Below are 72,089 nucleotides of genomic sequence, written 5' to 3' on the forward strand. Positions count from 1 at the left end.
TTCTAACATAAAAAACATTAATAGTTTACATGAATGAATTCGATAACTCAATTTCGAATGTTGTTGTTAGAACAAAAAGAAAAAAATATGGACCAAGAAAAATAGGGAAGCACCCACATGTAAAAGTAGTGGACTTGATTTGTGCGCACCTACTAGAGTCGCTCTCACACATGATGAGAGTTCTAATTTATCTATTGTCTCGTGTGTCATCTAAACTCATGACTCACGTTCATAGTCACTTAACGAAGTTGAACTTTGAAATGTACTGTAATGTAACTCTTGAATTCATTACATAAACAGATCTGACAATAAAGATCAACATTTTCTTGTGCTATCAACAAATGTCAAGATGGCCGAGTTGGTCTAAGGCGCCAGTTTCAGGTACTGGTCCGAAAGGGCATGGGTTCAAATCCCATTCTTGACATAATTATGAATTTTTGTTCATTCTTGACATGCTTTTTTGTCTTTTTTTCCAGATTCAGTACAGTCAGCCTTTCTTTGCTTGGACAATTTTTTTATTCAGTCAGGCCAACTTTCTATGAATTTTTGTTCATTCTTGACATGTTTTTTTGTCTTTTTTTTCCAGATTCAGTACAGTCAGCCTTTCTTTGCTTGGACAATTTTTTTATTCAGTCAGGCCAACTTTCTTTGCTTAATGAGTGGTCGATCTTGACATGTTTTTTCAGATTCATCATAGTTTTTGTTTATTCTTGACATGTTTCTGCTTTTTTTCAGATTCAGATTCATTACAGGCAACCTTTCTTTGCTTGGACAGTCTCTCTTTGCTTGGACAGTTTTTTTAATTCAGACATACCACCTTTTTTGCTTAATGTGTGGTTGGTCTTGACATGTTTTATAGATTCATCATATCTTTTATTCAATCCTGGTATGTTTTTGTCTTTTTGTTCAGACTCAGTACAGGTACGCAACTTTCTTTGCTTGAACAATTTTTTTAGATTCAGACAGACAACCTTTCTTTGCTTAATGAGTGGTCGACCATTTTCTTTATATATATTTGATATATAATATAAAAAGCTTAGTTTGTTTAACATATTTTGTGGGAGGGAAGTACATGTGCTTGGATATGGTAGACGTTCGAACTTTTTGTGTCTTGCATTCCAGAATGGAAAGATTGAGCTGGAAGCCGCTGTAACAGCGCTAAGAAACAGCTTACCTGCGTGTCTGCCTTGTGTGGGTTTACCATGCTATTAGTTGTTAATAACAAGATCCAGTTTGCAGGGATCCTGTGCCTGTTGCTGAGCCACATCCCATGTCAATACTAACAGTGGCCACCTCGTCTGTAAAATTTTAGTACAGACATGCACTTGTAATCAAGATTGAAATGAAGCTCCCACTCTCTGTTGGCTGATTAACTGTGTGCCAGTTATCCATGTTAAGTTTTAGGAAAATTAAGGAAGAGATCACAAGATTGACAGCATGAGCTTTGATTCGTATAGATTGAGTATTTTTTCTCTCTATATACTTCTCTCTCATATTCGTATAGACTGATTAACTGTGCCTGTTGATTGAACAGTTTCAGTGCCTTTAACCCTCCACCCGGAATCTTTGACGTCGACCCTGATTGGTGGGTTCATTTTTGACCCAAAGTGGTTTAGCTAGGGAGAGCAAGATCCACTGTGTAAGGACCTTGTGCTTGCTGTTGAGGCACATCTCATGTGAACAAGAATATTCTAGCCAGCTCACTTTTTTTTCTCTCTCGTAGTGATGTTGAACTCAGAACGTGCATTTGCACAACAGTTCAAATAATACTGACCATAGTACTTGTTTCGCTGGCCTGGCCTTGGCAAGATGCAAAACATAATAAAGGCGTCACAGGAACTTCTCGGAGCGGGAGAGAAGAAAGGTAAAAGGCAAGCTGCAGAATGGTGTCTGTGTCTTCCGGGCTTCGGCTTCCTTGTTTATATAGCGAAGGAGGCGGATGCAGCTGCAGAGTTGAACCAGCGGACTGCTTCATCCATTAAATTTTTTAGGTAATGAAACATAGTCCGATCTAAAAAAAAAATTTAATGGATGAAGCACTGTTGGTGTCATGCAAGTCACCTGGTAAACACTTATTTTTATGGGTTTTGCTATGTACGTATCGTTCAAGTTAAATCTTGATGAAATTACAAAACTTTCATACCTTTAGGTTCACTCTGAAGATCCATGCTCTGAAAAAAAACAATTATAATAGGCTAGATGGAACCATATAATTAAGAAAAGGAAGGACGAAAATATGTGACAACGATTTCATTTTGGAGGGCAAAATTATGAATGCATAGCCTACTTGGCACAAGTCCTGTGAAATACAATACAGCTATAAAAGATCCATGTTTTTTAAGGAAACTGGAGGCGTGAAAAACCATACTTATCATAAAAGATCCATGTTTTTTTAAGGAAACTGGAGGTGTGAAAAAACATACTTATTCTTTGTATTAACAAAAATGATAAAGGTGTATGCAAACTTTAGGACCATATTAATATTAACTGTGCATTTGCACAGGACTCCACTCAATAGTAAATGCTAAGTTATTGGTTCCTTGGAAACAAATCGTGGTACAATGTAGAAGGATCTAGGGCTTGCTGTTGAGGAACAATAAGAATCTTGGGCTTGCTCTTGAGGCACACATCTCATGTGAACAAGAATATTATGGCCAACTCATTTTCTCATACTGATGCTGAATACCAAAAAAAAGTGTGTTTCCATAACAGCTCTAATGATGTTGACCTTAGTTATTGTTTCCATAACAGCTCTAAGGAATCACATGCAAAGATGCATACCATAAAATTAGCAACCAGGGAGAGAGACCAAAAGCCAACAGAAAATGGACAAAACACTTTGCCTCTCATTTGAGTAATTCTGTACACTTTCTGACATATACATTTGTACATACAAAATTGTTTGTATGATCGGCATAGAAGACCTGATGGCCTTTTATATCTCGTATGCACCTCCTAGATATTTATATTTTATAACCTAAAAAGTATCAACAATGACTGAATTTGAGAACTCAAATTTGAATGTTGCTGTTAGAACAAAAGAAAAAAAAACAGGGAAGTACCCACATGAAAAGTAGGGGACTTGATCTGTTTGCCCCTACTAGATCTGCTCACGTATGAGACCTGTAACTAATCTATTGTCTTGTGTGTGATCTAAACTCATGTCTCATGTTCATCACATCAAATAATCTGAGCATAGGTACTGACATATTCTTGCAATATCAACACATGTCAAGATGGCCGAGTTGGTCTAAGGCGCCAGTTTCAGGTACTGGTCCGAAAGGGCATGGGTTCGAATCCCATTCTTGACATTTTTTTCATGTTTCTCTGTCGTTTTTTTACAGTTTCAGATGCAGTACAGTTAAGTTTTCATTGGTTGGATAGCGTTTTGATTGGACAGTTTCTTTTAGTTTCAGTCAGACCACCTTTCTTAATGAGTAGTCGATCTTAGCATGTTTTTCAGATTCATCTCATGTTTCTCTGTCGTTTTTTTTACAGTTTCAGATGCAGTACAGTTAAGTTTTCATTGGTTGGATAGCGTTTTGATTGGACAGTTTCTTTTAGTTTCAGTCAGATCACCTTTTTTAGTGAGTAGTCGATCTTGGCATGTTTTTCAGATTCATCTCATGTTTCTCTGTCGTTTTTTACAGTTTCAGATGCAGTACAATTAAGTTTTCATTGGTTGGATAGCATTTTGATTGGACAGTGTCTTTTAGTTTCAGCCAGACCAACTTTCTTAATGAGTAGTCGATCTTGGCATGTTTTTGAGATTCATCGTAGTTTTTATTTATTCTTGACATGTTTTTGTCTTTTTCAGATTCTTTATTTGGACGGTTTTTTTGGCATGCCACCTTTGCTTAATGCTTAATGAGTGGTCGATATTAACATGTTTTTTTTCACATTAATCATAGTTTTTATTCATTCCTAACATGTTTTTGTCTTTTGTTCAGATTCACATTCAGCGTTCTTTGCTTGGCAGTCTATTTCTCAGGACAGTTTTTTTCTTATATTCAGGAAGGCCACCTTTCTTTACTTAATGAGTGGTCGAGCATTTTCATCATATATTTGATATATATAATATAAAAAAGCTTACTTTGTTTAACATGGTAGACGTTCGAACTTCTGCGTCTTCCATTCCAGAAATTATACAAAGCAGTACAACTTGGAAAGATTGAGCTAGAAGCAGTCATAACAGCGCTAACAAACAGCTTTCTTGCGTGTTTGCCTTGTGTGAATTTACTTTACCATGCTTCTTTTATAAGGGAAAAAAATTATTGCATCAAGATAATCATAAGTCACAGCTCTCTTGAACACAAGACTTTACCGTGCTATTAATTGTTTAAGAGCAAGATCCAGTTTGTGATCACAGGCAAAGATGCACACCATAAAATTAGCAACCAGGGAGAGATCAAAACAGCCAACATAAAAATGGACAAAAGACTTTGCCTCTCATTCGATCGAGGTATTTCTGTACACTTTATGACATATACATCTTTACATACAAAATTGCTTGCATGAATCGTTATATGATGATCTGTCTACAAGCTAAGAGCGTTCAGAAGAGACACTCTGCTCTGGAAATGGACCAATGTCCTGAACAAGGTCCCGACTCTGCTCTCAAGACCCAACAATGTTCAGCTCCAACCGTCCAACGCTTGCAGTTGATCCGCATCACACAAGACTCTTCTTGTGGAAAGAAGACTTGGAGACAAGCGACCACATGCTAGAACTAGGTAGCACAATCTGCTTCGATAGGAGATGCAACGTCGATTCGAGGATCGACACGGCAACCTCCCTCGCCTCAGCGACCAGGTCGATCGCCCTGCATCCTTCAACGTCAGAGGCAGTCTTCCTGTTGGCCTTCTTGAACATCTTCTGTGCCTTCTTGACCAGACGCGTGTAGCACTGGACCCAGGTCCGGAGATCCGCGCCGTCTCCTCTTTTGAGAGCCAACTGCATGTCCTGGACACTGACCTTGAGCTCCACGAAGCTCTCTCGCGCGGAAAACGAGGGAGTGCTCGAGCTCTCCCTCTGGCTGCTCGTGCTTTGCAAGAGTGTGGGCGCGTCGATGCGGTCGTAGATGCTCCCGAGCTTGCTTAGACCGTCGACCATGGTTCTGATGGTCGCTGAAGGCGACGAGACGGCTGCCTTCAGGCTCTGCATCTGTTCCTCGACGTCGGTCTCGTTGGGGGCGAAGGATCGAAGGCACGCTCGCGGATCTCAGATGGCACATCATCCTTGGAATTGCTGTCCATTTTTTATGTTTTCATTTTATTAAAAAAAATGCCAGCCCGGTGGGCCGGTCCATGACCGAGCAGCCAACTGGCCAGCTGATCCTTAGGGCAGCCGCGTGTGCTAGGTGAGAACGAGCGTGCAGCCATACGGGAGGCGGGTGGCGGCGCACTCTGCAGGTGGTTTAGGCTCGTCCGAAGACCACGCCGCCTCTGCGCAACCTCCTATAGATCCGCCCCTGCTCAGCATCTCGCAGAAAATCGCCAGCTCTCTGTTCTTCTTCTCCTCTCGGTTTCAGTCACGGTTTTGATTGATTCCGTCGATTCTTGGTGTTCTGGTGTTCATCTTGCTGGTAGAAGAAGGTAGAGGTGGCCCTGCTCGTGCACAGTGAGGTTCTCCTGTGCTCCGTTGATTTAACAGTGCGCCTGTGTGGTGCTCTGTCTGTTCTGATCTCTGTCAGCCGTGGCCTGGTGATTGGGCTCCCTGCTACGAGGTGTTCGTCTTCTCGGGCTGGTGTCGTGGACGTCTCACACGGCCTCAACAGCGGCTCCAGTATTTCCGTCAATCTCCCGCTGTGCAGGCCCGGACGTGGGCGGCGGAATTGGTTTTCTGGGACAGAACTTCGTGTTCGCTGAGCTGATCTTTCCACGTAGACAATCTACGTGTTGTGAGTTGACCGTTGCCTCACTTTATTTACTGTTTAATTTTGTGCAATCTCCTAGTATTAAATACTTGGGTGTGATTGCACTATTGTGGGTGGATTCGTTTGCTCAATGATAATAGCGGTATAGTGAGACAACGTGGCAGTCTTGGTTCTAGTGTGTTGTTAATTTCAGCATCAAGTATATATTTGTGCCTAATTATATCTCTATTTGTTGAGACTGTTTACCTATCCTAAATTCTGTTATTTTATTTAGTACACAACTCCTTAATATTTGTATTTATGCTTGATTATTAGGCTTATTACATTTGATCTAAAACCCTGATTTGGTAAGTGTAACGCCCTGAATTTGGAGGTAGAATTTTTTTCTTCTTTTTTACTCACCAAATTCAGGCGTTACTCTCTTTTCTTTTTCTGTTTCGCTCCTTCCCAATTTCAAAGCAATATAGCGACTGGTGTCCGTGTCATGTGTAAACAAAACCTAAGTGGTCATGAGTGTTGCATCATACCGAATCATATTTCTTTGTCTGATGTCGTGCTTAATCGTGTGCGTTGCTTAGTTTCGTTTCGGATTTTGCTTCGCGAATTGATTTCTGATCTATGGTTGTGCGTGCCACGGGGTTTTGACCCGCGGTGCGGCCCAGCCCATCCCGACCCGACCCAGCCCAGCTCGGCCTGCGCGCCCCTGGCGCCCGTGCCCTCCCCATGCGCGCCCCTGGTCTCTCTCCCTCATTCAATTCTCCCGCGCAGCAACCTCCTCTCTCACCTCTCTCTCTCTCCCCGTGGTGCCCTAGGTTTTAGAGACGGTGATCGCCGGATTTGGACCCCGAGGTGAGCTCTCCTCCCCTCCTCTCTCTCTCTCTCTCTCTCTCTCTCTCTCTCTCTCTCTCTCTCTCTCTCTCTCTCTCTCTCTCTCTCTCTCTTCCTCTCCCCCTCCCCTTTCTTCCCCTGCGTGCCCCCTGTTTTCCCCCTGCGCGCGCACCCCCTGCGCGGCCTCAGCCCCCGGCGGCGTGGCCCCCTGATCCCCCGGCGGCGTGGCCCCTGCTCCCCGGTGGCGCGGCCCCCGACCCTCCCCGCGGCGCCCCCATGCCCTTCCCCTGCGGCGGCCACGGCTCCCCCTACGCGCGGCCCCGGATCCCCCTGCACGCGGCCCCTGCCCTTCCCCCGGCGCGGCCCCGGCCCCAGCGCGCGGCCCCGGCTTCCCCGGCGGCGCGGCCCCGGCTCCCCCTGCGCGCGGCCCCGTGGCCCCAGCGGCGTGGCTTCCCGGTCCCCTGCGCGCGGCCCCTCGACCCTCTGCGTGCGGCTCCCCGGCCCCGGTGCACGCGGCTCCCGAGGCGTGGCCCCTGCCTTCGGCAGCGTGGTCACCCGGCGCGGCCCCTGCGCGCGGCCCGGCGTGGCTCGCGTGGCCTCGGTGGGGCCTTGCGCCCCCCTGTTCATCCAACGCGTTCCCGTGTGCGCAGCCCCACGCGCGCGGTGATTGATTCTTGGTTTTAATTAATTTTAAACTCTATTTAGTTAGCATGTTGCGTCGCGACGAATTTGTTTAATTTCATATTTTATTAATGTGCTGCGTCGCGCGCTTCGTCGCGCGACGATCTATTTCAATTTCAGGTTGTTTAATGTGTGACGTCACGCGTCTAGTCGCGTTACGTTCCATTTTAAATTCAATTTGGATGACGTATGTCGTCGTGCGTTTCGTCGCGCGACGCTTAACATTTATTTACAAATTAATGCAAGAGTCTCGTTGCGCGCCCCGTCGTGCGACGGGTCGTTTATTTCTTATTTCAATTCAAGTGTTGTGTTGCGCGTCTCGTCGCGCGACAATCCTTTTAATTTACCTTTATCTACTTATAATTGTTAAACATGGAACATGACTTTACCCTATGCTTAACGTGATGGCTAAATTAATACTAATCTGTTTAGGCGAGTACTTTGATTTATAATCGTGTAACGTGATCGCCCGTAGCCTCGACCGTTACTTTCTCTTTCTCGTTTAGTTGTAGGTGTGAGCCCTGCGTCGAACATCTGTTTATTTATTGCATTCTATTGTATGGTGTACTGTGGAATGTATGTTTGAAACTCGTATAGATAACAGTCAGTTGGCGGAGTCCGAAGGAGTTGCAGGTGAAGACCCTGAGCAGCCGCTGGTTGGTGAAGGCAAGTGTCCCTTGACCCATCTATGTCCTACTCATTCTTATAATTCACTCCCCGCATTTATATAGTTTATACCTAAGGATTGACTAACTTTTGTTTATCTTGTCCTTGATTACCTATTTTGGTTAGGTTATTATGGTTTAGCTTTATGCTAGCGCTTCATATTAATCAATGAACATGATGAGACTATCTATGATACGTTGTTTTCCCTTTTGATTATGATGATGGTACTATGACATTTAGGGGACTCGAGCTGTTTCTCGAGTGTCTCTCTGTAAGGACCTGTTCGTTGGATGACCGCCCGGGAAAACAGTGCAACCATGAGGGTGGACTGGGACGCCCTTAGCTGAATAATTAGAGGAACCGGGGTGTAGTTTGCTTCGTCGTCGTGCCGTTAATGGGGCTCGGTGTATGCGGCTCGCTCTTCCAAGGTTGGTTCGCCCCTTGGGGAGGAGTGCAGTGCATTTAGAAAACCTAACGGGCGGCTACAGCCTCGGGGAATCTTTGTAAAGGCTACGTAGTGATACCCTGCTAGGCCACCTAGGTAGTGGTCAATGGGGAGTAGCTCTCTCCGGGCAGAAAGGGAATCACGGCTTGTGGGTAAAGTGTGCAACCTCTGCAGAGTGTTATGAAACTGATATATCAGTCGTGCTCGTGGTTATGAGCGGCCAAGGGAGCTCCACTGATTAGAGATACTTGATCAGAGATGTATGGTTTGCAGGTGGTGATGAGGATGATGGTTTTGGTTATGACTATGGTAATGGTAAGTGGTATTCTTTCCGTTTGGAAAGGGTATATCTGGGTTAATAACTTGGGTTAATGCTAAAACCTGGCTTTCTACTAGTAAATAATAACCTGACCAACTAAAAGCAACTGCTTGACTTAACTCCACATAAAGCTAGTCCACTACAGCTAAACGAGACATATTGCTGAGTATGTTGATGTGTACTCACCCTTGCTTTACACACCAACCCCCCCCCCCAGGTTGTCAGCGTTGCAACCACTGCTCAGGTGAAAATGAAGTCGTAGAGGAGGACTTCCAGGAGTTCCAAGAGTACGATGAGTTCTAGGCGTGGGTTAGCAGCAAACCCCTAGTCGGCTGCCTGTGTAGGCCGTGTGTATCTACGTTTCTTTTCCGCACTTTGATTATTGTTAAAGACTATATGGATGTCTCGGACATCATGATGTAATTGACTATTATTACCCTTTTATGTCATTATTTTAGCATTGTGTGATGATGTCCAGTTATGTAACTGTTGTGTACGTGAATTGCTGATCCTGGCACGTACATGGTTCACATTCGGTTTGCCTTCTAAAACTGGGTGTGACATAGATGGTATCAAAGCCATGCTGACTGTAGGACCGCGAACCTAGAGTAGAATGGTCGTTCTAAGGATTATAGACCCCTATTCTCACCTTGACTTTGGTATCCCTTCAAAAAAAATTGGTCATATCGACCAAACCTATGTTCTACCATATATTATACCTTGTAAAAAAATTCTTCATTCTAATTCCTAATTTTTCATGGTTTACCTACTGGTCATATTAGTTCTGTTCTCACTCTTATGCTTACGATGTCTTTTGTAGATGGCTCGCCTTAGACACACTGCATGGAAGTCTGTCATCCCCTTCTTACCCTCTCGTCTCGCTGAGCGTCCGCTCCGCCGTCCAGTGACAGGTCAGTCTAGCCACTTGGAGAGGCTGCACCACCGCCTGCACGAGGAGCAGGAGCGTCGACGACAGGAGCTAGAGCAGCAGGGCTCGTCTTTCTCACTTCAGCAGGAGATAGAGTCTGTGAGGAGTTGTTCCCTTGTGCTCCCGCTGGAGGTGCCCCCTGCACCACCACTGAGCGCCCCAGCCGCTGGAGGAGACCCAAACGACGGAGGCGGCGACGACAACTCAAGCCACATCACCGACCTTTCCGCCGACCAGGAGTTGGAAGGATGGGTTGCTCGACCCATCACTTGTGACGCTACTCGTGGGTGTCACTTCCACGATGCGCTCGACACCCTGCTACGTCGGGCACTCGACCGACGTACTTGGTCCATCGAGTATCGTTGTGTGGTCTTCCAGCACAGTCGTGGGGTTTACCCGGACCGTTGGGAGGCGACCTGCTTGGTGCACCGTCCGGAGAACAGTCTCCAGGGTGCGGAGGTCTGCTTAGAGCACTATTCCATCTCTGAGCGGGACTCAGCTGAGGCGGCCATGCAAGATGTCGCACGACGTGCGCTTTCGCACTACTGCCCAGTGCTCGGCGGGGTAGCCGATGGTCTCAACCTGAAGTATTACCCCCGCCGCCCATCTGGCAGAACAGGAGGTGTGGTTGTCTCACCTGTCGGTGAGGACAATCCTAGGTTGAGCAACACAGTCAACCTAGCTGTCGTGCTAAACACAGAGCTGGACCATGCATTAGACGAGCTGAGTAGGGCTCGTGCTGAGATCGCCCAGCTGCGGGCTGAGCGCGTGGAGCATCATCACCTGGAGGATGGCTCCCCCGCTCCCGTCAGGACTCAGCACCCGTACCGCTCACCTCGGTGTGGACACCAGGCTTATGGCAACCCCGACTGCAGGACCAGGATAAATTTAGAACCATAGATCGTCAGCGTCGGATCTTGTAATTAATATGAAAAATATATGCATAGAAGTTATAGTCTTAGCATCAGTCTTACTCTTAGTTAGTCTTAGTTAGACAGGGTAGTTTGCTTATCCTGTGCCTTTATGTTTGTCACGATGAACTATGTTGGATTTGGATCTTTGTAATGATTGTCACCAGGGTGTAGGTATCTCCTGCACTTTGGTTTACCTGTTAAGTGTTAATAAAATTAGTTATTTAGTTGGGAAGCCCTTTTGTTCTACTTTCCTCTTTATCTAAGAAGCTGCGTTGGTTTGTGTTGGAGATCAGTGAAGATGTTCATCTATACATTATTGTGGAAGAATTCTATACTCTTTTCTTATGCTGCAAGATTTGCAAGATCAGTTCTGATGTGTGGTTGCATTATGCAGATGTCAGAAAACAGGCGCAGAGGAGGAAGGTGTGCTCAGCAGGAGCGGCCAACTTAGCAGGATGAGGCACCCCAGCAACAGCAACTGCCACCCCCGCCCCTGATGGCGATCAAGCAGATGTTCTTGATGCAGACTCAGGCAGTCAAGCCATCGATCAGACTCTGGCCGCCATTCAGCAGTAGCAGCAGCCACCACCTCAACCTCAGATGCCTCATATGCCCAAGGACAAGCGTGTTGAATTCATGAGAGGTCATCTCCCAACGTTCGCTCATTCTTCTGACCCCATGGATGCTGAAGATTGGCTGCGCACTGTGGAGCAGGAGTTGCACACCGCTCAGTGCGACGATAGGGAGATCGCAGAGCATGTGGCTATATGTGACAGTTGTCAAAGGATCAAGGCAGAGCATCAGAGGCCAGCTGGATTGTTGCAACCGTTGCGAATTCCTCAGTGGAAATGGGATGAGATCGGGATGGATTTCATAGTCGGATTGCCTCGCACTCGAGCCGGCTATGATTCCATTTGGGTAGTGGTGGATCGCTTAACCAAGTCAGCCCACTTCATACCTGTCAAGACCAACTACAGCAGTGCAGTATTGGCAGAGTTGTACATGTCCCGGATCGTTTGTCTTCATGGTGTGCCAAAGAAGATAGTGTCAGATAGAGGAACGCAGTTCACCTCCCATTTCTGGCAGCAGTTGCATGAAGCCTTGGGTACACATCTGAATTTTAGTTCAGCCTATCATCCGCAGACGGACGACCAGACTGAAAGAACTAATCAAATCCTTGAAGATATGTTGAGAGCTTGTGCGTTGCAAGATCAGTTCGGATGGGACAAGAGGTTACCTTACGCAGAATTCTTTTATAACAACAGTTACCAGACCAGCTTGAAGATGTCACCATTTCAGGCTCTTTATGGGAGGAGTTGTAGAACTCTGTTGCAATGGGATCAGCCTGGAGAGAAGCAAGTGTTCGGGCCAGACATTCTGCTCGAAGCTGAAGAGAACATCAAGATGGTTCGAGAGAACCTGAAGATAGCGCAATCAAGGTAGCGAAGCTATGCAGACACAAGAAGGAGAGAACTGAGTTTCGAAGTCAGAGACTTTGTCTATTTGAAAGTGTCACCGATCAGAGGAGCAGTTGCCAGTGGAAGGTCTGGAGGTCCAGGAGGACTTGACCTAAATAGAGAAGCCAGCGCAGATTCTTGAGACTACAGATAGAGTCACCCAGAGGAAAACTATCAGAATGTGCAAAGTTAGATGGCGTCACCACTCTGAGGAAGAAGCAACCTGGGAGCGTGAAGATGATCTGATGGCCAAGTATCCTAAACTCTTTGCTGGCCAACCTTGAATCTCGAGGGCGAGATTCTTTTAAGGGGGATAGGTTTGTAACACCCTGAATTTGGGGGTAGAATTTTTTTCTTCTTTTTTACTCACCAAATTCAGGCGTTACTCTCTTTTCTTTTCCCGTTTCGCTCCTTCTTCCTAATTTCAAAGCAATATAGCGACTGGTGTCCGTGTCATGTGTAAACAAAACCTAAGTGGCCATGAGTGTTGCATCATGCCGAATCATATTTCTTTGTCTGATGTCGTGCTTAATCGCGTCCGTTGCTTAGTTTCGTTTCGGATTTTGCTTCGCGAATTGATTTCCGATCTGTGGTTGTGCGTGCCATGGGGTTTTGACCCGCGGTGCGGCCCAGCCCAGCCCGACCCGACCCAGCCCAGCTCGGCCCAGCCCCTGGCACTCGTGTCCTCCCCATGCGCCCCCTGGTCTCTCTCCCTCATTCAATTCTCCCGCGTAGCAACCTCCTCTCCCACCTCTCTCTCTCTCCCCCCATGATGCCCTAGGTTTTGGAGACGGTGATCGCCGGATTTGGACCGCGAGGTGAGCTCTCCTCCCCTCCCCTCTCCCTCTCTTCCTCTCCCCTCCCCTTTCTTCCCCTGTGCGCCCCCCTGTTTCCCCCTGCGCGTGCACCACCTGCGCGGCCTCGGCCCCCGGCGGTGTGGCCCCTGCTCCCCGGCGGCGCGCCCCCTGCTCCCTCGGCGGTGCGGCCCCCTGCTCCTCGCGGCGCGGCCCCCTGCTCCTCGCGGCGCGGCCCCCGGCCCTCCTCACGGCGGCCCCTGCTCCCCGCGGCGCGGCCCCCGGCCCTCCCCGTGGCGGCCCCCTGCTCCCCCGCGGCGGCCCCTGCTTCCCTGGAATGGCCCCGGCTCCCCTGCGCGCGGCCCCTGCCCTTCCCCCGGTGCCCCGGCTTCCCCTGGCGCGGCCCCGTGGCCCCGGCGGCGCGGCTTCCCGGCCCCCTGCGCGCGGCCCCTGCCTTCGATAGCGTGGTCCCCCCAGTGTGGCCCCTGCGCGCGTCCTGGCGCGGCTCGCGTGGCCTCGACGCGGCCTTGTGCTCCCCCCTGTTCACCCAACGCGTTCCCGCATGCGCAGCCCCACGCGCGCGATGATTGATTCTTGGTTTTAATTAATTTTAAACTCTATTTAGTTAGCATGCTGCGTCGCGCGCTTCGTTGCGCGACGAATTTGTTTAATTTCATATTTTATTAATGTGCTGCGTCGCGCGCTTCGTCGCGCGACGATCCATTTTAATTTTAGATTGTTTAATGTGTGACGTCACGTGTCCAATCGCGCGACATTCCATTTTAAATTCAATTTGGATGACGTATGCCGTCGTGCGTTTCGTCGCGCGACGCTTAACATTTATTTACAAATTAATGCAAGAGTCTCGTTGCGCGCCTCGTCGCGCGACGGGTCGTTTATTTCTTATTTCAATTCAAGTGATGTGTCGCACGTCTCATCACGCGACAATCCTTTTAATTTACCTTTATCTGCTTATAATGATTAAACATGGAACATGACTTTACCCTATGCTTAACGTGATGGCTAAATTAATACTAATCTGTTTAGGTGAGTACTTTGATTTATAATCGTGTAACGTGATCGCCCGTAGCTTCGACCGTTACTTTCTCTTTCTAGTTGTAGGTGTGAGCACTACGTCGAACATCTGTTTATTTATTGCATTCTATTGTATGGTGTACTGTTCCTTTGTATTAAATGTGTGGAATGTATGTTTGAAACTCGTATAGATAACGGTCAGTTGGCGGAGTCCGAAGGAGTTGCAGGTGAAGACCCTGAGTAGCCGCTGGTTGGTGAAGGCAACTGTCCCTTGACCCATCTATGTCCTACTCATTCTTATAATTCACTCCCCGCATTTACACAGTTTATACCTAAGGATTGACTAGCTTTTGTTTATCTTGTCCTTGATTACCTATTTTGGTTGGGTTATTATGGTTTAGCTTTATGCTAGCGCTTCACATTAATCAATGAACATGATGAGACTATCTATGATACGTTGTTTTCCCTTTTGATTATGATGATGGTACTGTGACATTTAGGGGACTCGAGCTGTTTCTCGAGTGCCTCTCCGTAAGGACCTGTTCGTTGGATGACCGCTCGGGAGAACAGTGCAACCATGAGGGTGGAGTGGGACGCCCTTAGCTGAATAATTAGAGGAACCAGAGTGTAGTTCACTTCGTCGTCGTGTCGTTAATGGGGCTCAGTGTATGCGGCTTGCTCTGCCAAGGTTGGTTTGCCCCTTGGGGAGGAGTGCGATGCATTTAGGAAACCTAACGGGCGGCTACAGCCTCGGGGAATCTTTGTAAAGGCTACGAGTGATACCCTGCTAGGCCACCTAGGTAGTGGTCAATGGGGAGTAGCTCTCTCCGGACAGAAAGGGAATCACGGCTTGTGGGTAAAGTGCGCAACCTCTGCAGAGTGTTATGAAACTGATATATCAGTCGTGCTCGCGGTTATGAGCGGCCAAGGGAGCTCCACTGATTAGAGATACTTGATCAGAGATGTATGGTTTGCAGGTGGTGTTGAGGATGATGGTTTTGGTTATGACTATGGTAATGGTAAGTGATATTCTTTCCGTTTAGAATTGTACATCTGGGTTAATAACTTGGGTTAATGCTAAAACCTGGCTTTCTACTAGTAAATAATAACCTGACCAACTAAAAGCAACTGTTTGACTTAACTCCACATAAAGCTAGTCCACTATAGCCAAACAGGACATATTGCTGAGTATGTTGATGTGTACTCACCCTTGCTTTACACACCAAACCCCCCCAGGTTTGTCAGTGTTGCAACCACTGCTCAGGTGAAGATGAAGTCGTGGAGGAGGACTTCCAGGAGTTCCAAGAGTACGATGAGTTCTAGGCGTGGGTTAACGGCAAACCCCCAGTCGGCTGCCTGTGTAGGCCGTGTGTATCTATGTTTCTTTTCCGCACTTTGATTATTGTTAAAGACTATATGGATGTCTCGGACATCATGATGTAATCGACTATTATTACCCTTTTATGTCATTATTTTAGCACTGTGTGATGATGTCTAGTTATGTAATTATTGTGTACGTGAATTGCTGATCATGGCACGTACATGGTTTGCATTCGGTTTGCCTTCTAAAACCGGGTGTGACAGTAAGATAGGACTGTCACGTTTGTCGAGGATCTTTGATCACCATTTAGCGTTGGAGGGTTGTTTATTACAACAACCCGCTTTTTTGAGAGTAATATAAAAAGATAAACAATTATGTTTATGTGCAAAATTTGCCTTCTTCATCTGCAAGCCATGTTTAATTTTGAAATGGAACTGAGTAGCTATGTTTCATGTTTCCATGTATTGGAATTGCTATTGTTTATTGCTATTATAATTACATATGACATTTATCTGAGTTATATGCCTATTTTGTTCGGAATTAAAATATTTAATATATTTAAATATGATGGAAGCAAGTCACTTATTTCTCTAATTTTACAACAAACCAGAAAACCAATTCGTATAATGGCCTCCAGTTTTGATGTCATTAAGCCTGAAGCGTTTGACGGCGCAAGCTTTAAGCGCTGGCAGATTAAGACTCGCATGTGGCTCACTGAGCTAAAATTATTTTGGGTAGTGGCGTCGGCTATTCCCGAGGCTGCATCAGATGATTCTGATGATGCAGTGAAGGCCGCCGCACTAGCGGAGAAGGCCAAGTGGGACGAAGCCAATGAGTCATGCTTGTCTCGTCTGCTGAACGTCTTGTCGAACCGCTTATTTGACGTGTACTCTGGTTTTACCTCTGATAAGGGGCTATGGACTGAACTTGAGAACGAGTTCTCTGAAGTTGACAATGGTAATGAGTCATTCACAATGGAAAACTACCTTAACTATAAAATGGTTGAGGGAAGGTCTGTTATGGAGCAGCAACATGAGATTCAACTCCTTGTTAGGGACTTGGTCCAATATGGCTGCGTCCTACCAGACAGTTTTCAGGTGAATGCAATACTGGCAAAGCTCCCGCCTTCTTGGCAAGACTTTGTGACTTCACGCCGCCACATGAAGAAGCAAATGACTCTCACTGAGTTGTCAGTTGCGATTAATGTGGAAGAGCGTGCAAGGTCCAGTAACAAGCCATCCCAGCAACTCTAGGCTCACGTTGTTGAGAAGGGTGGAGATAGAAAATTCCAGAAGAAGAAGAACTCTCCATAGAAGAATCTAAACTAACCTAAGTCCAAAAAGATGAAGAAGAAAAAGGAGGACTTTATCTGCCATGTTTGTGGTGTCTCCGGGCATACAGCTCGGAGGTGCAAACTTAGGAAGGGAAAAGGTCCTCCACCTCAGCGCAAAGAAGGGAATGTGGTGGTTAACTCCACCCTAGGGTATGCACCTCACACTACAGGAAAACACTTAATTCCCATCGGCCAGGAACCAACGTGAATAAGCCTTAAACCGATGGGAATAAGTAATTCCCGTCGGTTTAGGGCTTATTCCCGTCGGTTGTAAGCCGACAGGCGTCAGATGTCGAGGATAAGATTATTCTCGACGGCCGCTGACGGGAATAATTAATCCCCATCGGACACTTACAAGCTGACGGGAGTTATTGTTAATCCCCATCGGCCAGGCCAATCGACGGGAGTTACTAATTAATCCCTTCGACCCTACCTGGCCGATGGGAGTGACTGATTAATCCCCGTCGGCCCTACCTAGCCGACGGGAGTTACTGGCCCGACGGGAATTAATTGTTAATTCTCATCGGTTCGACCATAGCCGACGGGAATTAACTGGGCCGACGAGAATTACCCTATACTGCTACAAAACCAGCACTAAATTAGGTCATTATTTCTACACAATTGCACACATAACATATATATCACACAGAACAGACACATTACAAACAAATGCATTCATAATCAATTCACGCATTACAAACATAACATCCACCAACATAGTTTACACAAACATTTCAAATAGAAAGTATGACATTAGTTCAAGTGTTTAGTTCATGAAAAACATAGAGTCAACGAGTTACTAATTAATTGTTCAAGTGTTTAGAGATAACCACCACTTGGGTGGTTAGAGCTTTGACCGTTGCCGCCACCACCACTAGGAGGAGGGAACGCGAAGAGAGAGTCAACAAATCCAGTCCCTGCTGTGGGATCAGACCCACACCACCCGCTTCGGGCGTAACCTATGCAAGTTAGCAAATATCAACACGTTAAATGCAAATATCAAAAAGTATACAAGTGTATAAATTCATCGAGAGTTATCAAACGTACCCTATCTCCAGGTGCAGGTATATGTGTCGGAGGGGTGTTGAATTGTGGTGGCGAAGCTGGTGTGGATGCAAGCTGGCTCCATTGTGGTGGCGGTGGAATATTTGGTGTCATGCCCTATTGCTGCATTAACTGTTAAACATATGTGTTACTATTGAAGATGTTGTATTGAAATATAATAATTTAGAGTTCGGATTATGTGTACTCACTTGATATATCGCTTGGTTATGTGCATTGCAAGCCTCCATAAATTCGCGTTGTTGTCTCATCTCTTCACACATCCTCATAATCTCCAACTCCTGCTCGTTCAGTCGATGAGAGCATGAGCTATGGGAAGACGAACCCATCCTCTGAGATCTCACTGACGACGAGTCAATGAATTCGTCGAAGAGTGTGTATCTATAAGTGATTCAAAAATTGTGATTACTGCATAATCAATTTAGTGTTAACCATATAATTTCATAAGTTAGAGCTTACTGTCCATGCGCTTTGCCACCACCACTTGCGTACACCACCGAGGGATCCACCGGTTCATGGCGCCAGTCGAAGTCAGGGCCATGGCGACGAACCATCTCCTCTCCATATGCTGCCTATACATCATTCACAACCTTACAAATGCAGGAATTTCTATACTTTGAACGTTTGTACTTTTGGGCCAAAACTCACCAGTCGATCCGTGGCTGTCTGGCTGCAGAGCTGGTCAGGGTTGTTAGGGTCTGGTCCTTTGTGGCCCTCCTGGTAGACCTCAATGTCACTAGGCTTTTGGCCACTCGTAGCTTCCTGTATAAACAAAAAACATCCATAAGCAATCGTACTATTTGCTGATCGACATAGCTAGATCAAACTTACCATTCTTTTAGTTTTTCGTAGCATGTTGTCACCGCCAAACTTGTGGTTAGGATTGGTTCCTCGACATTGCCTGTGATGCGCTGACGCTTTCTGGAAGCCTTTGAAAGCCCAATATCGACACCAAGCATAGTACGCATCAGGCACGGGCGTCATCCATGGAACCATCACCTGCACACACAATGTTACATATTATATCAATCACAACAATCAATAAAAAGGGTAAAACATATTGAATACTAACCTCACAATATTGATCCTCAGTCAAATATATCTTTGAGGACCCTTCTTTTTTATTCAAGGGGCATGCTTCTTCCTGATGCTTTTGAAAATATAGGTTTGTAGCCTAAATTCTCGCATAGTATATGGCATCCTTCACCAGCTTCTTTGCATTGTTTTGGAACACACGTTCAGCGTGCCCCATGTAATCCTCTCCATCAGGCAACCGATATCGAAGCTACAACATAAAGAACACAAATACAATGGTATAAGTCATAGAATTACAATATTAAGAAACATAACAAAAACAATAAAGAATTCATACCCAAAAGTCATTACGCACAAGTCCCTGTCTGTCTGTGTGGTTTCGTTCCTTTTTAAACTTGTACTCGTCCTAGGTACTGACGAGCACCTCATCCTCGGTATCACCGTTTGACACCTTCACTATACCAGGGTAGTGAAGGCGGCAAAGAGAACCCAACATAAGGTTAACCTGAGTGTGGTGTCCCTTGCCGTCAAAGGACAGGTCCTCCCAATTCCTGCATTACACAAAAACATTAACAATACACATAATAGTTATATGAGATAAGTTAATATATTACACTCACCGATCTCCATGTGGCATGATTAAGATCCTATCAGCCTCTCGCTCTATCGTGTGATGAGGCTTTACTGAGTGGCTTTTTCTTGAGCGACGTGTCCGTGTTGCTGAAGAGCCTCCTGAGCCATCATCCATCGGGTTATCAGCCGGTTCAGTCTGTTGGCCCCACTGGTCCCATGCATGTTGCTGCTCTCTCTGGTGGTCCCACTAGTCCCATGGCTAGTGATGCTGCGCGGCCTGGTCCCATGTCGTGTGCTCCACCTCCTCATTGTGCTCCACCTTTTCATTGTGCTGCTCAGCCTCATTGTGCTCCTCCTCCTCGTTGTGTTGCTCCTCAGTGTGCTGGTCATCCTGGTACATACAACTCAAGATTTAGATAAACGTAAATATGTAAACAAATTTATTTGTACAAGATATGTTACATCATCTCCATGTACAGCGCTCAACAGCTCTCGACGTCTGCTGCTGCTCGAAGAACTGCCCTGAAAAAGGCCCAGGCCCTTGAACAGCCCCTTCACTGACTTCTTTGACTTTGGCGGCATCCTGCATCAAAAATAAGAAATTATTCATTAGTGCATCAAAAATGACATAATCCTTATAAATTAGAAACAAATGCAATAACAAAACAACTTTACTTGTTAAATATCATCAAAATCAGAATTTGTTTGTTCTCTTCTATGTAGAGGTCGCCATGTAACTTTTCTCCTAACAGGTTGTCTTCTCCATCTCTCGGGAAAAGTTAAGTCGTTAATGTCTGCAACTAGTGAATCTAATGCCGGTGCAGGATCAATACAAAAACTAGTTGGCAACTCTTCTTCTTGAAACACCTCATCAACCTGCTCAAGGTGACCAAATTGATATTCATCCTCACCAGGAGTGTATAGGCGTTCGCGGATTTACATTGTACACAACCCTCCATGTAGACAACTTTTTGCATGGATATGTCGAGAAATAAACTTGGTCTGCTTGATGGGCAAGGATATATGTGTCGTGTCCTTGAAGCAATTTTTCAGGTTGGATATGTGTCATCCAAAATTCGGTCCTATAATACTTCGGGTCATACCATTTACACTCAAAGAAAACTAGCGCTAAAGGCTTATTTCCAGCAAATGTAATCTCGATTATATTTTTGATTTTCCTGTAATAGCAGGCTTCGTGTCCTTCCATGTCGGTTGCCCTAGTAATGACTCCACTATTTTGAGTGGCAGCCATAGGATGATTTGATTCGAAAATGCTTGATCGAAAGCGATATCCATTGACGTTGTAACGTCCATAGCTTTTGGCAGTTACGCTTCCAATAGATAACTGACGTAAGTCATCATTCAAATTCATTTCCTCCCCAAACTGTCAATTATGCCACAAAGCATTAGCGAATTCTATAATATTAGTTAACTAAAATTAGGTCTCAGAGCCACATAATTAAGACTTACATGGTCCTGAAGCCACATAATGAAATTAGGTCGCCCATGCATACCATCGCGTCGCAATTTGTCTATGTCTCTCGTTGTTGGCCTACCGAGACACCTCATGTTTTGTTCACCAAACTCGCTGTCAAATATTATTGTATGCCATCAGATATTTGATAACATAAACTAATTCACATATGAACAATTTAAGGAAATAAGTCTTACACAAAGTATTTCTCCACCTCAGGCATATTCGTGAACATGTACAGTAAAGCAGACTTTCGTTCTTCCATAGTGAGGTGATATGCCTTGGGTGGACCGACGACTTTACCGTTTGTCTAAAAAATCGAAAGATCACTACACGGAGGCATCTCTCGTTCATCATCATGGTACCTTTTCTTTCGAGCAAATACATTATGTTCTTCTGCAAAGTAACAACTTGTGAAGTGTGCTACCTCCTTCAGTTTAAATTGTTCCGCAATACATCCTTCAACTCTTGCCTTATTGCCCACCATTGCTCTAAGCTTCTTTAATGCTCTTTCTATATGAAACATCCACCTGTACTGAACAGGACCACCGACCTTAGCCTCATATGGAAGATGTATAAAGAGATGCTGCATAGGATTGAAGAAACCCGGTGGAAATATTTTTTCCAATTTGCACAAAAGCACCGGTGCCTCTTTCTCCAAATGTTCCATCACATCTCTTCTGACTTCTTTAGCACACAACTATCTGTAGAAATAGCTAACTTAAGCTAACGGTTTCCACACAGCATCGAAAATGTACCCATGAAACATTACAGGCATGAGCCTTTCCATAATTATGTGGAAGTCATGGCTCTTGAGTCCATTCATCTTCATTGTCTTCAAGTTCACAGATCTTCTAAAACCAGCAGCATAACCATCAGGGAATTTAATTGTAACACCCACTTTGTAATTTGCTAGAAATAATACCAATAGAGAAACAATTTCTCTTTATGTGAGTTTGATCTTTATGCATCATCATATGTGAACACCATGCCCAAAAACAATTAATAAAAAGATATGCTACTAAATCATTGCATCATGCTTAATATTTTATTTTGTGTGCATTTTGTGGCAACATAGAATAATGTGAAAAAGAAATATATTAATACCCAAATGGGAATTTAAGATCTGAAAGAAATTCTAGAATTTAGAAGAGGCGCAAGATTGACGGCCGGAGACGAGTGGATTTGTCGCCGGAGTCGAAGCACCGCCGTGTCCACGCGCGCTGTCGTGGCCAGGTAGTTCGGCGCCCCGATTCAAGGTAACGACACTGCCCTTACATTCGCTTACTCTCTAGGATCGAGTAGGTAATCTCGGGTTTGATTAGGGAGGGCGGCGAGTCGCCTGCTAGCGCCTGTGGTCGGTCGTCGGTGAGACTAGCGCCGCCGCGTGTTCCTGCCACGGGAGAAATTTTGGGGGCTTCGCCTCGGGCCGTTGGATGTGATTTGCACGGCTCCGATTAGATCGAGGTAATACCCCTTCGCGGGTTGTAATCAGGGACGTTGATTCGGAGACGAGCGGTTAAGATTTGAAATCAGTGTAGTCCTTCACGTGACCCGCCTTGACCGTAGGATCCAGATCCTAGGGTCGACGATGAATACCGGCTTGCGCAGTCTCTGGTTTAATCTGGGCACTCGGTGTCTAATCCAGTGGCCAGCAGCTCTCCATACCCCTTCGTGGGTCACTTTTGTTAAAGAGCCCTCGGACTTTAGTGAAATCAACCTGCCGTCCTATATAACTATGAGCTGAGTCTGGGTTATTTTGCGCTAGTGCCCCTGGTTTTCTCTGTATTTGAGGCCCAGTCCAGAATATTATAAAACAGAGAAAATAATTTATAAATGGATTTTTAATAGATAAATAAATGCTAGAACTTGTTTAAATCATAGAAAATCCATTTTTAGTCCAAATTAATCCATTCCACTTTCTAAAATTTTGTAATTTTATTCTCTACCACCTAGAGCCTCTGTTTTGTCATGAAAACAATTAGAAATTTAATCTCTCACTTAATCCATTTTAAACACATAAAACCTTTGAAAATTCATAACTTAAAATCTATAACTCCAAAATTAATGATTCCTGTTCCTAGAATCTTATTTTAATATGTAGATTATTAACATGTATTTTGTTCTTATGTTTGGTGTGATGTTAATTTTGCCTGTACACTATTTGTTTGTATTGCTACGTTTAGCAGTGAGGACACGAGTCATCTGAAAAGCAAGTTGGTACCTGGAATCTCAAGTCCCAGGCAAGTTGTGCCCTTGACCACTTTTTACCCAATAATGTTCTTTAATATCATTTACCCATGCATAGGTTAATTTTGATGGGACCCAATAGGTCACCCTAGATTGTTTATCTCATTACCTTGTTTACCCCTGAATCACTTGGGTAGTTTGCTATTGCTTTACATGGATTTGGGATAATTATTTATCATATCTATGTTCCAGTTATTTTGTTATTCTATTTATGTTCATGTCAAGATCATTAATGTTAATTGGAACATAGAGCTTAACTTGAGAAACACGTGCCACCACAAGGGTTTATGGACGCCCTTGGCTGATTAATTAGGAAAGCTAGTGGAGGACTACCTTACCCGAAAGGGGCAAGGGCAGTAGGGGAGTGGTCAGTGTAGGGAGGTCCTTGGTTGATTTTGCTGCGATGGCGGTCAGGCAAGAACCCTTCATTGGAGCTTCCTATAAACTGTAGCGGGTTTTCTGAAGCTAGTGGAACTTTGTAAAGGCCTCGTAGTGTTACCCTGCCTCGCCTCCTCGGTAGAGGTGTATGGGAAGTCGCGATCCCTTGGCAGATGGGTAACATGACTTGTGGGTAAAGGGTACCACCTCCGCAGAGTGTAAAACTGGTATACTAGCCGAGCTCACGGTCATGAGCAGCTCAGGACTCTCTGATGATTAATTTATGGAACTAAATTCAATTTGTCATATGCATTGCATCGCAGGTGATGTTGTTACTTTTGTTCTACTACTTAATTAGGTTGGTATTTACTTATACTTAGTAACTGCTAATAAAATTTTGACCAACTTTAAAAGCAATGCTCAACTCTAACCATCCTCTTTGGTAAGCCTTACACTTCACGTGAGCTCCCACCTTTAGCGAGTTCATGCACATTATAGTAAAGTTGTGACGTTCGATCCTGTGCCATGATTCATCATATGTGTGAGACTTGGTCCCAGCACACCTGGTGATTATGTTCGCGCCCGGGTCTTGGTGCCCCGAAATCTGGGTGTGACATTAATATCCTTCATCCACTTCATCACTTCTTTCCGTTGCTTAGGTTTCAGACAATAGTCAGCTTTTGGTTTGCCTCCGTTTTCTCTAAGGACTTAGGTTGGACGATCACAAATCACGGCTAAGTCCATGCATGCCTTGTCATTGTCTTTCGTTTTATTTGGGAAATCCATGCATGTATTTATGAGGGCTTGGCAAAAGTTACTCTCTTGATGCATGACGTCGATGTTGTGCATCAAAATCAATGACTTAGCATATGGAAGCTCCCACAAGCCACATATGTGAGTCCAGTTATGCTCCTCACCAAAACCTTGATACCTTTTCCCACTCTCGTCTAGGACAAGTTTCCTATGCTCTTCTGTAATTTCTATCCCACTATGTCGCTTGGGCGGTCCCTTTGTGACGATGGTGCCCTTCCTAAACTCCTTTCTCTGCCTTCTGAAGGGGTGATTGAAGGGTAGAAAACATCTATGGCAATCAAAGTAACATATCTTGCCACCAGCACTAAGACGAAAACAATCTGTATCTTTAGCACAATAAGGACACACCAATCTACCATGCACGCTCCATCCAGAGAAAATACCATACGCCATAAAATCATGAATCGAGAACAGATATGCAACACGAAGATTGAATTTCTGCTTCTTGAAGCAGTCATAGGCTTCCACTCCTTGCCATAACTTCTTTAACTCTTCAATCAGTGGTTGAAGCATCACATTAAGGCATACGCCAGGATGCTCAGGCCCAGGTATAACAAGACATAGGAACATAAACTCATATTTCATGCAAAGAGTAGGTGGAAGGTTGTACGGTATGGCAATGACAGGCCAACATGAATACGACGCAGCGGTCATATTGAAAGGTGTGAAACCATCGGTTGCCAAGCCGATATGAACGTTTCTTGGATCGCTGGCAAAATCTGGATCAAAGTTGTCAAGAGACTTCCATGCATCACCATCTGACGGGTGCACCATTAACCCATCTTGTCTGTCCGTACAATCTTTATTCCACCTCATGTGCATAGCGGTCTTCCTCGAGAGAAACAAACGTTTCACTCTAGGAGTGAGAGGCATGTACCGAAGCTGTTTATGTGCAACCTTTGTCACCACCTTCTCCCCTTCTTCATTTACAAGCTCCACGTACCTCGCCTTCCCACATTTTAAGCATTTATGCTCTCTGTCATGTTCCTTCCAAAAAAGCATATAGTTGTCTTGGCAAACATCAATCTTCTCATACTCCATACCAAGACCTTCAAGCAATTTCTTGGACTGGTACATGTCTTTGGGCATCTTGTGACCCATAGGAAGAACCTCGCTAATCAAATCCACAAGCTCCTTGTAACAATTAATTGAGAATGCAAACTTGGACTTAATTGACATCAGCTGGGTCACGAATTCGAGGACGGTCACGTCAGTGTGCCCGTGAAGAGGCTCTTCTGACGCTTTGAGGAGGTCGAAGAACTTCTGAACCTCCGGTGTAGGTGAATCATGATGATCAGGGGCCAGTTCAGGCTGCAGATCCTCAAGCATCTTGTCCATCCTATCCACATCTTCACTGTCATCAACTTCTACTTTTGCTGCTCGTCCAAGGCATGACTCCCCGTGGAGATACCAGACCTTATAGCCTGGCACAAAACCATGCGAGCACAGGTGTAGTGTGACCTGCCTCTTGGTGTGGCTCGTCATATTTCTACATTTATTGTATGGACACCTAATATTATCTATTTGTGACAAAGCAACTGCATGGTCCAGAAACATCTGCGTCTTGGCAAACCATTCACTTGTGTGACACCCACCCTTCTTGAAACCTTCATACATCCAATCACGTCTATCACCCATTATTGCGGCTATGTGTACGAGTAAGAAGTGCGTGTGTGAGACATTCATGTTTCTAAGTGTCACACATACATCTATAGGTAAGTAGTTAAACTATATATATACATAACATAACTTCATCACATTAACATGATTAATACTTGCATAACATCAAATTCATTAAATAATAATATTTGAAATAACAACTATTCGTATAACACATCACATTCACCATCCAATTCATTAACTAATAACATCAAACAACACATTTTATATTTGCAACATAAAATTAAAAATAGCAACTACAATGTATAAAGTCATGTGACTACTAACACTGTTAATTAACAAATTTAAACAAACTCTAATCACATAACAGTTAACTCCCGTCAGCCATAAAAAACCGACGAAAATAAAACATTTTAATATATATAATATACCTCGCCTTGCGCGGATGGCGGTGGTGGACGACGCTGATGTGGCGACGACGGACGGCGTGGGGAGGCGGCAGCGTTGTGCGGCGTGGCAAATGGCGGCGGCGGGCGGGCTGGCGTGGCAACCGAGGGAGACCGCGGCTACCGTGGCCGGCGGCGGGCGACAGCGGTGGGCGGGCGCACGACCGTGAGCAGGCGGCGGCGATCGTGGGCGGGCGGGTCGGCGGCGGGCATTGGCGGGGGCACGGGGCGTGCACGGGGCGGCGGCCGTGGGTGGGGGGGTGGGTGGGCAGCGACCGGCGGCGGGCGGGCGGCGGCTGTCTTCCAGCGACGGGCGAGCGGCACGGTGGCTGCTACCCGCGGCGTGGGTGGACGGCTGTTCGGTAGAGAGAAAGAGAGAAGAAAGAGATTTGCTTGCTCCCCGGTGGCGGTTATTTCGAATAACTCCCGTCGGCCAGAGGACGCGGCCGACGGGAGTTACGTAATTCTCGTCGGCTATGTTGACTGCCCGACGGGAATTACCTAATCGCTGTCGGCCTTCTTCTGGCCGACAGGGATTACGTTATTCCCGTCGGCCCGTGCATGGGCCGGCGGGAATTAAGTTAGCCGACGGGAATGCTTTGGATTGCTGTTGTGTCAGGCCTTTATGGCAAGTCCATCAGATGACTGGTGGATGGATTCCGGTGCTACTGTTCATATTTGTGCTGATCGATCCATGTTCTCTTCGTTCCAAAGATACAACAGCACACCAGTCTTGATGGGAAATGGTGTTCCGACAGCAATTCGAGGTACTAGACAGGTCTACCTGAAGTTAACTTCAGGAAAGACGCTCGTGCTGAAGGACGTACTCTATGTGCCCTCGATGAGCCGGAACCTCATATCAGTGTCGCTGCTATATCGACAGGGTCTCAAATTAGTGTTTGAGTCTAATAAAGTGGTCCTGTCTAAGTTTGGTACTTTTGTTAGAAAGTCATATGAGTCAGGCGGTTTGTTCCGTCTTTCTGTTTTGAACAATCATTCTTCTTACCATGTCAATGTGGTCTGTAATAACGATTCAATTAATGATATGTGGCATTCCCGTTTGTGTCATGTGAATTTTGAGGCCATTAAGAGATTAAGTGACATGTCTTTAATTCCTGAATATAAACATGTTAAAGGAGTAAAATGTGGTATTTGTGTGCAAGCTAAGCAGCCTAGAAAACCGTTTCATACGGTTGAAGGCAGAAGTACCACTCCTTTCGAACTAATTCACTCAGATGTCTGTGAGATGAATGGTATAATCACAAAAGGCGGTAAAAGATACTTTCTTACCTTGATAGATGATGCTACCAGGTTCTGTTATATTTATTTACTCAGAACCAAAGATGAGGCACTAGAACACTTTAAGATCTATAAGACTGAAGTAGAAAACCAGTTAGACAAGAAAATTAAAAGGCTGCGGTCTGATAGAGGAGGTGAATACCTTTCCAACCATTTTGATGAGTACAACAAAGAGTGTGGAATCATTCATGAAACCACCGCTCCATATTCACCTCAGTCAAATGGGTTAGCTGAAAGGAAGAACCAAACAGTGTGTGACTTAGCTAATGCTTTGTTGCAAAGTTCGGGGATGCCTGACATTTGGTGGGGCGAGGCAGTACTCACGGTATGCTATGTCCTGAATAGGGTACCGCCTCGCAACCGTGAGGCCACACCCTATGAAGGATTTAAAGGAAGGAAGCCAGATCTTTCGCATCTTCGGACTTGGGGCTGCCTTGCAAAGGTGAATGTCCCGTTGCCGAAGAAGAGAAAGCTAGGCCCTAAGACCGTAGACTGTGTCTTCCTGGGTTATGCACATAACAGTGCAGCTTATAGATTTCTAGTGGTCCATTCCGAGACGAGCGAAGTCGCTGTAAACGTAATAATGGAATCTCGGGATATGACATTTTTTGAGAGCATCTTCCCTATGCGGGATAAGGAAGTAGTAGCCCCAGATGGTCCATCTTGGACATATTCTCTGCCCTCGAGCATCCATGACCAGACTCCAGATTTGGAGTTAAGGAGGAGTAAGAGATAAAGGACTGAAAAGTCATTGGGTGATGATTATATTATTTATCTAGTGGATGAAGAACCACGCTCCCTCACAGAGGCATATACATCTCCGGATGCAGAGTACTGGAGGGAGGTTGTCTGTAGCAAGATGGATTCAACCATCTCGAACGGAACTTGGGAGGTAAATGATCTCCCAGCTAGTTGCAAGCCTGTGGGCTGCAAATGGATTTTTAGGAGGAAGAGGAGACCCGATGGTACTATTGAAAAGTACAAGGCTCGTCTTGTGGCTAAGGGTTTTACTCAAAATAAAGAGGAGGATTATTTTGATACTTATTCTCTGGTGGCTCGATTGCCCACAATCTGTGTGCTTTTGGCGCTGGCTGCTACTTATAAACTTCTTGTTCATCAAATGGACGTAAAGACAACATTCCTAAATGGAGAGCCGGAAGAGGAAATTTATATGCAGCAATCAAAAGGATTTGTGGTTAAAGGACAAGAGAGCAAAGTGTGTCGCTTGATTAAATCCTTATACGGTCTTAAGCAAGCTCCCAGACAATGGCATGAGAAGTTTAATAATACTCTGACCACTGTCGGGTTTTATGTAAACGAAGCCGACAAGTGTGTGTATTATCGCTTCTCTGGGGGCAAATGTGTCATCATGTGTTTATACGTTGATGACATATTGATATTTGGGACCGATTTGGAGGCTATCATGGAGACAAAAGTATTCCTCTCCAAGAACTTTGATATGAAGGACTTGGGTGAAGCTGATGTAATATTGAACATCAAGCTAATAAAAGGGTGAGGGGATTACTTTGTCATAATCCCATTATGTGGAAAAGGTCCTGACTCGCTTTGGACATATGGACTGTAAACCAGTCACCATGCCCTATGATTCATCATACACGCTCTGTAAATATGAAGGCGAGCTTGTGAACCAGCTACTATATTCGCAGATCATCAGATCTCTCATGTACCTGAGCAGTGCAACTAGACCAAATATCTCATATGCAGTATGCAGACTGGCTCATTATTCGGTCAGTCCAGGAGATAGACACTGGGTAGCCTTGTACAGAGTGCTTCGGTATTTGAAGGGAGCGATGAATCTTGGTATTAAATATACCGGATTTCTGTCAGTGCTTGAAGGATTCAGTGATGCAAACTGGATCTCTAACTCGGATCAAATGAAGTCTACAAGTGGCTATGTGTTCACTTTATCTGGTGGGGCCGTGTCATGGAGATCGTCTAAACAAACAATGTCGACACGTTCCACCAAGGAGGCTAAATTAGTTGCGCTTGATTCAGCAGCATTGGAGGCTGAATGGTTGAGAGATCTGTTGTCAGACCTTCCAATGTTAGCAAAGCCGATACCAGTTGTCCTAGTATACTGTGACAACACTTATGTGTTGCTAAAAGTGAACAGTAGAAAGGATAACCAAAAATCCTCGAGGCATATCAGAAGACGACTTGATTCATGTCGGCATGCTAGAGAGACGGGTGTAATAACTGTAGATTACATCAAGTCTGAAAGGAACCTTGCTGATCCTTTCACCAAAGGACTGGCTCAAAAGCCAATTCATGCAGCGTGCATGGGAATGGGACTCGTACCCTGTTAGCGGTTTGAATCGCGGATAACTGTCCTGTGTGACCGGAGGTCCCGAGATCCAGGCTCCAAGAAACGAAGCACTGTGAAACCAAGAGCACAAAAGACAATGAGTCTCATGAGCTGCTGTGCTCTGTCTGTATGGCAGGTTGTGCGATATGCTCTTAATGAAGTCAATGCTATAAGCAGGGAAATTGTCCTACCGGATTTCCTTAATAATTTCACCTATATGAGCTGACTATGGGGTCGCGGTCCGGGAGAGAATAGGGTTTTCTCTCTAGTGAGCTCATGAATAGATATTAAAGGGCATGACCGTAACGCCCTGCCCCGTAAGAGAAGCAGATAATCTGCCTAGTACTATGTGCCTTTTGTGTGAATATTCTCACACTAGGGTTTGTGGATCAAGGCGTAGTCCTCCGCTTACTCGTGCAGGGTTGGAGTACACTGGGATAGGCTTTGGTTCAAACCTAACAAGTACCTCTGCCGAAAAGTAGTATATAAACAGTACATGAGCTCAATGACATTGATCAGAAAATAAGAGTGAAAATGGTGGGGATTGCTGTCCATTTTTGATGTTTTCACTTTATTAAAAAAAAAGATGCCAGCCGGGTGGGCCGGCCCATGACCGAGCAGCCCACCGACCACCTGATCCTTAGGGCGCTGCGCGTGCTGGATGAGAGCGAGCGTGCAGCCATATGGGAGGCAGGCGGCGGCGCACTGCTTATCTGCAGGTGGTTTAGGCTCGCCCGAAGACCACGCCGCCTCTGCGCAACCTCCTCTAGGTCGGCTCCATAACTATGGAGATTTGCTCCCTACTCAGCATCTTGCAGAAAATCGCCATCTCTCTGTTCTTCTTCTCCTCTCGGTTCCGGTCACGGTTTGGATTGATTCCGTCGATTCTTGGTGTTCTGGTGTTCATCTTGCTGGTGGAAGAAGGTGGATGTGGCCCTGCTCGTGCGCAGTGAGGTTCTCCTATGCTCTGTTGATTTAACAGTGCGCCTATCTCTGTCCGCCGTGGCCTGATGATTGGGCTCCCTGCTGCACGGTGTTCGTCTTCTCGGGCTGGTGCCGTGGACGTCTCACACAACCTAAGTAGCGACTCCAGTATCTCCGTCAACCTCCCGCTGTGTAGGCCCGGACGTGGGCGACAGAATTGGTTTTCTGGGACAGAACTTCGTGTTCGCTGAGCTGATCTTTCCACGTAGACAATCTACGCGTTGTGAGTTGACCGTTGCCTCACTTTATTTACTGTTTAATTTTGTGCAATCTGCTAGTATTAAATACTTGTGTGTGATTGCACTGTTGTGGGTGGATTCGTTTGCTCAATGATAATAGCAGTGTAGTGAGACAACGTGACAGTCTGGGTTTTAGTGTGTTGTTAATTTCAGCATCAAGTATATATTTGTGCCTAATTATATCTCTACTTGTTGAGACTGTTTACCTGTGTTAAATCCTGTTATTTTATTTAGTACATAACTCCTTAATATTTGTATTTATGCTTGATTATTAGGCTTATTAAATTTGATTTAAAACCTTGATTTGGTAAGATAAGACTGTCACGTTTGTCGAGGATCTTTGATCACCATTTAACGTTGGAGGGTTGTTTATTACAGCAACCCGCTATTTTGAGAGTAATATAAAAAGATAAACATTTATGTTTATGTGCAAAATCTGCCTTCTTCATCTGCAAGTCATGTTTAATTTTGAAATGGAACTGAGTAGCTATGTTTCATGTTTCTATTTATTGGAATTGCTACTGTTCATTGCTATTATAATTACATATGATATTTATCTGAGTTATATACCTGTTTTTATTCGGAATTTAAATATTTAATATATTTAAATATGATGGAAGCATGTCACTTATTTCTCTAATTTTATTACTGGAATGAGGCTAGTGTAGGTGGGAGAGAAGGGAGGAGCAAATGCAAGCTGCTGCAATGGTGTCGTTGTCCTTTACAGGCTTCGTCTTCCTTGATTTATATGGCCGGAGAGGTCGACGAAAGTGCACCGCACACCTTCCAATTCCTGTCATCGTTCGTGCAGTTTGAATTACGTGCGCAATTATATCTGTGATTAAGAAAATAAACAACCAGGCGTTTGTAGTCCAACGGTTAGGATAATTGCCTTCCAAGCAATAGACCCGGGTTCGACTCCCGGCAAACGCATCTTTTTTTTTCGTCTTCCCTTCTGAAGAATCAAGAAAAACAAACCCAAAGCGCTGCTGAATTTCTTTTTTCCCCCGTGTTCGGCTGAGACACTTGATCGAGCAAATTCATTCATTGCTGCTATGATCCATCGATCGAGCACGCGCGCAGCAAAGCTAGCCGGGCAATATAACAACCACAAGTTCTAGCTTGGCGCGCTATAGGGAGGTACGGCCGCCTGTACGACTTGCAATAACTAGCCATGCTGCCTGCGCGAGCAGGAGATGGGCGGCGGCGACACCAAGAAGCTGCAGCAGCTGGTGTCTCGTCTCCTCCTCCTCCACCACCACCACCACCCGGCGGCGAATTCGAACAGCGGCGGCGTGCCCGCGTAGCCAATTCGTGGTGTGGGCGCGGTTCGTGGTGCCGAGACGGCGTACCTGAAGCCGCCGTCGTTCGTGGCGCTGCTGGAGAGCGCGAGGAGGACTACTTCGGTCTGGACCACCATTGCCAGTCTGCTTTTCTGCCACCTCCCACCAGCCCAGCCCATTATGGTTCCGACTCCGTCCTCACAGTCGTCGGCCACCGGGTACACAGCCGAACAGTTGACCGGTCCGCCGGCCCGGCCCGGCCCGGCTAGAGGCCTTTTCTCTGTCCCTCTCGTCCTCTCTTATCCGACATGGGCACCAAACGGGCGGGCACACGACACGCCCGCCCACACCACAGAGAGAGCAGCGCGACCTCACCTCCCCCTTCCACCTTTCCCGCACCTTGAAGCCGCCGTCGTTCGTGGCGCTGCTGGAGAGCGCGAGGACTACTTCGGGCTGGACCACCATTGCCAGTCTGCTTTTCTGCCACCTCCCACCAGCCCAGCCCATTATGGTTCCGACTCCGTCCTCACAGTCGTCGGCCACCGGGTACACAGCCGAACAGTTGACCGGTCCGCCGGCCCGGCCCGGCCCGGCTAGAGGCCTTTTCTCTGTCCCTCTCGTCCTCTCTTATCCGACATGGGCACCAAACGGGCGGGCACACGACACGCCCGCCCACACCACAGAGAGAGCAGCGCGACCTCACCTCCCCCTTCCACCTTTCCCGCACCTTGAAGCCGCCGTCGTTCGTGGCGCTGCTGGAGAGCGCGAGGAGGACTACTTCGGGCTGGACCACCATTGCCAGTCTGCTTTTCTGCCACCTCCCACCAGCCCAGCCCATTATGGTTCCGACTCCGTCCTCACAGTCGTCGGCCACCGGGTACACAGCTGAACAGTTGACCGGTCCGCCGGCCCGGCCCGGCCCGGCTAGAGGCCTTTTCTCTGTCCCTCTCGTCCTCTCTTATCCGACGAGAAATTTGCTATTTTGCCACTCTCAATTTTGGCTGTCTGTTATTATGCCATCCCGTGTCTATGACTGGTGGGACCGTCTGTGTCTATGATTTGTGGGTCCGATAGCATATTGGCGAAACCCACAAATGATAATGGCAAAATTGCCAATGGCTCCTTATCCGACATGGGCACCAAACGGGCGGGCACACGACACGCCCGCCCACACCACAGAGAGAGCAGCGCGACCTCACCTCCCCCTTCCACCTTTCCCGCACCTTGTTGCACATAAAAATTCCCACGCCCCGCACCCAACGACCTCCGCGTCCGCCCCCAAAACCCCCGCAAACCCTAGCCGCCGCCAGCTAGGCAAGGAATGGCCGCCCTCCTGCGGCTCGCCGCAGCCCGATCCGCCCTCCCCAGGCGCGCCCTCGCCCCACACCGGAGGCTCGCGGCGGCGGCGGCGGCCGCGATGGAGGAGTGGTGGTCCGACTGGGAGCAGGACGGCGAGGAGGAGGCGCGCGCCTCGGCGCCGGCCGCCGGCCTTGACCCCGCCGGCGGGGGCCCCGGGGGCGTGCAGTGGGTCGTCATGGGCCGCCCTGGCCCGCAGAAGCACGCCCACGCCGCGCGCCTCGCCGAGGTGCTCGCCGTGCCCTACATCTCCATGGGCGCGCTCCTCAGGCAGGAGCTCAACCCCTCCTCGCAACTCTACAGGAAGGTGGGTGGCTCCTGTTCCCTCGCTCGGCGCTCTGGGGCAGCTCCCGATTCCCGCGCCCCTCCCTCTCTTTGTCTGCGTTCCAGCTGCGCTAATTCCGCGATCTTGGGAGGTCTTGCTCGTCCTAGCTTCGATCGAGCCGTTTAACTGATTTATGTCCCTAGCTGCTCTTTTTGGGCACGAGGAGGGATCTTCTCTTTGAGGACATTTTGCCTGATCTGTCCCGGAGCTGCTTGTGTTTCTTATGGAAATCATTATGCATATTAATTGCATGGAGACTAGTTAGTCTTCTGGCTGCTTTTTGTTTGGCCCATCTGCAAATTTCTCGTGACACAGCTACGCACTCTTCTGATCTCCGAAGATATTTGCCTCAGCTCGTGTAAAACCACAAGCTTTTCTTGTGACCAGCCAATTTACTAACAGATATTCCCTTATTTCTCCACTAACTATTTTGCAAAACAAATAATTTTCTTAGCGCTGGCCGTAATTTCCCAGTCTTTGTATGAAGGCCGCAATTCACTTTCTTTTTTTCTGGACTTATATTCGATGTTTGAATATCATGGTGACAGCAGAAGAGCGTGCTGGCCATGTCTTCCCCGCGTGATGGTCCACCTTCGTGGACGGGTAATTTGTCTGTGCCCACACAATGTTTTGGGGGGGGGCAGTTTTGGGATTTGGTATGGTTACATTGGAAGTTTGGAAAATTCCATCCTGCCGGCCTGTGGCGGCTGCAGACAGTATATGCAGCCTTTCATTTGGCCTTCATGCTGTACCCTGCATATGTCTGTTTCCTGCACTGTATCTGCACATTTCGTTCAACTGTCTGCACATCGGAACAGTCTAATTCGGGGGCACGTAGAAATTACAATCACTCCAGAAACTATCATATATTTATATAATATTTCCTGAATACGCTGAATATGTCAAAGGGGTCTCTAAGGGTGTGTCGAAGTGGGCTGATTTAGTTCCATTTGCCTATACACAGATTGCAAACTCTGTGAATGAAGGGAGGCTTGTGCCGGAGGACATCATATTTGGGTTGCTGACGAAGCGGCTTGAGGACGGATACAACAAGGGTGAAAATGGGTTCATTCTTGATGGGATTCCACGCACCCGTATGCAAGCTGTGAGTACCTTGTATGCTCAGACTACAATTTAGTTACACATATCCTGGTAACGGACCGGCACAGAAGATGGGATGGTACACCACATTACTTCCAGAATGGTGTGGCTGCACTCGTATCTGATTTGTTCATAACTTTCTTACGTTTCAGGAGATTCTTGACGAGATTGTGGATGTTGATTTGGTTCTTAATTTCAAGTGTGCTGATGGCTGTTTCATGAAGAAGCAATCGAGAGGCAACATCTGCGCCCACTGTGGACAGCTCTTTGACGTCAGCAATTCAGCATCTACGAACTGTAGCCCCAGCCTCGGGAGCTATACATGGCATTCTCAGGCAGAACCTGCTGGTGTTTTAGGCCTCGAAGCCTCAAGGATGGAGAGGATGCGCACATATGCTGAGCAGGTAATGGTTAGCATTTTGTCTTGGCCTTGCTTTATGCCAAAGGATGCATAGAACAGTATGAGCTTCGCCCTTTACTGACCAGGCTAGTGACTCTACAGTCAGGCCTTACTAAACTTGTTTCTGTATTAAAAAAAGAGAACCACAAGAAGCAGGTGCAAAACCAGGCTAGTGACTCTACAGTCAGGCCTTACTAATCTTCAATTGCATTATTGTTGTTCTAATTTCTGAAGGTGGAATCATGATGATATCTAACATGGAATTTCAAAATGCAGACCAAGCAGCTGGAAGATTACTACAAGAAGCAGAGGAAAATTGTGGAACTGAAGACATCTGCTCGCCCGGTGGAGACATGGCAGGGGCTCGTAGCCGCCCTGCACCTCCAGCATCTGGACTCGCCCCCGACACCGCACAAACTCACCGCGTAAATATCATTATTAATTTTGCTACCTCCGAGTAGAGAGTCTAAAGGATCAGAATTCCGATCCTGCCTGCAGCATATCTAATATCCCTATGTTTGTGGGTTCTGGCTCGAGAGAGTCAGTCGGCTGTCTTTTGTTTTGTTTTGTTATTGTTATAGATAAAGGTAAGCGATTTTGCAGACACGCTTATTGTATGGTTGTAACCGAGAGTTGTGGACTTGCCTTGGCTTGCGAGTGTACTCGCTTATATGCTCCTTTGTGATGATGTTTTGCACCTGTGGTATCTTCAGTTGCTCCATTGTGGTGTTGTCCACCATATGTTTTGTTCTGTGCATGATGTTGATAGTCATGCCCTTTTGGAATTCTGAGAAGACAGCATGTGTGATGAAGGATGTTGATAGTCATGCCCTTTTGGAATTCTGAGAAGACCATTGCAGCTTTGCAAGTATTCCTGACAATCAGCTTATGCGAAAGCAAGGGCCTGTCATGTGTGATTACAAACTTCAGACTATCAGTAGCTTCCAGCTGGGTAATGAAAGGGCGAGGATGATGCACAAGGTCTCCCGTAATAAAAGGGCCTAGTTGAGCCTCCTGGGGCACATGTACAGTATGTCTTCTGATTCCTGTAAGGGCCCGTTTGTTTCGTTGGAATTGAATTCCATTTTAATAATTATAATTTAGACAAAACTAATTAAGTTTATATATTTATATATGTAATATATTTGTATATTATCCTAAATCTTATAAGAGAGATAGTTATATAGTACATTTATGTTAGAGAGGCGCAAGTAGAAGAGTGTGCTATAAGTTATATATCGGAAAATTAGCATGTAAATCTATAGAATCAATTTCCATCTCTCACCCATGAATTTAAAATAGGCTTATATGACAACTTTGGAAAGTGGTGGAATGTCATATTCTAAAAAAAATAGTCTATTCTATTAGTAAGATTCTAATTCCTCGAAATGAAAGGAAACAAACGGGCCCTAAAACTAATACTCCTGTAGAATTCTTATGTTATGTGTGAATTGTGTGGAATTTGTGATGATCGTGCTTTCTTTGATGTCTGTGATGTGAATAGGAAGTATTGGACCAATTCAAATTTATAATTGAACCAAATTCAATCAAGAAAAAAATGCGCTTGGGCCTTTTGACGGTGTCGAAACTTTTTGTTGCATTAGGAGTAGCTGTAAATAAAATCATCTACTACTAGTAAAAAATTACAGTGTACAAAAGAGTTCATGGGCAAAGCCAGAAATGTCAACGAAAATAACTAATGCACAAAATGACTACAAGAGGAGAGGGCATATTACAGTGGCACATCCAGGTTACACATTGCGCCGTTTCGTCACCAAAAAAATGAAGTAGCACACCGTGCAGACGTAGAAGAAAAACAAGGCGATGTCCTCCAGCAGGTTGCGATGGGAGTCGGTGAGGCTCGTGATCATCCAGAGCACGATCACGACGAACAGAGACATCACCGACAAGAACTTCTTGTAGGTCTCGTCAACCGGACGCGGTCCCCGTGACCAGAACCTCCTGCGGGCCTCATCGGCCGGAGCTGCTTCTGCTGCTGCAGCATCGTTTCCTCCTCCGGGCCTGGACGGCGACGACGACGACGAGGCCGCAGACTCCGGCGAGCGAAGAGGGCGGCCCTTGCGCGGCGCATCTGCTCCCTGCGGCGCCTTGTGCCTGCAGAAGAAGTCGCTGCCCCGGGCGTACGAGAAGTACGGCAGCCTGCCAGGCGAACGGTACGCGTAGACGCGCGGGATCTCCCGGACGATGTGCCAGTCCTCATTGCCGCGCTCGCACCTCGCGAGGAGCTCCTCTCCGCCTTCCACGTCCAGCGTCTCGATCCTCGGGAAATGCTGCTGGCCCCCCAGCCACGCCGGAAGCCGCTGCAGCTGGTGCTCGTCGTCTCGCACGTGGACGTGCTGCAGCGAGTCCACCCCCGACAGCCTCTCCAGCTGCGGGCAGCCGACCACCGTGAAGACCTTCATCAGCGGGAGGTTCGACACTCGCGTAAGACTCGGCATTGCCTCCACGACCAGCTCCTGCACGGGGATGTTCGCGAGTTCATGTACTAGTTCTGCGTCCTTCAGCTCCATCGTCGATATCACCTTGCAGTGCTCCAAGCCCGGGAGACTGCACAGTTTCGGGCACCGTCTGAGCGCCAGCTTGCGCAGCTGCAGCAGGTCGCCGGGTTGGAAGTCTGACCAGCACTCCAGAACTTCCATGCCCTCGACCTCCATCTCCTCCACGTTAGGAAACGCCGCCGCCGCCGCCTCCGCTGGTGGCTGTGGCATATCGATTCTTTGCAGCTTGGGGAGGTTGGCCATTCTGAGAGACCTCAGCTTCTGGAGATGCCAGATCGGCGGCAACCTCTCCCAGGACCAGCAGTTTTCCAGGCTTAGGCGCTGTAGGTTCGGAAGGTCAGAGGAACACAGCCATTCTGGATAGGCAGCTCCATGGTAGCCGTCGATCTTGAGCGACACCAAACACTGATGAGGATGAAGCTGCGTCAGCATTGTTTCCAGTGTCTTCGGATCCACCGCTGAGCTAACAGGACACCATCTGAGCTCCAGGTTTCTGAGACTGCCTTTCTCCTTCAGCATCTTGTCGTCTGCATTCTTTCCTGCTACGGTTTTTGTAATGTTTATCTGCAGGTCACTTAGACGGCTCATGTGCTTCAGATCTTCCAGAAGTACGGCATTTGAAGAAGACACGCTGTCGACCACAAAGCCATGAAGGAGAGTAAGATGCCTCAGGCTGTGCAACGACCTTGTGGAATTGGCAACGCCACTGTCTCTGAAGTCGAGGTATTCCAACTTCGCTAACTTGTGTATGCTTCTGGGAAGCGAAGTGAGATCTCCACACCCCCGCAAACCCAAGAACCGCAGCCTCCTGAGGCGGCCGACGGACTCATGGACTGCTGTTATTTTCGTACGAGAAAGATCCAAGTGCCTAAGGCGCGCCAGATTTCCCAAGGACTTCGGAACAGATCGGATCTCTGTTTCTGAGAGGTCGAGAACTCGCAGTGATCCTCCCAGGTTCTTGCACACGGTGTCCACGTCGGTTTCGCCGAGTGGGTTGCCGGACAGGAGCAGCGTCCTCAGACCCGTCATCCTCGCGACGTTTTCAGGGAGAGCGGCGAGTCCTTTGTTCAGGAACGACAGACGAATCAGGTTCTCCGGCAGTGTAGTAGTAGCCGCGTACCTGGGATCGCCAGCGCACACCTCGTTTTCAGTCAGGGACTCTGCGATCTTCCTGACTTGATCGTGCATCTTGTACTGACCCCTTCTGTTTGTTCGTTGAAGAAGGCCCGTCCCTGCGAGTTCTGTCAAGTAGCAGTCAGCCACCTCTTCTTGATCCGAACGATGGCTCGGCATGGTATCTGGTAGACTAGTTCTTGGAGAATGGTGTCTACTGCTGCTGAGGCGAGGTAGCTCTCTAGGTGGCCCTTGGGATGAGGAAGTGCTGTCCTCTCTATCATCGTCATCAGCAGCGGCGGCGGCGGCGATTTCAGTGGAAGCGCCACTCTGCGTGTTGTTGTTGTTGTTGTTGTGCCTGCTGGACCTGCTGGACCCCTCTTGGGAAGCGCCACTCTGCTGCTCACCGGCGGCTGTCTCCTGCGTGTTGTTGTTGTGGTGCCTGCGGCTGCGGCTGCTGGTGCTGGACCCCTCTTCCGACGAGCCAGGGTCAACTAAACCCTCCGAGATCCACAGCTGAGTGACACGGCGCCGCTCGATCTCGACGTCCGCAGGGAAAAGCGAGAGATAGTGGAAGCACTGCTTCAGGCGCGGCGGCGCGTGCTGGTAGCTCAGGTACACGCTGCTCCCAGCCCCTCCTTGGGTCCCCGTGGCAGGATCCTTGAGCTCAAACGCTTCGCTATCGCGCACCCGCTCCCACTCCTCCTGCGCGTACCCCTTCCGGCGGAGAAGGCCGCCGACGGCCTCGATGGCGAGAGGGAGGCAGTTGCACCTCTGCACGATCGCCACGCCGACCTTCTTCAGCTCAGGCGTGACCTTCGCCGGCTCCAGACCGGCTGCCCGGAGGAGCAGCGCCCAGCCGTCTTCCACGGGCAGCTGCCACAGGCGGTCGGTCTGGAGGCCGAACCCTTCGGCGGCGCCCTTCTGGATCTGCGCCGACCGAATCTCGTTCCCGACGTTCTCGTCGGTGGTCGTCACCAGGGCACGGCTCCCCTGGGCGGCGCGGAAGAGCTTGAGGACCTCGACCAGGTTCCCGAATATCTCGGCGCCTGTGCTGCCGCCCTGGTGGTGGTGGCTCGAGGGGCCGCCGCCGTTGTGCACGTTGAAGACCAGAAAGACCCGCCTGCCCTCGATCCTGTCGGCCAGCTGCGTCTGGAGCGCGTCCGCCTTCGTTTTGGGCCCTTGAAGGACGCCTATGGCGGCGCAGGTTGCCTGTAGGATCTGGGCAACGGTGGACGCCCTGGAGATGGACACCCACGCGCGCGCGCTGAAGGCGCTCTGCGTCCTCTGGTCGTCGAAGATCTTCCTGGCCACGGTCGTCTTCCCCACCCCTCCCGGCCCGTAGATCGCGAAGATGAGGAACTCGCGAGGTGGCTCGTGGTGCTCTGTCAGCTTGTCGACCAGTGGCAGGATCCTCATCTCGATCTTCTCTGCCTCCACTAGACTGCTGCCATGGCGCACGAGGTCGTCGTCCAGACCGTCGCATGACGACGATCTGCCGTCGTGCTGGTAGGTTGCCGTATCGCTGCTCGTGAGCGCGGGAGGACGGTTCTCGGATAGTAAATCTATGTCCTTGAGCAAGCTGCTTATCTCTCGCTTGATGTACATGTCCATGGTAAAACGGCGCATGATCTGTGAATGAGGAGAGACAGATATTGTCGGCACTCGGCACGACCTTAAAAAAACCGAAGCCAAAAAGGGAAGGGAAACGGCCGCTCGATCACTCACCGGTAGAGATAATACGGACGCCGTCGTCCGCTGCTGCTCTTGCGCGTCGTACGCCTGCAGGATGCGGTCGTCCGCTCTGTACAGCACCCGCCGCAGCTCCGCCAGCCACCGCCGCGCGCGGTCGTCCTCGAGCACCCGGTTCTCGGCGTCCGCCGCGTAGCGCACCTCTTGTTTCAGCTTCTCATGGAGCTCCGCGCCCGCCTTGCGCGGCAGCGGACCGTTGAGCAGCAGGCCCTTTAGCGCCCCGACGACATGTCCGCCAAAGGCGCTCGCGCTGACCGCCATGGGTGGTCTGGGCAGAACACGGCAACACGCGCGCGCAACTAGAGTTTGTGCGAGCGAGCGACGACCGACGAGACGACGACTGCGCCAAAGGCCGGGCAAAGCGTCCGTCGCCGGGGTAACAGTACAGCACTACAGCTACAGGGAAATGGAAATGGGTGCCTTGTTGCTGCTAGCGTTGAATCCATCGGATGCGGACGCTACACGTGGTGGTACTGCCGCAGCGATCAGACAGAGTAGTAGTATGATACACTGAGCAAAGTATATATACTATTAGTATTCGCTTAGAGCCAGCGGACATGACGAAGCAATCAATGCAAATGCAAATAGGTTATGTAGATTAGTTCAAGTAGCGTGTGATGGCATGGGCATGATGCGATGCCTTAATTTGACCTCTGGGCAATTGTATTATATAGCGGGGAGCCGGAGATTCAAGATCTAGAGTTACAAACTAGTTATAATGCAAAGGGAGACCGTTTCAGTAGGCGAATAGAGAGAGACCTTTCGCCTACCGTCTCTGTAAGCTAAACCATCTTGTACTAGTCAAATGGAGATATATTGCATAACCTAATATATATATATATATATATATATATATATATATATATATATATATATATATATATATATATATATATATATATATATATATATATATATATATATATATATATAGAGCCCTGGGCTCTATTTAACTACAGGAAGCCCTGACCAGGTGTGTAGACCGCACCGGAGCCCTGGGCTTATTGTAACTACCTGTGCTTACGCTAAATTATAATACGAGTTATGCTGATGTGTGTATCAGTTTATGCAAATATAGTCTGCGCATATTACGTGAATCGGGCCCACGCCGTCACTATAAAAACACCCCCACGCCGCTAGAGATTAGGTTTTAGCGGCGGCGGTGGTTCCCTCGGGCGTGCGAGGAGGCGCCCGTGAGCAGGAGAGCCCCGGCCGCCGCGGCGCTCTCCAGCCGGCGGATTGGCGGTCGTGGAGGGGGCGCGAGGAGGAGCCTCAGCGTCCGCGTCGGTGCAGCTTCAGGAGGCACCGGTCGGGCGCGGCGGAGTGGGCGACGGTGGTGCTGTTCATGGTGCTTGCGGTCGTGGTGCTGCTGGGCGCCGTGGCCGTCCTTGTGGTGGTGCTGCTGCTACAGCCCCGCGTGTCGTACGTGGCGGTGCGGGCGGGCTGGCGGTGCTCTGCGCCTACCCGTTCCGCGTGCCCGCCAGGGGCGTCCTCCCGCTGGCGTACGTGGCGCGCGCGCAGGGCGCCCCGCTGGGCGACGCCGGCAGCGCCGCCATGGAGGCCGCGCTCCGCGACGGCGTGGTGCCATTCCGGGTGGATGGGGAGGCCCGGACGCGATGGAAGGTCGCGGGGATCATCGGCGCCAACCAGTGGACGCGCCTGCGTGCCAGCTCCGCTTCTTCTGGCCCAACGGCACCGTGCTCCCCTTCAGATGCATCTCCAAGTCCAAGTTCTTGTTCTTCTGACCGCCGTGCCCTCTGTATTGTCTAGTGGCTACTCTTCTGACTTCAGTTCCATGGCCGAGCGTGAGCGTGACGGATCAAGATTCAGGAACAGCAAATGGCTTCATCGTTTTCTTTCTTGTCTTGGATTCGTTCAGTTATTAATTCACCCCCATGTCGCATGTATAGGTCGGCAAAAAAAGATTTTGTCTTGGGTTCTTTCTTATTGCATTTTACGCTTCCACTAAAAAGCAAGTTCCACATTCGTCGTTTTAAAACAGATCATTGATTTACGCTAAAATTCGTATCCATTTACGTTGTTTCGGATCACGTCTTACGCTTAAATCCACCTGACCTAGAACCCGAGCACGATCGGAGCGCGATTTTGACGTCGTAATTTAGGCCACATTCGTTGTTACGAAATAGATTGATGATGTACGTTAAAATTTGTACCCATTTACGCTGTTTGGTTCACGTTTTACGCTGAAATTTGACCAAGCCAAAATCCGTGCACGATCGAACGTGATCAATCTACGCTGTTTTAGCTAATATAGGATTTACGCTAAATTTTGTATTCACTTACGATGTTTTAGCTCACGTTTTACGCCGGAATCTGCCCTAGCCAGAACCCGCGCACGATTGGGTGCACGCGATTTTCACGCCGTAATTTTGGGCTTCGTTTGCTGTTACAAAACAGATATATGATTTACGCTAAATTTCGTACTCATTTACGATGTTTAGCTCACGTTTTACGCTGGAATCCGCCCGAGCAGAACCCGCGAACTACGGCTGTAAATTAAAATTTATTTCCTTCTACTAATGCTCCTCGAACTGTAACTGTCCCTTTATTTACGCGATTATGCAGCACATCTTTCCTTATATCAAACTGGTCAAGATTTATATAATGCATGGTTTATGCTATCATGTTACACATCGTTATGCAGTCGTAAACGGTGTGCACATGGTAATATTCGTTTCCGTGAGTCAAGGTACAAAATATCCCTTCTATGCATGATTTATGCACATTACTACATATATTTATGTGTGCGTATTTGTTTTCTCCCGTAACTGCGCCTTTATTTACGCGCACGAAGAGCACGTCTTTCCTTATCTCAAAACCGGTGGGAGATTTTAAATGTTTGCATGGTTTACGCTATCATGTATCACAACGTTATGCAGTCGTAAACGTCTAGCACATGCAAATATTCGTGCGCGTGATTCCTGGCATGCAAAGATTCCATTTATGCATGAGTTATGCACATTTGTACACATATTTATGGTTGCATAATTGCATGTCGCATGTAAGACGGGATACGTGGTTATCCTTTGCATAAATGGCGCAGGCTGGCGTCCAGTGGGCCGAACGCGACCCGATCGGTCTCCCTGGCTGGGGCTTCGCCCACTAACGGAAGCCCAGGGCTTCCATTACCTCTTCCCTATATATATATATATAATGTATTTAAAGCCCTAGGTTCTATTTAGCTACAAGAAGCCCCAGCCAAATATGAACGCACGTGCAGTGACAGTCGACCGGACTTTTCACATTCCATATATAATGACGTGCTGCCGCCATTAGCTCCTGTTTCTTCTCCCGGTCTCAGTTTCCATAACCGCCTACACCACCGCAAAACCCCAACCCTCTCTGCGTGACTCCAGGTCTCTCCGTTGACTCTGCCCTCTCCGACGACTCCGCTCCATCCACCGCTCGCAGTCGATCCAAGCGCAATCGGTGATAGAGCGGCGCCTCCTTGTTGACCCCAATCCGAGCTCCTCTATCCTCGCTGCTGCAACTGGAGACGAGAGTCCAGACCGGAGAAAACCCCAGTTTCTCCATCGACACGACTGCTTCCCCATTCTCTGCCGCCGTTCCACATTCTCCGCCGCCAACGGGTGCCGCTCCAACGGGTAGCCCTTCCCCAACCATCTACGGTGGTTTCATCATCGACGTCCCCCCAACTACCTCCTCGAGGTTCTTCCGAACCCTAGCTAGTCGCATTACCTGGGATCGTCGTCGACCGTCAACAAAGATAGCAAACCCTAAAAAGGTAAATCGATCTGCTAAAGTACAAATGTGTTGTTTTTTTGTTCATACTGCATTCTAAGGATTACGGCAGGTGACAAATATTTATGCAGTTGCATTAATACATTTACGCACATTTACACAGGTGGTTACGCACATTAGAATACATGTTTATGCTTCTCAGTTATAGTTATTTTTTACATAGATGATGTTCGAGTGGTAATGGAGCGGTCAACTAGTTGTTTTTTGTAGAGTATATGATTTATTCAAAAGTTCATATATTTTTAGTGACTGCATACATTTATTTATTCTATTAGTTTATAGTTAATACATTACTGTTTACAACATGTATTGTAATATTGAATCATATCCAGTTTTTTATGATTATAAAATAGGACATTATTTATTCCATTAGTTCACAGTTAATACATTATTGTTTACAACAAGTTTTGTTTTGTTCAAACATATTCAGTTTGTTATGATTATAAAATAGGACAGAACATGTATGCAAGTGATTTTTTGTAAAGGAGCAGTCAATTAGTTGTTTTTGGTAGAGTATATTATTTAATCAGAATTTCTTATATGGTTAGTGATATGCATTAATTTATGTATTCATTAGTTTATAGTTAATACATTACTATTTACAGCAAGTTTTGTTTTATTGAAACATATTCAGATTTTTATGATTGTAGAACAGGACAGAACTGTTAGAAATATGCCCTAGAGATAATCATAGAGATGAGCATATTTCTTTGTATCCATGATATATATAAATATACATATATATATATATATATATATATATATATATATATATATATATTGCTTAATTGAATATCCATGGAAGGCACCTTGTATCGATTAGCAATTATGTGAATTGTTTGTGAGATTCTTTACTTATATGGTTATTCTAAATGATGTCCCTAGTCAGAGTCGATGACTAGCACATGTATTAGTTGATGACTATATTTCACAAGTCATGAACATGGAGATGTTAAACTAATAATGTGGGCGCATGTATGACATGAGGCTGGACCGACCCAACGTGAGATATTGTAATATAGTTCTCTTTTTGCAACATGAATATTGTATCCTTAGACCTGAGATTGTCGCATGTTCTCAAGATGTGAATTGACTTACTTAGGGACTATCAAACGCTATTCCGTAACTGGGTAGTTATAAAGGTAGTTTTGGGTTTGTCAGGAAGCATGCTGTGAGGCATGGTCAGTCAAGATGGAATTTGTCCCTCTCTTTGTGAGAGAGATATCTATGGGCCCCTCGAGTGATTGGATCAAGAAATGCATGGCCGTGCTAGGGTTAAGAGTTAACTATTGAAAGGATTCTAATTCACAGTATCGAGAAAGAGAGGTCAGCTTAGAGCCAGACCAAATATCGTGAGACAAAGGGAACAACATGTACGTAATGTTGCAATGGTTCGTCTGATATGATCTTTACGTGCGCATAGGAGTTAACATGTCTTGCTAGAGGCCGCTGTCAATTATTGGGCCAAGTAAGAGTACTCGGGCTATGTCTATTTGTACGTGAACCTATAGGGTCACACACTTAAGGGGAATGAAGCCTAACTCGGATTAGATCCGAAATTAGACTGGGCTTTAGGGTTACTGATGGGCCTCGGTGTCTGAAGCCCACCATAACGCCTATATAATGAGGGGCGGGGGCTCGGTTAGGTTTACCCTAATTCGCCACCAGCAAATGAGTAGCCGCTCGCCTCTCGCCCTCGCCAAGCCGCCGTCGCGAACCTAGCAGTTTGGTACGCGGCGCTTCCTCCCTGTACGTGTGGATACCTCGGAGGTGCTGCATCTGGAGCACTAGGACGAACCGTGCGAGGACGTGAAGGACGCCGACGACTGCACGGCACTACTCGACGCGTTCGTCTACATCGAGACGTCTTCCGCTGCTCTGCGCGTCTAGTGGTAATTCCATGACCTATAACCGCAGTAGTTCTTGGTTTTATGGGGTTGAAAATTTTGTTTTGCGCTAGCGTAGCCTCCCCGTAATCCTACAAGAACATGTATGCAACTATTTTTGGTAAAGGAGCAGACAATTAGTTGTTTTTGATAGAGTATATGATTTATTCAAAATTTCATATATGTTTAGTGCATACATTTATTTATTCCAGATGTTTATAGTTAATACATTATTGGTTGCAGCAAGGTCTGTTTTATTGAAACATATTCAGATGTTTATGATGATAGAACATGACAGTATATGTATGCAAGTGTAACTAGAGGAAATGTTTAATGATGTTTATTACCATTATTATTATAAGTACCATGCAAAATTTACAGATTGCTTTATGCTTGGTATTTAAAACATTTAGGTTAATTGATTCAATCATACCACACAATCAATACATCCGCATATCCAACAGATTAATGTTTACAGTTTTGTGTATTATGCATGCAATTTTGACTAAAAAATGAAGCACGTGGACCGTCCTCCGAATAATCTCAAACGTATAACAATTCAGTCAAGCCAGGAGTGTCTCAGTGTTGATATTCCGTGCGCAGAACATTCTAATCCATGTCCAGACGTGAGAAATCCTCCAAATGTTGACAGTCAAACTTTGATCAATGAAATAGTACAACTGGATTCTGATGAAGATGACTTCATGCGAGCTATTAAGAAGCGTAGTGTTTCTGAAAGCCATACAAGAGTTCTAAGAAAAGTTGTGACAAAGAGGATAAAAGCTGAGGATCTTCCCCGACAGGTTAGTTTTATGCATGCTCAACAAACAATTTCATATTCGTAAGCTTCTGAATATTTTTTTTAATAATAACAAAATTGTTTCTGGTTCTATATTTTATAACAGAGGCTCAATGTCAGGTGCAACCCACAAGATGTCATTGCAAGCATTCACATATTGAATGAAAGACAACGTCAGGCCATAAGATGTAAAGGTTTCTCTAACATTCTTGATATGACAGTAGATGCGTTGTATAGTAGATCACACCTTCGATGGTTGATGGATAAGCTTGACCACAAAGACATGACAATTCGTCCTAGTCCAGGAAAGGAACTAAAAATCACAAAGGACATTGTGCATCTTATCCTTGGTGTACCAAATCATGGCGGTGGAAAACCATTGGGGATTGATGAAGCAGTTGCAGCAAGTAACTTGAGGGCAGAGTTCGGTTTAGCTAAAGACGAGTTCAATGTGACATTGCTACAGGATCGTTTAAGGCAAGGCGAGGATGATGACCTTACCATCAGATGTTTCTTCCTTATCTTATTCAACCGTCTGTTGTTTCCAACTGCTAGCTGGGGCATAACAAACCATGAAGTGCTTCTGACAGAAGAAATGCACCGTTTCCATGAGACCGATTGGTGCCAGCTTATTTTTAATGACCTTTGTGAAGCTGCGAAGAAGTGGCATAACCGAAGCACCACAAACGTCTCCACGACTATATACGGATGCTCAATTGTTGTCCTTGTAAGTAAAGAGTTTCTCTTATGTACATATATTGCAATTTTGTTTGCTCATTGTGGGGCATGATATAACATATTTTATGATGTTTGTTATGTTTACTTACACAGCCATTGCACATTAAAATTTTTTATGTAGTTGTATTACCTGGATCACCTGCATGCAGCGGCTGCCCCTCAAAATAAGCTTGGTACACCTCGCATAAAATTCTTTGATAAGAATATCATAAAAGCTTTGACTAAATCCGACAAGAGAAAGACACGCCATGGGGCCGAACCTTTTGGATATTGTGAAGTAAGTTATTCATATTTAAACAAGTGTATTTTATGACAAATTTTATGTCAAATATATGTGCTTTGTTTTGAGTACCATTGTTTGCATTACAAACTCATGGTCCAGTTCAACTTTCACTTACATTTTATATTTTAGTTTCGAAGCTCGACCGAGACATGCTATTCAGTTGTACCTCAGCTCGATCGCCAATCCGAGACAAGTTTTTGTTGTATTATTGTAACACCCCAAAATCATGTTTTTGTGAATCGAGAAGCTCTTCAAAATATTTGGATTGAAATGTTTTTTAAATAAGAATTGTATTATCTTTGGAATCATTTTCTTAAAAGAAATAAATGATAATATTATATTATTCAAAGCTAGATTAGATCTAGAATACTAGAATTTGACTTCAAAATTCATAAAATAAACAAACATGAAGATTTTCATTTATTTATATGAGTGAATTGTTTTTGGATTATGTATTCGCATCTATTCAAAAAAATGGATAAAATAATTACTATAATTTTTTATTACATCCCATGCTAAGATTTTTGTTTGAAGCATCTAGATTGTATTTGAAATTTAAAACCAAATCTGAAATTGAATATAAAATTGAAAAAAATAAAACATAAATAAGTAGAAAAAAAGAAACGGACAACACCTGTGTTGTTTTCCCAGCCGGCCCACACCCGCTATGGTCATGCACGACATGTGCATTGTATGTTTTCGTTTTTCTTTCTTTTATTTATCTTATTCTCCTTTCTCTATTCTTTATCCCTCCCATCACGCACAACGTCATGCATGCTTTCTCCAAATCGCTGCTCGCGATGGCCGCGCGGGAGATCCCGAAATCGCTTGCGTCGATCTCGCTCGCCCAACCAAATCCTCACCAGCCGCCTGGAACCGCGGACTTGACCCGTGCATGCTCGGACTTCCCCGGCCTTATATAATTCGGCTGCTCTCGATTAACCGTGTCGTGCGCCATTGACGAGGGGAGAGAGAGAGCAGAAGGATAGCGTAACCTGCCTGCCGCTGTGGCCGTTCATGCGACCTGGTCGATTGTGCCTTGGCATGCTGATTGGGAGCTTCGGGTGGACGAGCCGAAGGATCTTGAAGCCACGCGACGCTGGTTGGAAGTCTGAACCAGGGCCGGCTACTCACCATTGGCATATATAGCGCCGCCGCAGGCCACCCTGTGTCGGGGTTGAAGCTTCCTGCGCACGACGTCCACGATGAGCTCCTTCCCAGTGCTTCGCCTGGTGGTCTGCATTGTTATGCACTCCGCCACTGGGTTGATCGGTCCCGAGATTGCTGGATCAGGGTGCTCCGATTAGCTTTACGGGATGAGCTTCGGCACCCCGTGCTCGGCCGTGGACATGAGGTGGGTGGTAGGCTCCTAACCGTGCGATCTGATATAAGCGGCTGTGAATAGAAGCGTTATACCCTTTCATCCAGATCGTCCGCGGACCGTTTATCTCCGATCCCGCGGTTGATATTACATACCCGTTTGGATTACTGCAAATCTAATCGTAGCCACTGATTGACGATCGGACGGTTCAGGATGCTTGGTACCCCTTCGCCGTGCACTTCTTTCGAAAGAACCCCTCAGTTTTCTTCAAAATAACCCGCCGTCCACTACGGGATTAGCTTGAGTCTAGAGAATTTTATACGCTAGCCCCTGTAAAACTACAGAATATGGTGCACAGTCCTGAGAGCAGAAAAATAGGAAAAAGAATATAGAAAATGAGTTTCTAGAGTAAAAAATAATTCCAGAACCTATTTAATTCATAGAAAAGTGATTTTAAATCCTTTTGACTCATTCCAGTTCCATTAATTTTGTTTTAATACTATTTATCAACTAATAAACTCTGGTTAGTCATGAAACCTAGATCAAAATTTTCCTCTTGATTTATGCTATACTAGGTATTAATAGCTTTAGAAAATCATAACTTGAGAATCGAAACTCCGATTTGATCCATTCAAATTGCGTTGGTCTCATAGAAATATTTACTACAAAGTAGCATCATTAAATATATGATATCACATACTTCTAATTAAGTAACTAATTGGATTAATCTATGTTCATTGAAATTAGATTTTCTAATATTAATATAGTATTATGATCTTATGGTTATAATTCGACTAAAAGATGATCTTTAATCAAGTAATGACTTTGATTAAGTTGAGATAAGTATCCCTAGAATATTCTCTCATATGATGTATTCTAATCAATTTATAATATAGTTTAATATTTAAATCACGTAGATCTTCTATAAATCCTACCTTTATAACGGTAACTCCGATTTTAGTGGTTCTTGTTTCTACGATCTTGTAGGAACGCGTAGATCATAATTATACAGCTTATCCTTATGTTTGGTGTAATGTTAATTTTGCCTATACACTGTTTGTTTGTAATGCTACGACTAGCGTGAGGACACGTGTCATCTGAAGAGCAAGTTGGTACCTGGAATCTCAAGTCCCATGCAAGTTGTGCCCTTGATCACTTCTTTTTACCCATTCATGTTCTGATTAATCATAATGATCTGCATAGGTTAATTTTGATGGGACCCAATAGGTCACCCAAGTTTGACTATCTTTATGCCTTGTTTACCACTAAACTTCTGGGTAGTACTTGCTAGTGCTTGATGTGGACTTGGGCATTGAGATACACATTATTCATGATTATACTTTTGTTATCCGTTGTTATTTACTGTTCATGATAAGATCATTATGTTAATTGGAACATGGAGCGACCACCCGGGAAAACAGTGCTACCACAAGGGTTTATGGACGCCCTTGGCTGATTAATTAGGAAAGCTAGTGGAAGACTACCTTATCCGAAAGGGGCAAGGGCAGTAGGGGAGTGGTCAGTGTAGGGAGGTCCTTGGGATGATTTTGCTGCGATGGCGATCATGCGAGGGATCCCTGCATTGGAGCTTCCTATAAACTATAACGGGTTTTCTGAAGCTAGTGGAACTTTGTAAAGGCCTCGTAGTGTTACCCTGCCTCGCCTCCTCGGTAGAGGTGTATGGGAAGTCGCGATCCCTTGGCAGATGGGTAACATGACTTGTGGGTAAAGATGTGCAACCTCTGCAGAGTGTAAAACTGGTATACTAGCCGTGCTCACGGTCATGAGCAGCTCGGACCCTCACATGATTAATTTATGGAACTAAATTCAATTTGTCATATGCATTACATCGCAGGTGATGTTGTTACTTTTGTTCTACTACTTAATTGGGTTGGTATTTACTTATACTTAGTAACTGCTAATAAAATTTTGACCAACTTTAAAAGCGATGCTCAGCTCTAACCATCCTCTTTGGTAAGCCTTACACTTCACATGAGCTTCCATCTTTGGCGAGTTCATGCACATTATTCCCCACAACTTGTTGAGCAGTGAACGTATGTGAGCTCACTCTTGCTGTCTCACACCCCCCACAGGTCAAGAACAGGTACCACAGGATGAGGCACATGAAGTGTTGGGGACTTGTTCTCAAATGCTATGAATCAAGAACAAGGCAACACAAAATGTTAAATGTTAATATCCTTCGTCCTTCGAAGCATTATTTCCCTAAGTATATAATGATTTTCGGACGAAGGTTATGAAGGACATACCTTCATCAGCACAAAATATAATAATGAAGAAGGAATCATAAGAAACATAAAGATAACATAAACAGTTGTGCATTATTGTTGACTCATTTCCATTTTATTATGATGGAAAGATAAAAACGGTATCAAATTATAAATGTACCTTCAGCTCGTGAGAAGGTAAAAGCACAAATGTGATGCAGGAGTCAATGCCAAATCAACGTGAACAGTACGGGGATACTGTTCACCTATTTATAGACATGGGTCGCAGCCCACGCAAAATTACATTAATGCCCTTTACATTTATCAATAACTCTATGATAATTCTTCGAGGTCTAATCCGGTTTTTCATCTTTAAGTCGGTTCCCTTTTCCGCCGCTATTCCGAAGCTCTTCTACACACGGCTTCGGCTCTGCGCCAACCTTCGTGTTCTTTGTGCTTCTTCGTACCGTGGCTCTGATCCGAGTCCGAAGGTACCTGTTAATGTACTTTACTCCAGAAACATTGTTAAATCATGTTTTTGAGGACCTTCGGAAGCCGAAGGCCCCCAACATGAAGGATGCTGCGATGTGTTCGTGAGAGGTCTAGGCCGTCGTCTCCCAGTCAACTTTGGGTTGCTGGACCGTTGTCTCCTTATAATGTAATTATTTATTTATTTTGTATAGAACTCCTATTATATAGTAAAGTTGTGACATTCGATCCTGTGCCATGATTCATCATATGTGTGAGACTTGGTCCCAGCACACTTGGTGATTATGTTCGCGCCCGGGTCTTGGTGCCCCAAAACCCGGGTGTGACAGAAGTGGTATCAGAGGAATGTTGACTGTAGGACGAAATCTAGATAGAATTGGACAACCAATACTTACTTACCTTTGCTACTCTGATTCTTTTCTAAACTTTTCTTAATCTTTTCTCATCTATTTCCGCTTTACTCTGATTATTCTTACCTTTTCCTTCTAAAAGAAAAAAGTGGATTTCACACTTTGTAATCCTCTGCCTAAAGTGACTTTTAAGACTAGCAGACCTACTGTTAGGAACAAAATCAAAACTATTTTTGTAAATATTTGTATGCTTGAATGTTTGTTCTTATGATACTTGTCTAATTTGGATCTTTGATTGAGTGTGATAAGTTGTGGAGTAATGTCCATAATTACATCTGCATATACATATAGAAAAATGCTTATAAAAATAACTAGATAAACTAGATTATCCCCATTAAAGTATCTAGCCTAACAATATCCATCTAATCTTGAAAGATTCTATCTTACACTCATAGATCCATCTTATCTTAAAAGATACTCATCTTACCTTGAAAAGATTTTATCTTATTCTAATAGATCTAACTGACCTCAAAAGATTCTACCTTATCCTTATGGATTCATCTTGCCCTAATTAGCATATTTATCCCACTCTAGAATAACAACCATGAGCTAATCCAAAAATTTATTTAGATCTTAACTAGTCTAATCTAGTCATATCCAACCTAATCTAGATTCTATCTAATCTATTATGATCTAATCTAGAGTAAGTTACTTAAATGATGGTACAAAAGATAAGGCCATAACCCTCAAGCACTTAAAACTAAACTAGTGTCTTAAACCAACTCAGCCACATGCATGAGATCTGATCCAACCAATAGAGTCATGAAGAAATTGTATAATCCACCTATCCCCACCCAACGTCAAACCAACTCTTAACCTACATCATGTAGTCTATCTCATTCATATCTATCTTAACTATATTCCCCAACATCAATGATATACATGAACCCTGAAGCAATGAGACCAATACCGGAGAAGGAAAAGATCAACCTCGTCAAGGAAGGAGAGGAAGTCGAACTCGATCTTCAGATGCATTACCACCCAACACGGAGTTCTTCCTCACCATAAACTTTCTTACCCCTGGCTATTCTTACCCTAACCTATCCATCTCTTATATCCTACATAATATGTAGCTGGATACCTATGCTCTCCTAATCACCCACTATTGACTAAAAAAGATGAGACTCTGGATTTTTGAACCAATGATAGATTAAAAGCCAAATTACAAACCAATCCTTCTGTATCCATTTCCTTACAAATCTCGAGGACGAGATTATTTTTTTAAGGGGGGTAGAATTTGTAACACCCCAAAATCATGTTTTTGTGAATCGAGAAGCTCTTCAAAATATTTGGATTGAAATGTCTTTTAAATAAGAATTGTATTATCTTTGGAATCATTTTCTTAAAAGAAATAAATGATAATATTATATTATTCAAAGCTAGATTAGATCTAGAATACTAGAATTTGACTTCAAAATTCATAAAATAAACAAACATGAAGATTTTCATTTATTTATATGAGTGAATTGTTTTTGGATTATGTATTCGCATCTATTCAAAAAAATGGATAAAATAATTACTATAATTTTTTTATTACATCCCATGCTAAGATTTTTGTTTGAAGCATCTAAATTGTATTTGAAATTTAAAACTAAATCTGAAATTGAATATAAAATTGAAAAAAATAAAACATAAATAAGTAGAAAAAAAGAAACGGACAACACCTGTGTTGTTTTCCCAGCCGGCCCACACCCGCTATGGTCATGCACGACATGTGCATTGTATGTTTTCGTTTTTCTTTCTTTTATTTATCTTATTCTCCTTTCTCTATTCTTTATCCCTCCCATCACGCACAACGTCATGCATGCTTTCTCCAAATCGCTGCTCGCGATGGCCGCGCGGGAGATCCCGAAATCGCTTGCGTTGATCTCGCTCGCCCAACCAAATCCTCACCAGCCGCCTGGAACCGCGGACTTGACCCCGTGCATGCTCGGACTTCCCCGGCCTTATATAATTCGGCTGCTCTCGATTAACCGTGTCGTGCGCCATTGACGAGGGGAGAGAGAGAGAGAAGGAGGATAGCGTAACCTGCCTGCCGCTGTGGCCGTTCATGCGACCTGGTCGATTGTGCCTTGGCATGCTGATTGGGAGCTTCAGGTGGACGAGCCGAAGGATCTTGAAGTCACGCGACGCTGGTTGGAAGTCTGAACTAGGGCCGGCTACTCACCATTGGCATAGCGCCGCTGCAGGCCACCCTGTGTCGGGGTTGCAGCTTCCTACGCACGACGTCCACGGTGAGCTCCTTCCCAGTGCTTCGCCTGGTGGTCCGCATTGTTATGCACTCCGCCACTGGGTTGATCGGTCCCGGGATTGCTAGATCAGGGTGCTCCGATTAGCTTTACGGGATGAGCTTCGGCACCCCGTGCTCGGCCGTGGACATGAGGTGGGTGGTAGGTCCTAACAGTGCGATCTGATATGGGCGGCTGTGAATAGAAGCGTTATACCCTTTCATCCAGATCGTCCGCGGACCGTTTATCTCCGATCCCGCGGTTGATATTACATACCCGTTCGGATTACTGCAGATCTAATCGTAGCCACTGATTGACGATCGGACGGTTCAGGATGCTTGGTACCCCTTCGCCGTGCACTTCTTTCGAAAGAACCCCTCGGTTTTCTTCAAAATAACCCGCCGTCCACTACGGGATTAGCTTGAGTCTAGAGAATTTTATACGCTAGCCCCTGTAAAACTACAGAATATGGTGCACAGTCCTGAGAGCAGAAAAATAGGAAAAAGAATATAGAAAATGAGTTTCTAGAGTAAAAATAATTCCAGAACCTATTTAATTCATAGAAAATTGATTTTAAATCCTTTTGACTCATTCCAGTTGCATTAATTTTGTTTTAATATTATTTATCAACTAATAAACTCTGGTTAGTCATGAAACCTAGATCAAAATTTTCCTCTTGATTTATGCTATACTAGGTATTAATAGCTTTAGAAAATCATAACTTGAGAATCGAAACTCCGATTTGATCCATTCAAATTGCGTTGGTCTCATAGAAATATTTACTACAAAGTAGCATCATTAAATATATGATATCACATACTTCTAATTAAGTAACTAATTGGATTAATCTATGTTCATTGAAATTAGATTTTCTAATATTAATATAGTATTCTGATCTTATGGTTATAATTCGACTAAAAGATGATCTTTAATCAAGTAATGACTTTGATTAAGTTGAGATAAGTATCCCTAGAATATTCTCTCATATGATGTATTCTAATCAATTTATAATATAGTTTAATATTTAAATCACGTAGATCTTCTATAAATCCTACCTTTATAACGGTAACTCCGATTTTAGTGGTTCTTGTTTCTACGATCTTGTAGCAACGCGTAGATCATAATTATACAACTTATCCTTATGTTTGGTGTAATGTTAATTTTGCCTATACACTGTTTGTTTGTAATGCTACGACTAGCGTGAGGACACGTGTCATCTGAAGAGCAAGTTGGTACCTGGAATCTCAAGTCCCAGGCAAGTTGTGCCCTTGATCACTTCTTTTTACCCATTCATGTTCTGATTAATCATAGTGATCTGCATAGGTTGATTTTGATGGGACCCAATAGGTCACCCAAGTTTGACTATCTTTATGCCTTGTTTACCACTAAACTTCTGGGTAGTACTTGCTAGTGCTTGATGTGGACTTGGGCATTGAGATACACATTATACTTTTGTTATCCGTTGTTATTTACTGTTCATGATAAGATCATTATGTTAATTGGAACATGGAGCGACCACCCGGGAAAACTGTGCTACCACAAGGGTTTATGGACGCCCTTGTCTGATTAATTAGGAAAGCTAGTGGAAGACTACCTTACCCGAAAGGGGCAAGGGCAGTAGGGGAGTGGTCAGTGTAGGGAGGTCCTTGGGATGATTTTGCTATGATGGCGATCATGCGAGGGATCCCTGCATTGGAGCTTCCTATAAACTGTAGCGGGTTTTCTGAAGCTAGTGGAACTTTGTAAAGGCATCGTAGTGTTACCCTGCCTTGCCTCCTCGGTAGAGGTGTATGGGAAGTCGCGATCCCTTGGCAGATGGGTAACATGACTTGTGGGTAAAGATGTGCAACCTCTGCAGAGTGTAAAACTGGTATACTAGCCGTGCTCACGGTCATGAGTAGCTCGGACCCTCACATGATTAATTTATGGAACTAAATTCAATTTGTCATATGCATTGCATCGCAGGTGATGTTGTTACTTTTGTTCTACTACTTAATTGGGTTGGTATTTACTTATACTTAGTAACTGCTAATAAAATTTTGACCAACTTTAAAAGTGTAATACCCACTTTTTAAGAAAATCGAAAAGGAGAAAAGTACATCCCTTTGTATACATGAGTGTGTCATCTCTATCTATCATTTCATGTGAACACATTATTTAATTTAAACAAATAAATAATTAACAAAAGACACCTAAATAACCTAAGTGCATAATGTTGGCTTTTATTTGTATGTGCATTTAATAAAAATAAGAAATTATATCAATGGAAATATAATAATGTCCAAATTGAGATTTGAGACCTCATTTACAATTTAGAAATTTGAGATAACATCAAAGAACAAGAAAAAAAGATCACCTTGTAAACAAAACTGGATAAAAATAAATATAACTCTTCAAGTGAGTACTCTTAATTTACACCTTTAATCTGTGTACAAATTCGCAACAAACATTTGAATTCAAATAGAGATTTAAATCGGGAAAAGAATGAGAAAAGCAAAGGAGAAAGAAAAGAAAAAAAAACAAGTCGTTGCATGGGCCGACCAACCCTGTTTTCGGCCCACAAACAGAAGTCTGCCGCGCAGCCCAGTCCCTATCCCGCGCCCTCTCACCCTGCCACCGACGGATGGGGCCCACTGGCATCCATTCATCGCGCGCGCTCTCTTCGTTCCTCTCTGACAGCTAGGGCTCGCGCGTCAGGGTGGGCATCGTCAACAGCTCGTCTAAGCTTCGCGCGGATGGAGGGCGAACCAACCGCGACTTCACTGCGGCCGGACCTGCGACGCTACCGATTTCCTCGCATGCAGTGGAACTCCATCCCGTGGATCCGCACCTCAACGGACTCGCCTGGCTGTTATAGGGCAGCTTAGACCGTGATTCCTTCGTCATCCCTGCTTCTCTCTCTCGCGCATGTTGCTGCCGCATACTAAATCACCGCCGCCTACGAATCTCGGCACCGGTTGTCGTCTAGCCTCGGTGTAGAACCTGGGAGGGTCGTCGGCACTCGAGGTTGCTATCTGTGTCCGCAATCGAAGGGAGAGGCCGCGGAGCCGCGGCAATTTCTCGCCGCCGATCGGTTCTCCGTCGCAAACAGCTCCGCTCCGCGACCGGCCCGTTGCAGTTCGTCTCGACTGGTGAGAACTCTACTCAGACCTTCGCCAACTCCTTTTCGGTGTGCAACACAGTTTAATTTGGATTTGGGGTAGTGGCTGGCCGCGTCGCGTGCTCGCCGGCGAGCCATCCACCGTGACCGTGGCGACGCTGCTGGTGTCGGGTGAGGGAAAGGGGATGATGATCCCTCTGCCGTCCATCCTGGATGGAACAGTATAGATTAGAACTAGAATTACGTTTTGGTCGAAAACGAATCTGTGTCGTAGATCTTGTGATAAGCGGTACCGGTTCGATCACGGGCTCGTGGAATCCGGACCGTAGATCGGACGATGTACGGATAGGAGTAGATCTCGGGTATTTAAAATCTGAGCTGTTGGATCCCGATCCCCCGATCCGGATTGTTTGCCGTTGCGTATAAAGCGTGGGTAAAATCCTGGCGGTCGAATTCTAATCGGACGGCTTGAAGTGATCCATACCCCTTCGGCCGCGTGTTTTGTAAAAGAGCCCTCGGGCTTCCAGAGAATCAACCCGCCGTCCATACAGATGTAGTTCTCGGTCTTAGGAATATTTACCCTGAGCCCCCTGCACTCTCTAAAAATAGTGCGCCCAGTCCAGAGATCATTTAAATCGAAGAAATGAATAGAAAATGGATTGTTAACATGAAAGTAATTACTAGAACTTGATAAATCCATAGAAAATTCATACTAACTCCAAATTAATCCATTCCACTTTCTAAAATTTTGTAATTTTATTCTCTATCACTTAGAGCCTCTTTTTTGTCATGAAAACAGTAAGAAAAATAATTTCCCACTTAATCCTAATTTAAGTACATAAAACTTGGAAAATTCATAACTTAAAATCTATAACCCCAAAAATTATGATTCCTGTTCCTAGAATTTTATTTTAATATGTAGATTATCACTGTGTATTTTGTTTACATGTTTGGTGTGATGTTGATTTTCCCTGTATATTGTGCTTGTTTGTATTGTGGCGAGTAGAAGAGCCCATGACTGAGGATCCTGGTGAGCAGCAGATAGAAGTAGCTGAGCAGGAGCTCATTTAAGGCAAGTTGTGCCCTTGACCACTTTTTACCCAATAATGTTCTTTAATATCATTTATTCATGCATAGGTTAATTTTGATGGGACCCAATAGGTTACCCTAGATTGTTTATCTCATTACCTTGTTTACCCCTGAATCACTTGGGTAGTTTGCTATTGCTTTACATGGATTTGGGATAATTATTTATCATATCTATGTTCCGGTTATTTTGTTATTCTATTTATGTTCATGTCAAGATCATTAATGTTAATTGGAACATAGAGCTTAACTTGAGAAACACATGCCACCACAAGGGTTTATGGACGCCCTTGGCTGATTAATTAGGAAAGCTAGTGGAGGACTACCTTACCCGAAAGGGGCAAGGGCAGTAGGGGAGTGGTCAGTGTAGGGAGGTCCTTGGTTGATTTTGCTGCGATGGCGGTCAGGCAAGAACCCTACATTGGAGCTTCCTATAAACTGTAGCGGGTTTTCTGAAGCTAGTGGAACTTTGTAAAGGCCTCGTAGTGTTACCCTGCCTCGCCTCCTCGGTAGAGGTGTATGGGAAGTCGCGATCCCTTGGCAGATGGGTAACATGACTTGTGGGTAAAGGGTACCACCTCTGCAGAGTGTAAAACTGGTATACTAGCCGAGCTCACGGTCATGAGCAGCTCAGGACTCTCTGATGATTAATTTATGGAACTAAATTCAATTTGTCATATGCATTGCATCGCAGGTGATGATGTTACTTTTGTTCTACTACTTAATTGGGTTGGTATTTACTTATACTTAGTAACTGCTAATAAAATTTTGACCAACTTTAAAAGCAATGCTCAGCTCTAACCATCCTCTTTGGTAAGCCTTACACTTCACGTGACCTCCCACCTTTGGCGAGTTCATGCACATTATTCCCCACAACTTGTTGAGCGATGAACGTATGTGAGCTCACTCTTGCTGTCTCACACCCCCCACAGGTCAAGAACAGGTACCACAGGATGAGGCGCTTGAAGGATGCTGTGATGTGTTCGTGAGAGATCTAGGCCGTCGTCTCCCAGTCAACTTTGGGTTGCTGGACCGTTGTCTCCTTATAATGTAAATATTTACTTATTTTGTATAGAACTCCTGTTATATAGTAAAATGTGACATTCGATCCTATGCCATGATTCATCATATGTGTGAGACTTGGTCCCAGCACACCTGGTGATTATGTTCGCGCCCGAGTTTTGGACCCCTAAAATCCGGGTGTGACAGAAGTGGTATCAGAGGAATGTTGACTGTAGGACGAAACCTAGATAGAACTGGACAACAAATACTTACTTACCTTTGCTACTCTGATTCTTTCTAAACTTTTCTTAATCTTTTCTCATCTAATTCCGCTTACTCTGATTATTCTTATCTTTTCTTTCTAAAGACAAATGTGGATTTCACACTTTGAAATCCTGTACCTAAAGTGACTTTTAGGAATAGGAGACCTACTCTTAGGAACAAAAACAAAACTATTTTTATAGGTATCTATACGCTTAAGTGTTTGTTCTTATGATACTTGTTTGATTTGGATCTTTGATTGAGTGTGATGAGTTGTGGAGTAATGTCCACAATTACAACTGCATATGCATATAGGAAAAATGCTTATAAAAATGATAACTAGACAAACTAGATTATTCCTCATTAATGCAGCTAGCCTAACAATATCTATCTCATCTTTAAAGATTCTATCCTACACTCATAGATCCATCTCCTCTCAAAAGATCCTAACTTATCCTAATCTAGCTTAATAGATTTACCTTATCTTAAAAGATACTCGCTTACCTAAATAAACATATCTTATCTTGAAAAGATTTTATCTTATCCTAACAAATTTAACTGACCTCAAAAGATTTTATCTTATCCTTATGGATTCATCTTGCCCTAATTAGCATATTTATCCCACTCTAGAATAACAACCATGAGCTAATCCAAAATTTATTTAGATCTTATCTAGTCTAAAATAGTCATATCGATTTATTCTAGATCTGATCCAACCTAATAGGCTAATCTAACCTGATGAAGTCTAACCTTGAGTTGAGCTAACCTAAGGACAGTCCCTTAACAAGTTAACACTAGTAAAATAAACTGGATCCTACTCCTATAAATCTTCTTCTCTCCTAATGCACTTAAACCTAAAATTAGTGCATTAGACCAACTCAACCGTGAACATAAGAGCTAACCCAACCAATAGTGTCATGATGGATTGCATAATCTGTCTATTCCCACCTAACATCAAATGAACTTTAGACCTACATCATGTAGCCTATCTCATCCAAATCTATCTTAACCACATTCCCCCACCCCCGATGATATGCACTCACCGCAAATCAATGAGCTCAAGACCGGAGAAGAAAATATCAACCTCGTCAAGGAAAGAGAGGAGTCAAACAAGATCTTCAGATGCATTACCACTCAACACATAATTCTTTCCCATCATAAACTTGCTTACCACATGCTATTCTTGCCCTAACCTATCCATCTCTTATATCCTACATAATAAGTAGCCGGATGCACATGCTCTCCTAATCACCCACTAGTGACTATAAAAAATTGAGACTCTGGAATTTTAACCAATTGTAAAAAAAAATTTGATTGAATTACAAATCCTTATGTATCCCTTTTCTTACAAATCTCGAGGACGAGATTATTTTTAAGGGGGGTAGGATTTGTAATACCCACTTTTTAAGAAAATCGAAAAGGAGAAAAGTACATCCCTTTGTATACATGAGTGTGTCATCTCTATCTATCATTTCATGTGAACACGTTATTTAAACAAATAAATAATTAACAAAAGACACCTAAATAACCTAAGTGCATCATGTTGGCTTTTATTTGTATGTGCATTTAATAAAAATAAGAAATTATATCAATGGAAATATAATAATGTCCAAATTGGGATTTAAGACCTTATTTACAATTTAGAAATTTGAGATAACACCAAAGAACAAGAAAAAAAGATCACCTTGTAAAGAAAACTGGATAAAAATAAATATAACTCTTCAAGTGAGTACTCTTAATTTACACCTTTAATCTGTGTACAAATTCGCAACAAACATTTGAATTCAAATAGAGATTTAAATCGGGAAAAGAATGAGAAAAGCAAAGGAGAAAGAAAAGAAAAAAAACAAGTCGCTGCATGGGCCGACCAACCCTGTTTTCGGCCCACAAACAGAAGTCTGCCGCGCAGCCTAGTCCCTATCCCGCGCCCTCTCACCCTGCCACCGACGGATGGGGCCCACTGGCATCCATTCATCGCGCGCGCTCTCTTCGTTCCTCTCTGACAGCTAGGGCTCACGCGTCAGGGTGGGCATCGTCAACAGCTCATCCGAGCTTCGCGCGGATGGAGGGCGAACCAACCGCGACTTCACCGCGGCCGGACCTGCGACGCTACCGATTTCCTCGCATGCAGTGGAACTCCATCCCGTGGATCCGCACCTCAACGGACTCGCCTGGCTGTTATAGGGCAGCTTAGACCGTGATTCCTTCGTCATCCCTGCTTCTCTCTCTCGCGCGTGTTGCTGCCGCATACTAAATCACCGCCGCCTATGAATCTCGGCACCGATTGTCGTCTAGCCTCGGTGTAGAACCTGGGAGGTTCGTCGGCACTCGGGGTTGCTATCTGTGTCCGCAATCGAAGGGAGAGGCCGCGGAGCCGCGGCAATTTCTCGCCGTCGATCGGTTCTCCGTCGCAAACAGCTTCGCTCCGCGACCGGCCCGTTGCAGTTCGTCTCGACTGGTGAGAACTCTACTCAGACCTTCGCCAACTCTTTTTCGGTGTGCAACACAGTTTAATTTGGGTTTGGGGTAGTGGCTGGCCGCGTCGCGCGCTCGCCGGCGAGCCATCCACCATGACCGTGGCGGCGCTGCTGGTGTCGGGTGAGGGAAAGGGGATGATGATCCCTCTGCCGTCCATCCTGGATGGAACGGTATAGATTAGAACTAGAATTACGTTTTGGTCGAAAACGAATCTGTGCAGTAGATCTTGTGATAAGCGGTACCGGTTCGATCACGGGCTCGTGGAATCCGGACCATAGATCGGACGATGTACGGATAGGAGTAGATCTCGGGTATTTAAAATCTGAGCCGTTGGATCCCGATCCCCCGATCGGGATTGTTTGCCGTTGCGTATAAAGTGTGGGTAAAATCCTGGCGGTCGAATTATAATCGGACGGCTTGAAGTGATCCATACCCCTTGGGCCGCGTGTTTTGTAAAAGAGCCCTCGGGCTTCCAGAGAATCAACCCGCCGTCCATACAGATGTAGTTCTCGGTCTTAGGAATATTTACCCCGAGCCCCCTGCACTCTCTAAAAATAGTGCGCCCAGTCCAGAGATCGTTTAAATCGAAGAAATGAATAGAAAATGGATTGTTAACATGAAAGTAATTACTAGAACTTGATAAATCCATAGAAAATTCATACTAACTCCAAATTAATCCATTCCACTTTCTAAAATTTTGTAATTTTATTCTCTATCACTTAGAGCCTCTTTTTTTGTCATGAAAACAGTAAGAAAAATAATTTCCCACTTAATCCTAATTTAAGCACATAAAACTTGGAAAATTCATAACTTAAAATCTATAACCCCAAAAATTATGATTCCTGTTCCTAGAATTTTATTTTAATATGTAGATTATCACTGTGTATTTTGTTTACATGTTTGGTGTGATGTTGATTTTCCCTGTATATTGTGCTTGTTTGTATTGTGGCGAGTAGAAGAGCCCGTGACTGAGGATCCTGGTGAGCAGCAGATAGAAGTAGCTGAGCAGGAGCTCATTTAAGGCAAGTTGTGCCCTTGACCACTTTTTACCCAATAATGTTCTTTAATATCATTTATTCATGCATAGGTTAATTTTGATGGGACCCAATAGGTTACCCTAGATTGTTTATCTCATTACCTTGTTTACCCCTGAATCACTTGGGTAGTTTGCTATTGCTTTACATGGATTTGGGATAATTATTTATCAGATCTATGTTCCAGTTATTTTGTTATTCTATTTATGTTCATGTCAAGATCATTAATGTTAATTGGAACATAGAGCTTAACTTGAGAAACACGGGCCACCACAAGGGTTTATGGACGCCCTTGGCTGATTAATTAGGAAAGCTAGTGGAGGACTACCTTACCCGAAAAGGGCAAGGGCAGTAGGGGAGTGGTCAGTGTAGGGAGGTCCTTGGTTGATTTTGCTGCGATGGCGGTCAGGCAAGAACCCTGCATTGGAGCTTCCTATAAACTATAGCGGGTTTTCTGAAGCTAGTGGAACTTTGTAAAGGCCTCGTAGTGTTACCCTGCCTCGCCTCCTCGGTAGAGGTGTATGAGAAGTCGCGATCCCTTGGCAGATGGGTAACATGACTTGTGGGTAAAAGGTACCACCTCTGCAGAGTGTAAAACTGGTATACTAGCCGAGCTCACGGTCATGAGCAGCTCAAGACTCTCTGATGATTAATTTATGGAACTAAATTCAATTTGTCATATGCATTGCATCGCAGGTGATGATGTTACTTTTGTTCTACTACTTAATTGGGTTGGTATTTACTTATACTTAGTAACTGCTAATAAAATTTTGACCAACTTTAAAAGCAATGCTCAGCTCTAACCATCCTCTTTGGTAAGCCTTACACTTCACGTGAGCTCCCACCTTTGGCGAGTTCATGCACATTATTCCCCACAACTTGTTGAGCGATGAACGTATGTGAGCTCACTCTTGCTGTCTCACACCCCCCCACAGGTCAAGAACAGGTACCACAGGATGAGGCACTTGAAGGATGCTGTGATGTGTTCGTGAGAGATCTAGGCCGTCGTCTCCCAGTCAACTTTGGGTTGCTGGACCGTTGTCTCCTTATAATGTAAATGTTTACTTATTTTGTATAGAACTCCTGTTATATAGTAAAATGTGACATTCGATCCTGTGCCATGATTCATCATATGTGTGAGACTTGGTCCCAGCATACCTAGTGATTATGTTCGCGCCCGGGTTTTGGACCCCTAAAATCCGGGTGTGACAAAAAGCAATGCTCAGCTCTAACCATCCTCTTTGGTAAGCCTTACACTTCACATGAGCTTCCATCTTTGGCGAGTTCATGCACATTATTCCCCACAACTTGTTGAGCAATGAATGTATGTGAGCTCACTCTTGCTGTCTCACACCCCCCACAGGTCAAGAATAGGTAACACAGAATGAGGCACATGAAGGATGCTGCGATGTGTTCGTGAGAGGTCTAGGTCGTCGTCTCCCAGTCAACTTTGGGTTGCTAGACCATTGTCTCCTTATGATGTAATTATTTATTTATTTTGTATAGAACTCCTATTATATAGTAAAGTTGTGACATTCGATCCTGTGCCATGATTCATCATATGTGTGAGACTTGGTCCCAGCACACCTGGTGATTATGTTCGCGCCCGGGTCTTGGTGCCCCGAAACCCGGGTGTGACAATTATATACATCTATTTTTAAGATTTATGGAACAAATGGAATAGGAGTGTGGTGATGGATTCTTATTATTTTTGCTGAATAACCAGCCGAAGTGCAGGACCAACATTTTTGATGCACCACGCCCTGCCCCTACTCCTCGGCCCACCTTTAACATCCAACTTCCATTGATCAAGGAGATGATGTCAAGTAAGATCAACCAGCTCCCACCTCGTCATCGACCTAAATTCACAGAGAAACTTGCTGCATATGACTTGGAGGTTGACAAGGCATGCTTAGCCATTGTAATACTCAAATTTGTATACAAAGGATATAATAGATCTCCTTATTTTATGTGCCACATTGCATCATAAAAAGAGCATCCAAGTAATTAAGAGTGATTAAATTACAAAATAAATGATACCAAAATAAAAAAATGCATCATGTTGGAGTTTTATTGTTTGTGCATTTAATAAAATGATAATGTTGATAATAATAATAATAAAATAATAATTCTAAAGGTTGAATTGAATCCCTAAATTAAAATTTAGGGTTTTTGAAAATAAGAAGAAGAGAAACGATATAAAAATATAAATGATATAATTATATTTCAAGAATTGGTATTCTTAACTTCACAAAAGTAATAGAGATTAATGTAGCACAAGCTTGAATTTAAGTTTGAATTCAAATTGGAATTCAAATTGAACTTGGAAGTATGGAAAAGGGAATAGAAGATAAAAAAAGAAAAGAATAAAATGGACCAAGCCAACCTGGGCCGGCTGCCATACTTCTCGGCCCAGTCGTTTTCCCTCCACGCGCAGCCCATTACCCTGCCTTCCCTATGCCGCTGACAGCCTGGGCCCGCGGGTCAGCTTCTTATCCCGCGCGCCCGCACAACCTGGTAAACGGGACCCGCTTGACAGCCTCACGCCGCTGGTGCCCCTGCTCTGTGGACCTGGCCCGTCAACTGTCTCCCGCGAATAGCACGCACGTTGCCCTGCGAGTGGGACCTACCTGGCAGTACCTTCTCTCCTCCTTCTCAAATCCGCGCGGAGGATCCAGCGGGCGCAGAATCCGGACGCCGTTGCGACTTGGGCACCCGATTGCGGACTATAAGCCGCGGCTCCTACCCGTTTCTTCTCCCCACCTCCTTCCTCGCTCCGGAATTTTAGCCACTCTGGCGTGGGGGAGGTGCTAAGCCATTTCGCCGCGTGTTTGTGCCGCCACCTCCCTGCACAGCCATTATAGCCGCTAGGATCGTCGTTTTCCGGCTCGGTGGCTGCGGTGGAGTGCTGGCGTGTCATCCGTGGCGAATTAGCGAAGGGGGGGGGGCGATCGGTGCTGCGTTCAGATTTGGGCGTCGGTCTCGGTGATCCGCCGCACATCGGTTGGAGGGGAATCGACGCTCTTGAACCTCGGTGAGTGCCTCTGATCGATATCCTGCGGTCAACCGCTTCGTATTACCGTGTTTATATCATAGCTAGGGCGCAGGAATCCGGGATTCGGGAATCCCGGCGATGGCGCCGCCGTGGATCGCTGGTCGGCGTTGCTAGCGTGATCCCGTGTGGAAGAAAAGGTCTGGGCCGCCCGTCTGGTGATCGACGGTGAAGATTAGACGCTTGCGTACCGATTCGACCGGGTGATCATGGTCTGTCCGATCTCGATCCTGCGCGCTCCGATTTGTTCTGGTTGTTTAAAATCTACGCCGTTGGATAAAAATCGTACGGGTGGAAATAGATCTGAGGATTTTAGATCCGGTGCATTGGTGTTGCATCGTTGGGCTCTTGATTGCGCGTGGGATCGCGGGTGTGCGATTTAATCCGTGCTGTGCGATCTGATCTGAACGGCTCAGAATAGACGATACCCCTTCGGTCTGGTAAAGTTGCATAAGAGCCCTTCACTTTTTAGTGAATAAACCCGCCGTCCTGTGGGGAGGTAGTCTGAGTCTTAGGTAAATTGTGATTTAGACCCCTGCATTTCTTTGTATTTGACGCCCAGTCCAGGCATTAAATAAAATAGGAAAAATAGATTTAGAAATTGATTTTGAGTATAAAAATAATTGTAAAACTTGGGTAATTCATAGAAAATTCATATTAAGCCCAAATTAATCCGTTTCAATTCCTATAATTTTGTAATATTATTGTCTATCATCTAGTACCACTGTTTTGACATGAAAATCACATTAAAATTGATCTCATAAATTAATCATGTATCGAATACATAAAACCCTAGTAAATTCATAACTCCTCCGTTTTAACTCCGATTTGATCCGTTCAAGTTGCGTAAGTCTCGTAGCAACGCATAGATTATTTTTATACAGTATATTCTTATGTTTCGTGTGATGTTAATTTTATCTATACCATGTTTGTTTGTATTGCTGCGGCTAGCAGTGCGGTTGCGAGTCACCTGAAGTTCATCCTGTCACCTGGATTCTCAAGTGCCAGGCAAGTTGTGCCCTTGATCACTTACTTTTCCCAACCATGTTCTTATTAATTATAATGATCTGCATAGGTTAATTTTGATGGGATCCTTTAGGTTACCCCAGTTTTGGTTATCTTTATACCTTGTTCACCCCTGAAATATTTTTGGGTAGTACCTGCTATTGCTTTATGTGGATTGGGTATGAAGATACACTACTCATGATTATCCTGTTATTATCTTGTTATTATTACTGTCCATGTTAAGATCATTAAATTAATGGGAACATGGAGCGACCACCCGGGAAAACTGTGCTACCACAAGGGTTTAATGGGACGCCCTTGGCTGATTAACTAGGAAAGCTAGTGGAGGGCTACCTTACCCGAAAGGGGCAAGGGCAGTAGGGGAGTGGTCAGTGTAGGGAGGTCCTTGTTTGATTTTGCTGCGATGGCGGTCAGGCAAGAACCCTGCACTGGAGCTTCCTATAAACTGTAGCGGGTAGTCAGAAGCTAGTGGAACTTTGTAAAGGCCTCGTAGTGTTACCCTGCCTCGCCTCCTCGGTAGAGGTGTATGGGATTGGCCATCTCTTGGCAGATGGGTAACATGACTTGTGGGTAAAGATGCGCAACCTCTGCAGAGTGTAAAACTGGTATACTAGCCGTGCTCACGGTCATGAGCGGCTCGGACCCTCACATGATTAATTATGGAACTTAAATTTAATTTGACATTTGCATCGCATTTGGGATTATTTTACTATTATTGTTCTCTATTATTATTAAGGTTTGGTATTTACTTACACTTAGTAATTGCTAATAAAATTTTGACCAACTTCTAAAAGCAATGCTCAGCCTCAGCCTTTACTTCATTGATCAGCCTTACACTTCATGAACTCCCACCTTTGTGAGTTCATGCCACATTATTCCCCACGACTTGTTGAGCTATGAACGTATGTGAGCTCACTCTTGCTGTCTCACACCCCCCCACAGGAGAAGAACAGGTGGTTCAGGAGGAGCCACAAGGCGAGGAGTTTGATCTGATCTAGGTGGCGTTTCTCAGTTGACATTGGCGCCAACGATCCTTAGTTTGTTTTGTATTTATTCTTTTATTTTGTAATAAGTCTTCCGCTATGTAATAAATACTCTGATTATTGTGACATTTATCTCTATACACTCTGTTATTATATATGTTGTCTTCTTGGCGCATGTATGAGATGCACCCGGCTTTGTTCCTTAAAACCGGGTGTTACAGAAGTGGTATAAGAGGAAATGTTGACTGTAGGACGAGACCTAGATAGAAATGGACAAAACCCTTACCTACTTAACTTATTCTGATTCATTCTATACTTACCTTACTCTGATTCTTTCTATACTTATCTTGATCCTATCTCACCTTCTACTGTTCTACTCTGATCATTCTTACCTTTTCTACTCTGAGACAAGATGGATTTCACACCTTGGAATCCCTACCCCTATGACATTTTTAAGAGATAGAAGGCCTAAGACCAAACCAAAACTATTTTCTTTATTAAAAAAAATGTTGGTTGATTGTTCTGATGATAAATGCTTGATTTGCTTCTTTGATTGATTGCAACATTATAGTTGGGCATCTTAGCATGTACCATCATAAGGTATTAGCTTTAGTGGATAAACACTAATCTACTTAGCTAATAAATCCCCCGCAGTAACATGCCTCGTAATTACTCGCCTTGTCTACAATCCTTTCTTTCTTACCCTGTGTTCCTAACCCAGATGGCCTACCCCTGTACTGTTAGAAGAGAGCAGTATAGACTTGATCCTTGGTATGTCATGGTTAAGAAAGGCTAAGACAGTTTATTCACTGTGCTAAAGGAACCATATAACTCACCAGTTCCAAAGGAGAAAGATTTGAAGTTGAAATTGCAGTAACTACCGCCACCAGACTAGCGGCATTCTTAGTAGATGGGAAGTTTGTTGGTGTCAACATCCATGTGGTTAGAGATTTTTTTGGATGTCTTCCCAGAGGAGTTACCAGGGATGCAACTGGATAGGGAAGTTGAGTTGGTCATTGATCTCTTACCTGGGGCTGCCCCTACTTTCAAACGGCCATACAAGATGTCTGTAGAAGAGTTAAAGGGACTGAAGAGGCGGTTAACAGAATTACAAGAGGCTAGTTACTTACGTCCGAATTCCTCACCTTGGAGAGCACCGGTTTTGTTTGTAAAGAAGAAAGATGGATTGTAAGGGATGTGCGTGGATTATAGGTCCCTTAATGATGTCACGGTGAAGAACAAGTATCCATTACCCCGTATTGAGGATTTATTTGATCAGATGAGAGGTGCTAGAGTATTCTCGAAGATTGATCTCCGATCAGGTTACCATCAGATGAGGATTAGATCATCGGATATTCCTAAGACGGCTTTCTCAACCCGATATGGATTATACGAGTTTACTGTTATGTCATTTGGATTAACCAATGCACCAGCTTATTTCATGAATTTGATGAATAAGGTGTTTATGGAGTATTTGGACAGATTTGTCGTGGTGTTTATCGACGATATTCTGATCTATTCTAGGAGTGGTAGTGATCATAAGGAACATCTGAGATTGGTGCTACAGAAGTGACGAGATAATCAACTCTATGCCAAGTACAGTAAATGCGAGTTTTGGATTGACAAGGTGCCATTTCTTGGACATATTATTTCTAATGGAGGAATATCAGTGGATCCTGCTAAAGTCAAGGAGATAGTGGTGTGGAGCATACCCACTATAGTTACTGAGATTCGAAGTTTCTTGGGACTCGCAGGATATTATCGGAGATTTATTGAAGGGTTCTCTAAAATTGCTAAGCTTATGACATCGCTTTTGGAAGAGGAAGAGAATTCAAGTGGGATGAGAAGTGCCAAGAAAGCTTTGACCAATTGAAGGAGAGATTAATGTCGCCACCAGTATTGATTATGCCAGATCTACAGAAGGGATTTGACATTTATTGTGATGCATGTGGCCAAGGATTGGGATGTGTGCTCATGCAAGAAGGACATGTGATCGCCTATGCATCTCGTCAGTTACGGAAACATGAATTGAACTACCCCACTCATGACTTGGAATTGGTAGCCGTTGTGCACGCGCTTAAGATTTGGAGACATTATATCATGGGGACCAAGTGTCAAGTATACACGGATCATAAGAGTTTGAAGTATATATTCACTCAGAAGGATCTCAACCTTAGGCAACACCGTTGGTTGGAGCTTATTAAGGATTATGATTTGGAGATTCACTATCACCCGGGCAAGGCGAATTTGGTTGCAGATGCCTTGAGTCGAAAGGAGCACGCTCATTTAGCTATTGTTGCCCAGCTACCCGATGAGATTGTTGAGGATTTCAGGAGAGTTAACCTGGGGATAGTTGCTCACCCTGAAGGAGTTACTATTGATGTGGAACATACCTTGGAGCAAAAAAAAATCCACAGAGGACAGATTGATAATGCTATAGTACAAGAGATTAAGGATCTGATTACTGAAGGACGAGGTCCGGAATTCACGAAAGATGAGCAAGGCATCATATGGTTCAAGGACAGGATATGTGTTCCTGATATTGAAAGCCTTTGTGAGACTGTTTTAAAGGAGCCCCACGACTTGGATCATTCTATTCATCCTGGGAGTACTAAGATGTATCAGGATTTGAAGCAAAAATATTGGTGGTATGGATTGAAGAGAGATGTGGCTGCACATGTGGCTATGTGCGATGTATGCCAAAGAGTTAAGGCTGAACACCAGAGGCCAGCCGGACAACTGCACCCACTGAAGATACCTGAGTGGAAATGGGAAGAGATTGGTATAGATTTTATTACTGGATTGCCTCACACCCAGAAAGGATATGATGCCATATGGGTGATTATGGATAGATTGACTAAAGTGGCTCATTTCATTCCGGTCAAGACTACTTATAAGGGATCTCAATTGGAAGAGTATATATGGCTCGGAATGTGTATCTACATGGTGTACCGAAGAAGA

At 45.0% G+C, this 72,089-nt stretch overlaps 2 protein-coding genes, 3 non-coding genes and 1 pseudogene across 5 annotated transcripts; 4 read left to right on the forward strand and 2 right to left on the reverse strand.

Annotated features, from left to right (window-relative positions):
* The first annotated feature begins 343 nt into the window (after positions 1–343).
* On the forward strand, positions 344–424 carry TRNAL-CAG (transfer RNA leucine (anticodon CAG)). The gene has a single exon. It is a non-coding gene; the product is annotated as a tRNA-Leu (tRNA).
* Positions 425–3,230: 2,806 nt separating this feature from the next.
* On the forward strand, positions 3,231–3,311 carry TRNAL-CAG (transfer RNA leucine (anticodon CAG)). The gene has a single exon. It is a non-coding gene; the product is annotated as a tRNA-Leu (tRNA).
* A 1,125-nt stretch (positions 3,312–4,436) lies between these two features.
* LOC103628981 (uncharacterized) lies at positions 4,437–5,236 on the reverse strand (annotated as a pseudogene).
* A 26,720-nt stretch (positions 5,237–31,956) lies between these two features.
* On the forward strand, positions 31,957–32,028 carry TRNAG-UCC (transfer RNA glycine (anticodon UCC)). Its single transcript has one exon. It is a non-coding gene; the product is annotated as a tRNA-Gly (tRNA).
* A 1,557-nt stretch (positions 32,029–33,585) lies between these two features.
* LOC100282668 (uncharacterized) lies at positions 33,586–36,237 on the forward strand. The gene is made up of 4 exons (NM_001155576.2): positions 33,586–34,041; positions 35,024–35,164; positions 35,313–35,564; positions 35,837–36,237. The coding sequence occupies exons 1-4, from the start codon at positions 33,700–33,702 to the stop codon at positions 35,987–35,989; spliced, it is 888 nt and encodes a 295-aa protein (NP_001149048.2). The 5' UTR covers positions 33,586–33,699; the 3' UTR covers positions 35,990–36,237.
* A 930-nt stretch (positions 36,238–37,167) lies between these two features.
* On the reverse strand, positions 37,168–41,424 carry LOC103630851 (putative disease resistance protein RGA3). The gene is made up of 2 exons (XM_008651899.2): positions 40,921–41,424; positions 37,168–40,824 (listed from the first exon to the last, which is right to left on the reverse strand). Exons 1-2 carry the CDS (start codon positions 41,203–41,205, stop codon positions 37,312–37,314), a joined length of 3,798 nt encoding a protein of 1,265 aa, XP_008650121.2. The 5' UTR covers positions 41,206–41,424; the 3' UTR covers positions 37,168–37,311.
* Positions 41,425–72,089: the final 30,665 nt, after the last annotated feature.

Source organism: Zea mays, chromosome 6 (genome assembly GCF_902167145.1).
Source record: "Zea mays cultivar B73 chromosome 6, Zm-B73-REFERENCE-NAM-5.0, whole genome shotgun sequence".
NCBI classification, from domain to species: Eukaryota; Viridiplantae; Streptophyta; class Magnoliopsida; order Poales; family Poaceae; genus Zea; species Zea mays.

Excerpts from the sequence above, each read along its gene's own strand:
- LOC100282668 (NM_001155576.2), top strand. The coding sequence starts at position 33,700 with ATGGCCGCCCTCCTGCGGCTCGCCGCAGCCCGATCCGCCCTCCCCAGG. Across the intron at positions 34,042-35,023 it reads CCTCGCAACTCTACAGGAAG|ATTGCAAACTCTGTGAATGA; the intron begins GTGGGTGGCTCC and ends GCCTATACACAG. Across the intron at positions 35,565-35,836 it reads TGCGCACATATGCTGAGCAG|ACCAAGCAGCTGGAAGATTA; the intron begins GTAATGGTTAGC and ends TTCAAAATGCAG.
- LOC103630851 (XM_008651899.2), bottom strand. The coding sequence starts at position 41,205 with ATGGCGGTCAGCGCGAGCGCCTTTGGCGGACATGTCGTCGGGGCGCTA. Across the intron at positions 40,825-40,920 it reads CGTCCGTATTATCTCTACCG|ATCATGCGCCGTTTTACCAT; the intron begins GTGAGTGATCGA and ends CCTCATTCACAG.